This window comes from Fistularia commersonii, chromosome 29 (genome assembly GCF_037954325.1).
Source record: "Fistularia commersonii isolate RoL2024-O1a breed Wild chromosome 29, RoL_Fcom_v1.0, whole genome shotgun sequence".
Classification (NCBI taxonomy): domain Eukaryota; kingdom Metazoa; phylum Chordata; class Actinopteri; order Syngnathiformes; family Fistulariidae; genus Fistularia; species Fistularia commersonii.
This window is the reverse complement of record NC_141312.1, coordinates 423,013-491,741: the sequence shown is the minus strand read 5'-3', so window position 1 is coordinate 491,741 and position 68,729 is coordinate 423,013. Positions and strand designations below refer to the sequence as shown.

Sequence of the window (68,729 nt, the reverse complement as noted above, 5' to 3'; positions counted from 1 at the left end):
TGGACGTCCACCTCCACCCTGCGCTGCCGTGACAGGATTCCATATCCGGGGCCTCCGACACCTTCGCTCTAACTCACCCTCCTTCTCCTCCTCCTCCTCCTCCTCCTCAGTTCTTTCCCAACGGCAGCGCCTTCGCCACCGGCTCGGACGACGCCACCTGCAGGCTGTTCGACCTGCGCGCCGACCAGGAGCTCAGCCTCTACTGCCACGACAACATCATCTGCGGCATCACCTCGGTGGCTTTCTCCCGCTCGGGCCGCCTGCTGCTCGCCGGCTACGACGACTTCAACTGCAACATCTGGGACGCCATGAAGGGAGACAGGGCAGGTGGGCGGCGAGGAGACGGACCCGGCTGGCGTTAGCGTGCGGCTGCCGTCACTGCGAAGGAGGGACGTTTCGAACAGCCGGAGATCTCGGTTTGTTCTCCGGCGGTTCGAGCGTCTCTCGGCAGGCCGGACGAACCGACCGGAGGCCGCGGACGGAACCACGGGCGGTCGTAGGACGAGAGCGACCGACGTGTTAGAACGTTACGCCACGTTTAGATCTTAGGTTTGGCGTTTTACCCTTAGAGACACAACATCTGAACTCAATCATCACATTACACGAGCGCCTCGCTGGGGTTTATCGTTTGTTATGACAAACAATAAATGATACATTTAGCAGTTTTATGTAACGGCCACAAGTCGATGTGAAAAAAAACCTCGGCGTCGCCGCGCGACAGTCGGTTTAAGAAAACGGAATATGACGGGCCGGTAGAGGGAAAGCGGAGCTCGATGACAGACTTTCCGGTGAATTCACACATTCCTCTTCCAGCCAGATTTGATGTTCACAGCCCTATTTTGTAAAACGTTCAAATCTTTGGGCAAACGGCTCACCCCGTGTTATGAGTTAAAGCGCTCACAAACACTGGATCACTGTGTTCTGTGTGGTTTTAACAAGTTTCAGCTCAGTCTGAAGAGCAAAACACTCAAATACAAACAAGTCTTCTTTTGTTCCTTCGCAACCCTCCTGCAGGAGTCCTGGCCGGCCATGACAATCGTGTGAGCTGTCTGGGTGTGACGGATGATGGCATGGCGGTGTGCACCGGGTCCTGGGACAGCTTCCTCAAGATCTGGAACTGACCGGTTTCGTGAGCCGCGCACGCGAAACGGAAAACACACATGTTCTACAAGCGCCGCTCACACCGCGGGACAAGTTTGGCACCCTGTATTCACACTGTATGTAAGACCCGACTGACAAACTGACACATTGTACTGTACATAATATATAGTATGACTTAGTTTACACCCACACACATCACACTGTATGCAGGACTACACACACACACACACACACACACACACACACACACACACACACACACACACACACACACACCAGACCCCAACACGTGCTCACCATACCTGCAGCTGATTTAAGTGCACAGCAGCAAAGCTACAATACTGCACGCACACACGCACGCTCACGCACGCACGCACACACACACACACACACACACAAACACACAGACGGACACACACACACACACACACACACACACACACACACATAGATACTCTGTAAAAATGTCAAATTGTGACCAAATACAGTTGAATCTTCAGCTTCTCTAATGAAAACACAAACGCCACTATTACCTGAAGCCTTTAGACATCTAACACGCCCCCCCCAAACACACACACACACACACACACACACATACTACATAAACACGCACGCGCGTTTCCCTGAGAGACAACGCTCCTCTGGTTAAGCCGGGGAGAAGACGTTATCGGACAATTCTGTCTTTGTTTACAATGAAGTCCAAAATGCACTTCAGACAAAATTTTTTTCTTTTTTTTTCCGTGCTATTTTTGTCTCGGTACCACATGTATTTCAACAAGGGTTATGTGAAGGAAGAAAACCACGTGAGTCCACTGACACCGAAAAGAAGAAGAAGACGAAGACGAAGACGAAGAGTATCGCTGACAGACAGGAAGGACCGATCATCGGGTCCCGGGAAAATGTCAAGTCTTGTTTTTATTTGTCTGGGAAACACCAGGTGGTTGTGTTTTTCTAGCTGCGCGCCCCTCATGTAGTGCATCTGTTCTACAGGTTTTAATTTGATTTTCTACTTCTCTTCATGTTATCCCTGTGTGCCTCAGATACACTTTAATGATTATTAATAGAGAATATTGATACCGTTAAATTAAGTAAAAAGACTCAGAAGGTGGCTGACAAAAAAAAATGAAATAAAATAAAAGCATTTTAAGACGCATCTCAATAAAGCAGGAGCCAGTATCCGAACTGTGACTCTGTCAATGTATTATCTGGAAATGATGATGGTATGATTATACATGATATTAATAAATAATAGCCTCTCCTGCCACTTACTGTGCCTTCTTTTCTCGTACATTTTACTCAAGGAAGTCGTGCAGAAGAGCGTCCGATACAGCCGCCTTTAGCGTTTCGAGGTGCAGGTCGGATTAGTAAAGATACCGAGTGGTTTTCTTTGCAGCGAACACACAGTGTGGAGAAGGAGAGCGGCATCTCCAAGGTTGCTTGACAGCGGGACAAAAACTGCTAACGTTAGCATTTAGCATCTGTACTATCCGGTTTTATGGAGTGAGAACTTGCACCTAAAATGTACTTCCACCCCCAACGCTGTTCATCAGGCTTAGCTAGTATACCGCTAAAGTCTAATCTACCGCTAGTGTCGACGTCCCCTGAGGGTCGCAGCATCAGCTAGCCGACTGCTAAAGATAGCAGAGCCCAGATAGCTCGGTCAGTAGAGCATCAGACTTTTAATCTGAGGGTCCAGGGTTAGCTTCTGTTCGAGCGCGCGTCCTTTAACTGGTAGCCAAAACGCTTATCTTCAAGATGGCTATTTGGTTGAGTGGTCGCTTCTGACTATTGATACTTCGGATCTTCGTTGACTAAACTGCACTTTTTGTAAGTTGCTTTGGATAAAAGCGGCTGCAAATTGTGATGTAAAAGTGTTCATTAATAACAGCTGACGTTAACTACCCTTGGGTTAACATCAAGGCAAGCTACTATATTGCTAATGGCGACATACCTTTGGGGTTGCTTCAGGGTTAGCGTATCTACCGCTAATGTTGGCATACGCCAGGTGTCACATCAGGATTAGCTAACCAACTGCTGAAGTCAGCATTAGCTTGTTGCTAACGTTCATCGTCCTCGGAGGTAACTTCAGGGGTTGCTAATCGACTACTAAAGTTAGCGTTAGCCAATCTACCGCTCCGGTTGACAATCGGAACTATTGCTAACTTCATGGTTAGCATATGTACTAGTAGTGCTGGAATGTAAACCTAAACTATATCACCGGCATTTAGTTTTGTTTCCGGCTCACTTGTCTGAAAGATTCTTGCCGGTCCAGGGAACGAAAAAGAAATAAAAAAGAAATGAAAAAGACGGGCGTCATTAGACACCAAAGTTGGCGCGGATGTTTCCAGCACAGCAACACGTCCTGCTGCTGGACCTGGAGAGCTCAGAGAAGCCCCGGGCCTTCCTGTAGAAGTCACAGTTCATGTTTTAATTTCAACTCATTGAAATGATCTTTCTTTTATGATTTTATATCGAAGAGCGAGCTCAATAAACTCTTTAGGCGTCAATATCCTAGCATGTGTTCTGCTCACCGTCAAAACTAGCATTGCTACTGGTGAGATGAGGAGTTAGCGGAGGAGGAAGATAACCCATTTTATTTATTTGGGATTTGAAAAGCTTTTTGAATACTTGTCATTTCCTTTAAAAGTTTAGCAGAAACAGAAAATTTGTTTTTGCAGTAATCCTGATTCCTCAGTACTGTAAGTGTTATGTTAGCAGCTGTAGTACAAGCATAAAACTGAACTTGAGTCAGTGTTAACTTTAACTTGTGTTGCATCGGCCCAGAATTCCACGATGCAGTTGGTTAGATCGATGATGTGAACCAACACTAATGTCGACCTACGACTATAAATACCACCATTATTTCCTGTGAAAGTGAAACCAGCAGCATCACATGCTTCTCTCAGGAAGGTGGAAAACAAACCAAATGAATTCAAATGAGAAATCAGACCTCAAGAATAGATTTTTAGAAAAGTAACCCGATGGATTTGAATTTTCTTAATGGTTGACAGGATGAGGACCCACAGTGCTTCTTTAGATGGATCCGGAGAAGTTCTTTCACTGTAATGTCTGGATATCTCCACCCGTCCACCCGTCCATCTTCTGCTGCTTGTCCAGGGTCGGGTCTCGGGGTCTCGGGGTCAGCGGCCCGAGCGAAGGCCCGGCCTCCCCTCTCCTGCTGGGTCTTCAGGGGGGTCGAGAGGCGGTCCCGGGCCGGCGTGGATCTTCTGCCGCCCCTCCTGGAACACCTGGCTGGATGAGGAGGCACGCTGACCGGAGGCAGCCTCCTCATCAGACCCTCTGAGGCTTCATGCGGTTCAAGCTGAAGTCACAATACACACGACGGATTTAATCTTCAATATTTGGTCACTTATTTGGTCGGTGCCGAAACCCGAGATGCAGTTTGGTGCGCGGCGGCCCTTCAGCACCGCCCGGTGGCCAGAGGCGGGACTTCACGTCCGAGCCGCCGCAGAATCCATTTCCTTCGGAAACCAAACAAAAGCCAGCGAGAGCAACGTGAGATCGAGGAGTTTTATTTTTCAAACCATTCGGTATTAAGACATGAATTCATTCAACACAATCTTTTGAAAGTTTTTAATCAGCCTAAGAAATACAATCTGGAGTTAACCTCTCACAAAGAACACAGACTCGCACTCACACACACTAAAACATTGCAAAGATGTTTACATGTTAAGAAAACAAAGTTATCGGAAAAGTAACGCGTTTTAGTGTTTCCGAGCGCCCGGCTTGAGTCGCCTCGCTCCTGCGGCGGCTAACCATTAGAATTGAATGCACGAGCGATGAGTCTCACTTCGTCAGTTCATCAATATTTCATGTTCATAAAAGGCAATTTCTGGGCTTTTGTAAGCAAAACGAGAGGAAGCGTCACACCAGCTGATTGTGTTAAACCGACAGAGAGAAAGCAGTTATTTTCTTGTGATCGCACGCAAAAATTAAAAGAGAGCAAGAGTTTCCCTAAGAAGCGACACGCAAACCGGCCTACATTCAGTCTGCCGAAGGCCGCCGGAGACGCTCGTCCTTCCGCTTCCGCCCGGAACCGCCGCCGCCGTTTGTTTGTTCAAATGCTTGTATTGCTCATAAAACAAAACAAAGGAGAGATCTCTCTCTGGGCGTCTCGGCCGACTCGCGCAAACAGCGGATCCCGTCGACGCTCGGACGCAACGTCGACGCTGAGCTTCGGGGCGTTTTAATGGCTCTTGGCAGCGAACGGCGACCGGCGGCCCGCGGGGGAAACCAGCTCGGCACTCAAACACCGGCCCGGGGGTGACGTCCGGCAAAAGGCCGACTTTGGACTCGGATGCGGCCGCCTCGCTGTAAATAAGGACAATTTTTCCCACAGCTGCACCTGAACTCATCTTTCAGGAGCGCTACTTTTCCTTTTCCTCCCGTTTTGTAAGTTACAACCCGATTCCACGTCAACGACTTATTCCTCCTTATTTTAGCGAGCACTGGGCTGCTCCTGTACCCGTCACTGCCTTCTCAGGGTGGAGCTCAGCAGAACGCCGGTCAGCTCACCTCCACCCGAACATCTCGAAGTCCTCTGGGAGTGTTTTTGGAGAAGAGCTGCGAGGCAGATGTTCTGAGACATGGCGGTGGAAGGCAGGAGGTCTTCACCTCTCATTATCTGCTCATGTTACTAAGCAACACATCAGGGCTACAAACAAAACTGCAGAGGGAACGTTTAACCTTCACTCCATGCTGACTCTGTGTGTGTGTGTGTGTGTGTGTGTGTGTGTGTCAAGTGTCAAATGAATAAAATTGAACTTCACGTATTTTCATTGAAAGCTGCAGACTTGAGGAGCTCAGTAGAGGGTAAAGCTAACTCCTGTGATGGCGCCCCGAGGCGGCCATATTTGTAGTTTATTTCACTCGATGCCACAAATGCAAACAGCCTCCTCCCTTTGATTCATTTCTCTGGTATTTGTCTCGGTGTGAGGATGCACACCGTTCCCCCGGCGATGCCAAGAGCCAATAAACCGCCTAACGTCAATAAAAAAATATGACGTTAACTTACAAAGAAGAGGTCACTAAAAACTAAAGTATTCCATCATACCGAAGCAAATAATTCTATATTTTGATTGATTTCTATCCTTTGGTTTTAATGTCATTAGGATATAATTTGGAGGGTGGCTCTCCTCTCCCAAGAACCGTCCTGACCTCTGACCTCTGACCCCTGAACCCGGTGCGAGCCTCCGTCGCTGCGGCCTCTGCCCATAAATACATTGTGCTTTGAATAATAGAGCGCTATACTTTTTCATATAAATACAAATCTGTCTCTGAAGATGTACATTCACGGTTATTTCTCAATAAAGACTCATTTACACTTTTATATATTTATTTATAAAATATGCTTCTCAGAATATATCAAGCTACTGCTCCCCGTGACGTGATTACACCGTTATCTAAGCGTTGGTTTGCTGCGGGAATAAATGTTTAGTGAGCGACGTCACGCACCGACTCCGACCTTCCCTCCGACGTATGGCTTTTCCGTTCCGCTCCCGCCGCCTCGGACCGCGCGGAAAGGAAATTCACTAATCTGCCTCTTTATTGCGAATCGTTTTCCCCCCGTAATTTACCTCCGGTTGGGCGTGTCTGAGGGGCTTTTACTTAAGTGCACTTTACGGGCGGATGATGTTCATCGCAAGGGGCCGAATTGGCGTGGGATCTTCTCCTCGGTGGGATTTCAAGTAGGATTCGTGTGCGTGGAAAGGTGGTGTAAAGAGTCCGTTCCCCGTAACCTCTCGCCTTTCCAAATCAAAGGCACTGCTTAAACTGTAAACATGGCAGATAGGTGATAAATAATGACGCGGTCCTAAATCTTTTGTTTTCTGAATGTACTCCATGGCACACAAGATTAAAAATAAGAAAATCAACAAGGTCTGAGGGTGGAGGCGAACCAGGACACAGTCCTAGAACTCTGCGACTGGAGGTCTGACATGCAAAGTGAAGCACCTGCAGGAGGCGGCCGTGCCGACTTGGACGTGTCCGAGTGCTTTCCATTCATAGTTTATCTACTATCTCTCTGCAAGGTGAACCTTCTCTCTCCTTCCTCTTTGATTGAACGCTCCCGGCCCTGATCCCTCACTGCTTCTCAGCAGCTTTCTGTAAAAAATATCTTCTCAGCTCAACGGGTGTGGTATCTATATCTATATATATGTATATATGTGTATGCATGCTCATGAGCCGGCTGATCTCCAGCCAAGTTTCCTTTCAGTAGGTGAGGCTTTAACATCCGGCCTCTGATTCATGAGCGGGTTGAATGATGTTGCGGTAGATGTTTGCAGGAGTGCTGCAGGAGAGCGTGCGGCCACCTGGGCTGGATTCAAGTGTCCCCCTTGGTGTCAGGGGTTTCACCTGGAGGATCTCTGGGGACCGAAAGGAAAACATGGCCGGGGCTCAGACAGCGGCCATCTCAGAGGGACGCTCAGCATCCACCCCATCTCAGCGTCCACCCCATCTCAGCGTCCACCCCAGCCCGCTCTCGGGGTCGCAACGACGTGACGCTTCCAAGTCTACCTGCTGAGAGAGCTTGGTTTGGACGCCACAGGAAGGCCGAGTGCGACCTCAGGCCGTCACAGAGTCTCCACAGCTTCCACAGGCATTGAGCCATCGTGACATGGATGGAGGTTGTTAGTCTGTAGTCGCTGATGGATATGTCTGACGTCAATAAACGAAAACGTCGTTGCTAAACTTCTTGAATACCACGGCTAGCAAACTCAGGGGGGAAAAACCACGGTGGGAGCGTCCCCGGTGGGAGCGTCCCCGGTGGGAGCGTCCACGGTGGGAGCGTCCCCGGTGGGAGCGTCCACGGGAGACGGCCCTTGGCGTCCGTTGGCCGAGGAGCTCCGAGCTTTGGCTCGTCCTCTTTGATATGGCATAGATATCCTTAATGAAATCTTCCCACCGACCTCCAGTACGAGCCGCCTCTCCACAATCCCCTGGACAGACACGTCTCACTAAAGATCGACACCAAGGAAATACGACCCAAATATTTTACAGCAGGGCACTGCGACCCCCCCCGTCCCCCCCATCCCCCCCTCCGCCGGCAAGAAACAGCCAAACGCGCCGACTCTCCTCTTCAAACAAAGACCCCACAAAAATAGCATATATTGCAATATAATGGCAATATCATTTACAGTAAAATGAATACCAGTAGGCTAATACCAATACAGAACCACTACATAGAAATATCACATCTTCTTCTTCTGTAAATCTATGAAAAATAAAATAAAAATACAAGGCCGATGAGTCAAATAAGTTTCAGCTAAAACCAGAGCGAAGCAGGACACTCGGCAGGACTGATAGCGATCAGCGCCGCCGCAATCAATTGATCTACCATTTCATGGTTTCATCGCTTCTTTTGATCGGTAAAGGGGGGAGTGATCGACAACAAGACCTCTGGACACCGTCTACTTTAGACTACTAAGATATTTGGAGCGGCGGGGTCGAGCCGACCCCCGGCTCCTTTCCTAATACTTTATTTGTCGGGCCTGAGCGGAGCGCCGCTCCTTCCCCTGGGAGATCCGTGGAGACACGGCTCCTCCGGAGGCGTGCAAACATCTCCGCTCGACGGGTAAGGTGCTTCTTATTTACAGCTTCACTTTGGACACACGGCACTGGGAATTACTCCGCCCACCCACACACACCCCAAAAATAAAGTCCCGCGGCGCCACCGGGGAACGTCAACGTACTTCACGATTAGAAACTAAATAGTTACGACTGAGCACGGTTCCACCAAGAAACGCAAATCCAGACGGTAAGATATATATACAGGGAGAGGAATCGATGGTATTAACATCTGAGGCCTCTGGGTGACGGCATGGCTTCCAGTGGGAGCGACATCAGAGAGACCTCTGGGAGTGTCGTCTGCGATGGGTGTGTGGCTTGTGTGCGAATGCCCCAATGTGTGTGTGTGTGTGTGTGTGTGTGTGTGTGTGACTGAGGGTGAGCCGTGGACAGACAGAGAGGCGCGGGGGTTTGTGTGCATGCGCGTGGCGAGGCGTTATGGGGGTGCACGTTCCGTCTGCAAACCTGCCGCTCCTTCACCAGTTCATGATGCAGTTCCTGTTGAGGGTCATGAAGTAGACCTGGCTGCTGCCTCCGGAGCGCACCGACGCAAAGAACACCTGAGGACACACAGCGGAGCCAGCGTTAGCCACCGCTAGCAGCCACCAGCAGACGTCTCGAAACATTGTAATTCTACAGCTGGAACGAAAAAAGCCTCATTAACCCCTGCAGAAAAAACCTCAGTAGCTAATCGGTCTTTCTTAGCCACCCGGAGCAACCGCTGCTGCCGACGAGACGTTAGCATCGCTAGCTGAGGTTAGCACTGGCTAGATGTTAGCATCTATGCCCTTCAAGGATACCAGATAAAAATGAAAATGCACCAATGAACAAGATATACAGAGAGTATACAAAAATAAGCATGAGTTGTTAATCTGCACTTGCTTACTATTATTATATTGTTAACTTCATGACACATGGGATTGCGAGACTAATCTTCTGGACTCCTCTGTATGTCCAGGACATCTGGAGAAATTGGCACCGCTGACTTTAAATTCATACTTTGAAAGAGAAGGACCTTTGTACTTTCAGGGAACCCGTGTGGCAAGGTAAGGTGCAATATCCAACAATTTCCTTCGGGATAAATAAAGTTGTTCTCATCTCATCTCATATTTGGATTCTTCTCCGTGTGAAAAAGTGATATTTTAAATCTGCGGACACGAGGAGCTGCGTCGGAAGGCAGGTCAGAACAAGCTTTGTTAAAAGGAACATGCCGGTTTCCGGAGAAATCCATCTGTTTGCCAGTTAGCTTGGCTTGTCGATGTTCTACCTTTCTCCGAGGCCTTCGGCCGCACCTCCCAGCGGCGCCGCCGGCCCCGCCCACGTGCCGGGACTTGTACAATGACCGCTTGTGAAATAACGTTGCGGTCGTAAGAAGGTTGCACGACACCGACAACCAGGTTTCACCAGGTGTTTGGAGCTGAACGGAGATGTTCGACCTCCTCGCCATCAGAGTTAATCCGTCTCCCTCAGGGAGGTCCGGCTGTACTAGCGGAGGGCGGTCGCGCCTCACCTTGTCGTTCCTCTCGCACAGGAACTTCAGCCTCTGAGCTCTCTTGTGCATGAAGACGCCGTCCAGGTGTCCGGTCTCCACCGAGCGGATCTCGATGGCCTTCTCCCCCCAGCCCATGATTTGGTTGGAGCAGATGTGAGCTGCGGAGCAAAGAGGCGCATCAGCGCGAGGCGGTTTGCCGTTTCTCCTCTCCACACCTTCCGGCGGAGCCTCACCGACGGACGTGGGCATCTCCCCCCACTGCAGGACCACGTCCTTGATGATGCGCCCGTAGGTGTTGACGTACACGCCCTCGTCCTCGTAGCACAGCAGCATCTCCATCCCGTCCGAGCTGGGCAGGAACACGATGGCGTGCGGAGTCACGTGGCTCTGGATCTGTCGGGGAGCGCAGCAGAAGGTTGAGGTCCGGGCGTTCCCCCGAGGAGAGCACGCGTCCGGGGGCGGAGGACGCTCACGTGAACCGGGATGTAAATGTCGTAGTTGTTTCCCGAGTCCACGTCGATGGCGTGGAACCCGGCGCAGGAGCCGTAGATGACCTTCAACCTCTGACCCTCCTCCACGGTCAGGTCCACCAGGAGGGGCCTGTGCGGCAGGTCTGCGAAAGACTGCTCCGGAGGAGGAGAAGGATCAGCTTCACCTTCACCCCCCCGCCGGCCCGCAGGCCGATCTTCCGTGACGGACGGGAAAACCGACGCTCACCTTGAAAGCCATGAATTTGTGATAAGGCTTGGGCGCCCAGGCGTACACCTCCACCGCGTTCTTCAGCGCGATCACCAGGAACTTTATCCTCTCGTATTTCACTGGGCAGAAGAGCCGCCGGGGCATCAGACACCGGCGCTCAATAATTCAGGTGCGTCCACGAGCGCCCGTCGGGAGGACGTCACTCACCCACTTTGTAGTGCACGCAGCCCTCCATCTCACCCACCGTGGTCCAGCCTTGCTTCTTCTCCACCTCGGGGTCGTTGTGGAGGATCTTGTTTCTCAGCCAGGCCAGGTAGTACACGCGAACCTTGTTCTTCTTGCCTGAGGACGGGATTACAGGAGGAGGCTCCTCTCAGAGTCCAGGGAACCAAGGTCGCGCGAATGCGACCGAGTTTCTCCGGTGAACCTCCCGCACATTCTTGGGCTGTGGGAGGAGCTCCGAGGAACCCCACGCAGATACCGGGGGAACTCGGAGCCTCTCCCCTGGACAATCATGCACCTTCAGCCCTCAGGAGAAGCAGTACACACCAGAGATGGTGATGAGCAGGTTGAGACCCTCCAGGACGTCCATCTGCTGGAACCTGCGGGAGTTGATGAGGGGATACACTTTGCCCTGGCCGCTGCGGTCCAGAAGCTTCAGCCCGTTCTCTGTGCCCACCAGCAGGTTCACACCTGGACACACACACACACACACACACACACACACACACACGGACACACACACACACACACAGTGACCAGCTGTCCTCCAGCCAGAGCTAAAAATAGCCATGCTGTCCTGGTGTTCTTCGTTCCTGTCTGCTCTTTATTGTCTTTTTATGTGTTTTATGATCATTTACACCTCCCGTGGTGCAGCAGGTCACCAGGGCCTCCAGAGGACCTCAGGAGCCACGGTCTCACTAGAGGAACCGTAAAATATCACGCCGGAGCCTTCGCGGGCAGGTCTAATGTCTGCGTCCCAGGTCTTCAGGTCTGCTCACGGTGGTGCTCAGAGACACCTTCCGGTGCTCTCAGAAGGTCAGGTTTCTCCACAGACCATCTCACGGACCCCGGCAGCTCACAGCTCACCCCAGAGAGCGGCGCACAGGATCTCCGAGTTGAACCTCTTCTTGTACTTGCGGATCTCGGGCGTGTCGTTGGGCGGCCGCGTGTTGGTGGGGTTCACGTTCACCATGGAGCCTTTCCTCACCTCCATCTTCAGCTGCTCAAACCTGGAGCCTGCAGACGGAAAGCTGAATCTAACGACCTTCTGACACGCGGCGGCAAAGGAGAGGGTGAGGAGGGGCGGCGGCGGAGAGGCTCCCACTCACCGCTGACGGAGATGTTGTCTCCTGTACCTCCTGGAGACTGGTACATGCCGAGGTCCACAAAGGTGGTGAAGGATGATTTCCCAGAAGCCTTCACCAGACCTCTGGACTGATACTGGAGGGGCAAAGAGGGAGAGAGAAGGCTGGTGAATCCCACCGTCCTCCAACGTCCAGGAAATACTTTCCGCACAGCTAAACATTCACTGGGTCCTTCATCATCTACGGCTCATCCTGCGCTCGGGGAGGGCTTCATCAGAGGGCTTCATCAGAGGGCTTCATCAGAGGGCTTCATCAGACGAGGGCTTCATCAGAGGGCTTCATCAGAGGAGGGCTTCATCAGAGGAGGGCTTCATCCTGGAGCCGTCATCCGACCATTCACACGTCCAGAGGGTCTCCAGTGAAGCTCCTCCATGAGGAACCCCACGTAGAGACTCCACGCAGAGAGACTAACCAGGGACCTTCTGGTGGAGGTGGAGGAGCAAACCTCTGCACCACGGCAGCTCATTCTCACATCTATTCACGCTGGTTAGAAGTGACGGGAAGATCTCCCAGAAGCGTGTTCCTGACGCCGTCAAACAGACATCCGGCGCAAACGCAACAAATTCTATTTGATGGGTCCTACTGAAGTGTGTTGGAGGCGCGAGCACCGAGCGCTTCGAGCGGCGGCGTCCTCACGTCATAGACCGAGTCCTTCCCGGGGGACGAGTGGGACGCCGAGTCGGTGGGGGAGTGAGACGGCTGCACCACGTCAGGGAGGTTGGTGTACCCGTTGTGGCTGCGCTTCTCCGGGGTCTGGAGAGGACAGGACACGGGTAGGACCACGGGACGCATCTCCGGCGTGGACCGTCCACAGTAACACACACACAGCAGACTCACCCTCTGCACCAGCATGGTCTGGTCTCCGTACCCTCCGGCCTGCTCCGCCTCGCCCGCCTCGCCCTCGTCCTCGTGGACCACCATGGTGTTGACCGAATCTGTGTCTGCATCCCTGTGTCTGCAGGGGAGCGGACGGAGCCTGGCTCAGCCGGGCCGGGCCAACACACACCAATGACGTTTGGGAAACTACTTGTGTGTGTGTGTGTGTGTGTGTGTGTGTGTGTGTTACCGGTCAGTGGGGCTCTCCTCCTCCTCCGCTCCCTCGCCACTTTCGCTCTCCTCGCTGCTCTCACTGCTCTCTGACGAGGACGAGTAGTCGTTGGCCTTGACCGGAGGCCTCGGCTGCTCCTCGGCACGCTCCTTGGCAAAGAGGCCGTGGTCCTGCACACACACACACACACACACACTTTACTGCGGGGGAGGCGTTCATGCAGGTCGAGTTATGGCAGGATACAAGATGGCTGCAGGTGGGGGTGCAGGCCAGGCTTGGAAACAAACCAGTCGACAGAAACGAAGCACAAACTGACTGACGCGGCTTCCATTTGGTGGAAACATTCACTCACTCATCTGATCAGGGTTCAAGGTCACCTGAGAAGGTGATCATGGTTCTCAAAGGTGTGAGATATCCATGCGTTTGTGTTGGCGAGGCAGAATTTGTCTCCACAGGGGCTGAGACCTTTCAGAAGAAGAGCGTATCTATTATGGCCTGCAGGAGAGGCAGATGGTGAGATGGTTCACAGGTGCTGCCTGGAGACGGAGAAGATGACATTGACCTCATCTTCATCTCCACGCCGCTTGTTCCGGTGAAACACGGGAGCTCTCAAAGACACACTTGTCCCGGGCAGCTAGCATCAACCCCCTGCCTTCTCCAGCCAACACCCTGAGCTCTGAGCTCCCTGACCATCCCTGAGCAGAAACATCTGGTCCGCACCAGCAGAATCGGGCCCTTCCATCTCGGCGGCTGTTCTTCTGCAGAAGGTATTTCCTGTGGGTTATTCAGGTTCACCTGCTGCCAGTGCAGAAGGACACGGATAGACTCGGGCTTCAGAAGCTTCTCCCCCATTCTTCTTCTAATTCTTCTTAGGAGGTAAACTTTCCAGCTGGACGATGCGAGCGCTGCCAGGAGGGCCTCCGGGAGCCGTCGGCACGTCCTGGCGTCTGACAGACTCCTCAAGCTCCACCCGTCCTCTGGCTTTCTTTACGGGGCGTCGGCAGCTCCGTGGCTCCTCCGGCGGCCGCGGACGCACACACCAATCATCACAACCAAAGCCTTCCGTTCCAGAGCGCCTTCTGGTGGTGACGCCCCCTGCAGATCCGCAGGCGCGGGGGGGCACATGAAGACCTCCTCGCAGCCACGGTTATCTTCACCGGCCTTTGTGAAGAACCCGCATGAGATGAATGCTTCTGAGGGAAGGGGCGGCGACACATCCAAACCAATGCGACACAAAGAAGATGGCGTCTCATGGCGAATGGGAAGCACAAGCATGCAACGCGGCGTGGATGCGTCCGGCAGCCGGCGGGTGCAGACACATACGCAGGCGTACTGACCTCTCCTATAGCCCTCTTGTAACTCTACGCCGGGGGGAATGTGCATTTGAGAGAAGGAGAAGCAACCAAACGTCAACACGGCGCCATTCATGGGGAAAGATCTGAGCGCCCGTGAACCGCTTTATGTCCGTGTCTGCGACGCGAAGCGCCGTCACGGCGGCGGCCAACAATCCACTTACAGCTGGACGGCCCGGGCGGGACGAGGTGCGCGACTCCCCGGGCTTGTGGCGACTGTCTTGGGAGAGGACGGGAGAATCCATTTTGGAGGAGCCTGAAAGGAGCGGGTCAGAACCTGTGAGATCAGACTCAGAGCAGAGATGGCCTTCAGAGAAGGTCCAGCGGGAGCCGGGACTCACTGAGGATGCGGTGCCTCTCCAGGGAGCCCGTCTGGGGGAGATTGGATATGATGCTTATACTGTCTCCTCTCTCCCATCGATCGTTGCGGCTGAGGTCTGGATTACTGCCACGGCGCACACACACACACACACACACACACACAAGTTATCCCCAGATGTCTCCAGAACCCAAGTCAAAGACACACCAATCACAGGACAGAAGGGTGCAGAGGTGGCGTCTGACTCCTACCTGGCTCTCACTGGATGCCTGATGCCAGAGGTGAGGTTGGTGTTCAGAGCGGTGGCGATGGACGCCGTCCTCTGGGGGATCTGAGGACGGAGAGCCGGTCACATTCACAGGAGATCAGAAGGCGCCGCAACGGGCTGAACGTCGCAGCCGTGCATTATAACCGTGAACACGCGTGTCCTCCCAAAGCAGGAGGGGTGAGCGGAACGGAGGGGAGGGTTTGATGGGACCGGATCCAGGAGGCCATCTAGGACCGCTTTGGATATCAGACACGACTGTGGTCAAAGTCCCCGCAGGTTTTTGCCGAGCCGTGAGCGGTGGACCATCTAAAGGAGTGTTGGAGCACAGAAGCCATGCGAGCAGCTCCAGGGCGGAGCTGTGGTTCGGCTTCAACGTCCCGGCAAAACAAGCGGAAACGTTGATCGGACGGATCCAAAACGTTGTTTTTATTTCAACATCTTCCCGCACTTTCAAGTCCGGACCGATCGCAGATGTTGGTTTCACGGGACCTTACAGACGATCTATCTGTGCTGGAACACGCGGCCGAGTCAAAACGGCGCGGAAGTGCGCGTCGACGCGAGGGGAGTCTGGAGCGCGAGGCGTCCGACACGGGGCGCTACCTTGGGGGGCAGCTCCACGTCCGGCAGGCGGATCCAGGGCCCGCGCTCCTCCCTGGCCTGGTGCACCTGCGGCGCCGGGTTCTCAGAGGTGGGGTCTGAGTTCTGGCGCACCAGCTCCCTGGAGTGGGTGGGGCGGGGGGCTGGGTTAAGGGAGGGGTCCTGGGTGGGGAAGGCGGACATGGTCTTAGTGGGTTGGTCACACAGAGACTGCGAGCGAGGGACGGGCGCCGCGTAAGGCTTCAGCGGGACCAGGTGAGCCATCTGGAACTGTGGCGGCGGGAGCAGATCGGGGAGGAGAGCAGGTGGAGCCAAACCCAGAGAGGAGAAAGAAGCCAGGGAGGAGGGAGAGGAGAGAAGAGAGGGATAAAAAAGGCGTAAACCAGGCGGCAAAGAGAGGCGGGCGAAGCAGCTGAGGAGTCGGGACGGGAGGTTCTGGGACGTCCGGAGGAACGCCTTCCTTCAGAGGGAAACGCCAACCGTCTGGGAGATCTGCAGGTTTAGCATCTCCCCCGGAAGACGAGCAGAAGAAAGATGGCCTCCTCCTCCTCCTTCTCCACGTTCAATCATCCGCCCCCTCCCGGGGGCGGAGCCTGTCCATCCGTCAGGGCAAATCGTCTCCGTGACGACCGTTTGGCCTTCTGGAGCGGCCCGGCGTCAGACGCTTCGAGGAGGAGGCTCCCGGACGTTTACCTACTGGTCTTACGGCGAGGGCGAGATCTCCCATCGAGTTGAGGCGTCCCCGTGGACCCCCGACGTGCACCCACCTTGCCCTGCCCCCCCTGCGGCTCCACGGGCCTCTGCATGGGCGGGGTCTGCGCCGACTGGACCGCGCCCGACTGGGCGACCGAGTCCGAGCGGGACTGGATGGCGGTGTCCGAGACGGTGGTGCAGATTTTGGGCGAGCCCTGCCTGTTGAGCTTGCTGCGCTCCTCCACCTGGGGGGAGGAAGCGCGGCGTCAGAGGAGGATCTGCGGACGCGGGGACATTCGGACACGCCTACCTCGCGGGCCCACGTGGGCTTGTTGCTGGGGTCCAAGTTCTTGTTGTAGTGGTAGAGCTGGGGCTTCTTCTCCTGCTGCTGCTGCAGGGACACCAGGTAGGCGTGCTCCTGCTGGAGCTGCCTCTGCAGACGCTCCGACTGCCGCTGCTCCTCCAGCTGCTTGCGTTTATACTCCTGCGCGACCAAACAGCCCGCGGTCAACCGAGGGGGGCAGGGGTGGACCGACGCTGGCACCGCAAGCGGCAAAGCGCCGCTTTTAACCGCAGAGGTTTCCGTTCGTCCTTCAGCACTGACTTCATCTCCGCACGTTTCGGGAGCAGGACCCGCTTACAGGCCTGCTTACGGCAGCAGCCCGCGAGGGGGTCTGGACGTTCTTCTGGGTGGACGGACTGCTACGTTCACACCTTCTAACTCCACCGGTCTCTCCCTGGTTTGAGCGTCGCTGTGTTCCCTCCAGAAAGCTACATAAAGTTATAAGGGTTATAGAACTGCCTCTTGCTGACACACACACACACACACACACACACACACGTGTCGATCTTCAGCTACCCCATTGGGACTTCCAGTGAATTCTATGATCACATTACATTAGAAGAACACTGACGCACATGATGCTTCTGCTCTGCATGTCATTCATCTGCAGGGGGTTCAGGAGATAATACACTGGAGCAAACAGGTCCATCTAGCAGGACAGCGCGGGATCCTTGGCTAGATACTGCATGGACGAGGAGCTCTGAGCAGGTTCTCCACGCAGGGGATCCCTGAGCAACGTGACCTTCTGATGTGATCTTGGCCCGGATGCTTCAGAGAAATGTGGCATTTGAATTCTGGGAGACGGTTTTATTTAAGCTTAGACACGTTTCTCCGATATCCAAAATTGTCCCAATAACCAGCGGCGGGAGGAGGACTAAGCCCACCATGCTGACATTTGCGACAGCTTCTCAGCAGATTCTCTGCTCACCTTCACCAAGCCCTGAGAACATCTCCGTCAGCCGTGGCTGATCCGACGCCGCCGACCTGTTAGAGCCGGAGCAGGAGTTCTACCCTCCATGTTACTGACTTTGGGCTCCACTTTGCCCTCGAAGGGCAGAGCGTCACGGCGTCACGGCCCTGGGGGACCCCTGCTGTCCTCAGCACTGGGGGACCCCTGCTGTCCTCAGCACTGGGGGACCCCTACTGTCCTCCACCCTGGGGGACCCCTGCTGTCCTCAGCACTGGGGGTCCCCTGCTGTCCTCAGCCCTGGAACATTCTGCACATCCACACCGCCTCTCTACATCCTGGTGGACTTTTAAAAAAGGCAGCTGCGCGTCGCACTTCATCCTTCTGCTGCAGCTGAGCACTGCATCCTGGCTTCATCTGTTGTAGTATTTTAACCCTTTTCAAATATTAGTTCTGCGTTTGCGAACCATCACGTCTGCCTTCACGCGGAGCCGGGCGCGTTGTGTAAACCTTGACCGCCCCGCGGATCCATCCGGCGGCTGTTTGTTTTAGCCCGTTTTGTTCGGCCGCGCCGTCTGAAGCGGCTCCGCCGGCGCAGCGATCACAGCTCCGCTCTGACGGCTACCGTCCCGGCGCCGCTCGGCTCGGCTCCCGCGACAAAACCTCCAGGGCCCCCGGGGGAACCCAGGTGTGAGAGCTGGAACGGGAACAAAGAGCCGCCTCTCCGTCCAAATAGCAGCCGCTCCCACGTGTGAAAATCTAAATAAGAAAAGAGCCGTGTCAGGAGGCGGCGGCTCTTCCTGCCGGCGCCGGAGGAAGGAGCTCGGGACGACACGGGAAGGATTTATTGGATATCTGGGGAATAAAAGCGCCGCAAATCCAGGGGCTGATTCTCTTTACAGCGTCGGCCGTAGACCTCAGTGCTGACGGACGAACCTCTGCCGTCAAAAGCTACGGAGCGTGAACCCAAAGCGGGGGACGTTACCATGAGCAGCGCCTGCTCCTGAAGCAGCTGCTGCTGGAGGATTTCTAACTGCCGCTGCTCTTCTTCTAACTTATGCCTGATAAACTCCTGAGGACGCGTGAGGAGGCAGGAGGAGCGATGGCGGCGGCGGAGTGAAGGTGCACAGAAGAAAGGGGGGGATGGAGAGGGCAGAAGCAGAAAACCATTACGTGAAACAATCAGTCATGGTGACAGGACATCAGAGAAAACACGGTTAGTGGTGAAATCCCACGGGGTCTAGAGAACGCGGCGGAGGAAGACGCGGCGTTAGTATCAAGATGGTTTGTCACTCCGAGGTGATTTGGGTTGCAGAGGACAGACAGGAAACGGAGCACCCACAGAAAACTCATCTCTGAATAAATACACTAATTTAGACCCTTGCTGCTATGGCAACCCACTCGTGGAATTTCACCAGCGGCGCTGCAGTCCAGACACGCCCACGCTTCGCAGCCATTGGCCGACGGCGGCCCACAGCCTCGCCGCGGTTGGTTACCTGCTCCCTCTCGGCCAGCCTCCGATCCTCCTCCCGTCTCATGTCGTCGAGTCTCCGATGGGGACCCTTTTCCTGCTGCCTCACCATCTCCCTCTCCTTTCTCTGTTGCTGGGAGAGAAGGCACAGCAGAGGAGGGATCAGGAGAAGGGCTGCGCTTCACGGGAGGCCCGAGGAGGAACGTCACGCCGGTTCCGCTGCCGAGAGCAGGAGAGACGTTCGGGTGCTCGGACCGAAGGCCGACCCCGGAGCGACGATCTCCCGCGGCTCCGCGGCTGGTCGGCCACATTCGAACCCCAAAGACGGGGCGGGGGACGACTCCCCGGCGGGGACCCGACTTTCGGAGGGGTGGGGGTTAAAGGAGGGGAGTGCAGGTCTGATCGTCTGGTTTACGTCTCGCGTTCGCATTTTTCCACATCTTCCTGCGCCGCCAGCGCCGTTTCCGTCAAAATGCTAATTTTAGCCTGGTTTTCAGAACCCCGGCAGCAGGATGTGAGGGTGTGTTTGTGTTTCCATCCTCCGCTGCCAGGAGAACGCCAGCGGCAGATCCTCCGCTGCCTCACAAAGACACCCTTCCCTCCATCGTCACCTCTTCCAAAAGAGGCCGAATGAGTAACTGCTCCGAGAAGGGCTTGGATACTGGCGTACGGCGAGCAGGGCGTTTGTCCAGAGGGACAGCCCAATGGGTCAGGACCTTGTATTTTGATGACACATGAAAAACGTTTGGAATAAAGCGCAGAATAAACAAGATTCTCTTAAATTGAGCGGTTTAAAGGTTGGCGACAAATCTTCTTACAAAAAATTCTTGGTAAAATTCAAAACGAGTTAGAAAAACGAGTATTTGCAAGTGTATTTGCAGTCCCTATGTCCTCTATTGTAAGTCGCTTTGGATAAAAGCGTCTGCCAAATGCAATGTAATGTAATGTAATGTAAAATACCCCCTCAAAAGCGTAATGGGACTCGTCGTAGCGGTTTAGTGGACAATAAACCGGCTGCCGGTCAACGAGCCTTTCCCCTTCCTCCCGCCTCACGTCCGTTTGCCCTGCAAGCCGGCCAGCGGGCCATCAGGGGCGGCTGGCGGGCCGCCGTCTCTGCCCGAGGGCACTTTGGCGAGCGGTGGGAACGGAACCGCCGACCTTCAGGCGACGGGGAAGGGGAGCATCCCGGGTGTCACTCACCCTGGATCCATCGGAGGGCCTCACACACACACACACACACACACACACACACACATGCAATCATTCACACGCTCATCCACCAACCGGGACTTTGGGGGTCTCCAATGAACGCTCATCATGCTTTTGGACTGCGGGAGGAACCCGGGGGCCTCCCGGCTGCGAGGAGGTGTCGGCCCGGCCCCACCGGTCCACGCCGGGCTAGAAACACCCCGGTGAGGTCGGCGACTGTAAAATGAATGCAGCTTTCAAACAGTGTTTGAGGTGAAAGCACTTCTCCAAGCAGAGCTTCCTCTTCATGAACCGCCACTCCGCTGTCACCATGGCGACGGCACTACAGTCTGTCTCGACGGTGAGTAAATGTTTTCTGTGTTGGTTTGTGGTCTGATGTGGCGCGTCATCCTGGACCGCTAAGGCTCAGAGCTACCTCCCGCATCCTGTGGCGGGAAGAAGAGCCAATGACGCGGTCCAGAGAGAAGCTCCGGAGAAGGAGAGCCTCCACACAGAACCCTCACAACGACTGGCTTCTGGGCCTCCTTCAAGAAGTAAATCAAAATGATTCTGGGTTTGCAAACTCTAAGTCAAAGGTGGTTGACGCTCCTTCAGGTCTCTGAGGACTTTGAGGAGCGTTGGAGACCCTCAGCACATCCTGCCGGAGGCAGAGATGCCGTGACATCTGGGCCGGGTTTGAAAATCCTGCAAACATCATTTGCCCTTTGCGGCTGTCATGATGTGGATCCGCAAACCTGCAGCAACACGGGGAATTTCTCCATTTATTAAAAAAGGAGGTCTAGCGATTAATAGCTGGCGCCGTATGACACGGCTAATGGTGTCACCATGGAAACCTGATAGACTTCCTCCTTTCAGTGCTGCCACGCAGGGCTCAGGAGGTGGCCAGAAACACCAGATGTGATCGTGACTGGCAACAAAATGGAAGCCGTGGCCACCAGGAGGCCCGATCCGGGCAACCATGTAGACGTGTGTGTATATATAAGAGTACACACACACACACACACACACACACACACACACACACACACACACACACACACATATGTATATATGTAAGGGTGTTGCCCCTGAATAATTAAAACCCCGTAATGGTTTTATAATAACCAGTAGGTCTTCATCCGGCTCCTGCAGACACTGATCTGTGCTGAAGGTCAGTGGACCTCAGGTTAAAGCGGAGACGTGGAGCCTCACCAGGACCTTCAGGCAGTCGTGAGGGTTTCTCCTAACCGCCGGCCACCTGTTGCTCCTTGTAACCATCTCGCTCCATCATGAGCCACCACAGGTGCTGTGCATTGCAACCAAAGGACTTTGAGATACTTCAGATTCCACCTCGTGGTCTGAAGTTACATCTCGAATCCCATCTTGTGTGGTCGGGAACGGAAACTGACAGCACTTCAGCTCCATTCCAGGAGCGGGCAGAAAACCAGGCTCTGAGAGAAGGAGCTCTGCTGGATCTCAGCTTTTGAACATTTACAAAGTATGACCTCCCAGAAGGCAGGTTTGAGGGTGGATCAGTCGATCCTTCCTCCCATGGAGATACACTTCCACCTTGTTCCTGGGCGTCTCCTTCATGTGGATGGTGCACGTGAATTCTGTGTGATGCTAATGAGATGTTCCCCCTCACGTGACGCCCCACGACCTCTAAAAGCGATGCCTCGGTTGTCCCGGGTTACCTCTTCCAGTCGGCGGCGCTGCTCCTTTTGCTCCTCGATGCGTTTCTGGCGGTCGTGCAGCAGCTGCCTCTTGTGCTCCTCGGGGTCCCGGCGCTGGGCGGCCAGCTGGGCCTGCTGCCTCTTGTGGGCCTCCGAGCGCTCCTTGTTCTCCTGCTGCAGGCGCTGGAAGTCCCGCCTCAGCGTGGACTCGCCGGGCACGTTGAGGATGGAGCTGACGGACGGGAAACGTCAGGGCGGATCCGGGACGCGCCAAAACTGTGGACGCGCTTCGGGGCCGCCATTACCTGGACTCCCGGTCGTCCCCGCGGTTTTCGTCCTCCTCGTCGCTGCCGCTGTACTCGTACTCCGTCTCCTCTGTCGAAGTCAGGAGAGACGAGTCAAAACGCCGCTCCGTGGCTGGAGCTTCTGTCTGAGAAGATGCGGCGGCGTTACCTTTCTCCCCCCTCTTCTTGCGGGTGCGGTCAATGTGGTCTTTGAGCTGGATCCGGACCTGGCGCTCGGTGGGCTGGTCCCGGATGAAGGAGTGCTTCAGCAGCTGCTCTGTGGACGGCCTGCTGGGGTACGTCTTTACCAGACAGCCCTCGATGAAGTCGATGAACTTCTTGGACCTGGAGAGGAAGGGGAAGAGACCCGTGAGCCACAGCAGAGTCCCAAATCCAGATCCGACACAGGTTGAGGATTCAGGAGAAGCTCCTCATTTCATTTCCCGCAGAGAAATCGTGCACGTCGCTCCCCAGAAATGCTCTTTGTGACTCAGACTCAAAGTGAAAGCGGCAGGTTTCACGCTCACATTCTGCTCTGGCACCAGCCGGCGCCGGCGCCGACGCCCTTCACCTTCCGAACCCAGTGACAGATCGTAGCCAGCATTCGTCAGCGGCCGGGACTAGAAACCACCTGTCGCCGCTCCTCTTCACGCACACCAGACACAACTCGCATCTCACTCGAGGGTCGCCTCCATCACAACATCATTCATTCATTCATCCGCTCACTCCACAGGGTCACGGCGGGGATGGAGCCCATCCCAGCGCTCATCGGCCCAGAGGCGGAGTGAAGCCCGGATCCATCACAGCGCCACTGACAGAACCACAACATTCACCCATCATACAGACACACAACATTCACCCTCTCATTCACGTGTTTCGACCATGCAGGATGTCTCTGATGACCCCCCGCATGTGTTTGGACTTTGGGAGGAACCCGGAGAACCTGGAGGGGAGTGGGACCTCCACACGGAGAGACGTTGCAGCCGTGAGGAAGCAGGAACCTCTGGGTAACCCGGCTCCCGCAGGCTGGAGGAACCTCCTCGCGGCGTCACTGCGGGCCCAGACAGAAGGAGCCGTCTTCAAGCATCTGCACAGGATCTTTGCCTATCGGCGCTCGCGCCGGACACCGAGAGCCCGCCCTCTTCCAGAGATCCAGACCGCTCCCCTTCCGGTCCCGGCAGCTCCTTCAGCAGACGGGCCGCTTCCAGCCGCCGTGTTGATTTGCACTTAACCCACTTCTGCCGCCGCAGTAACCTGGTTTTCTCTCCACGGCCGTCACGGCGACAACAAGCATCCTGCGGAGCATTCTGAGCTCCCTCGTCCGACGCCGGCTCTTTGGACGACACCAGCTCTGGAAGCAGCGTTCGGGAGACGACCCGCCGCGATGACCTTCTAGCACTTTCTTAACATGATTGCAATTCGACACGATTTGCTTTTCATTTTCACCGCACAGCGACATCATTACACAAACACCCGGACCTCCATCCCAGACCTTCCTCGTTCCGGAGCCCGTCTCTGCAGCGTCCAGGAGCCGCAGCTTCCTGGACGGACGGCTGCCATTGTTGTTCGGCGTCCAAGGACGAGGTTTCTCTTTAAGAGATATCTCCAAAAGGGACCTCGGTGGGCGTTTTTCAACAACAGCTGGGCTTTGGCGACAGACATTAATGTGTGAATGTCTTCCTCCTCCTCCTCCTCTTCCTCTTCTGTTCGCTCTCTTTGTACTAGCTTTCATTAAATCACCTGTCAACCACCTCCTTTTTGTAATTTCGGCTCATTTTTTTCCCCCGCCTCTTATTCTTGCCGGGTCAAAGACGCTTTTAAATCTAAAGGTCATCTATTTAGCGTCCGCGCAGTGAGGCCGGCCTGTCCGACCGCTCCGTCTCAGATCTGACAGAAAATGAAACCCGGCGTCTGCCGGCGGGAGGGGCAGGTGTGACTTACCATTTCTTGGATTTGAGTTTGGGCGGGGGGTTCCTGGGGATCAGGAAGAGGGCTCTCATGGGGTGCATGTCGCACAGAGCTGCGGAGATAAAGACGAGGGGGAGGTTGTTAATAAATCTGCCGGGAAAGGCACATCGGCGAGGCGCTCTGAAGCAGACAGAACATGGCCTATCCGTACACACTGCAGTTTGTGAATAATACCGGCGGCCGTCATTATTCTGTGTCTGCTGAAAGGCGGGCGAAGCCGCTGTTATCCAACCCTGGGCCCGGCGCCCGAGGCGTGCTGCTCGGCCGAGAGTGAGAGCGAGGCCTGTGAGTCACCGTGTTCCCGGCGTAGGTAGGCAGCGCAACCTGACTGGGTAGCTTACCCGCAAAAACAGGTTTTTATAACGCTCCCTTTTCAGACAGCGGGAAGGAGACGGGAGGTCCTCGTTCCTGCGATTCCAAGGCCAGAAGAAGAAAACGGCGACCGCGATTCCGCCGCTAACGCGTGTGACGTGCAGCTTTAAGAGGCGGCAGAACACACGCCGACTCCCGAGGAGATCCGCGCTGAAACGATCTTGTCCGCCATCCCATAAATACCTGGACTCAGCCGCAGTGCTCAGGGCCGGGGGAACACATCAACAAAACCCACTACATTTAGCCTGTTAACCTTTTCCCTGCAGTTCTTCTCAACGGCCCTGAACAAAGAGACACGACACCTTGAATAGAGAATGTCACATGAAGTGCGCAGGCGCACACACACACACACACACGCACGCACACACACACACAACAGGTTGAAAATCTGTGATTGGTTCAGGGACGTGCACACTAAACCACAGCGCTGGGAGAACACTTGCTGCTGTCATGTTGACTAAACAGATACCTCAGATAAATCCACGCATGAAAAGCAAAGCCTGACAGAGATCCACAAATCTCCCTCCAATATGAGGCCCGGCAGCAGAATGAACCCTTTTGTTTACCTTCTCCGCCAATTATCACGCGTTACCATCGTCGGGGGATTTTGGCGGGGCATTCCGCTGACCGGACTCCGCGAAGATCCACCTCCGAGCCAGGCAGGGGCTGCTGGGAGGTCAACATTCCACCCATCGTCGGGGTTATTAACGCCGACGATATCGATCAGGAGGCGTCGGATGAGCCGATTCATCCGTGCAGCCGAGAGCCGAATCTGTCAGGATCTAATTATAACCGCCGCCATCTGGCGCCGAGCCTTGGATTTGCAATCCGCAAGACAATTCTTCATCGGATCATTTTGTTTTGCAAACATTTAAATTCAACGGTCGGGTTTGTGAAACGTGCACGCGGCGGGGCGGGGAGGCCCGCCAGCTCACGACAACAGTGAGTCAGCCGTCCGTCCGAAGACACCGTCGTTCGCCGGGCCTTCGAGGGAAAGCGTGAAACCCCTGGACGGCGGCCTGATCGCACTCACGCGGCGCTCCTTCGGCCATCTCGATGGCGGTGATCCCCAAGGACCAGATGTCACTCTGCAGGACACACGGAAACACGGGTCAGATTCAAGCTCACACACACACACACACACACACAAGTGTGAAGGCGTTTCGGTCACCCTGTAGTCGTAGGTGGAGTCGGGGTTCTCGTCGCAGGCGATGACCTCCGGCGCCATCCAGTAAGGGGTGCCGATGAAGGTGTTCCTGCGGCCCACGGTCCGGTCCAGCTGGGCGCTCACCCCGAAGTCCACTGGGGGCGACGCGGCGCAGTTAGCAAAACATCACGACGCACGGAGACATCAGGTTCATGAGCATTTCACTCATGGAACGGAGCGGATCTTATCTTCTCTAAGCCGAGCTAAGCTAAGTTACCCTTCTGGGTCACATCGGACGGCCCCCAGATGACCGAAGTAACAACATCACAACAATAGCACTTTCAACTTGCAAAATACATATTTTATTGCCTGTTTAAATATTGTAGTTATTTTATTGCCTATCTGTATATTTTATATATATTGTCTATTTTATACAGTTTTATAGTTGTATTGTCCAGGACTACAGATGGAAATTAGCTATGAGCTATAATCTGGTACAAACATCTCTGCCTCTGTGCTTAATGTATTTGTACACTGTCCTTATAAACTTCTAAACAAACAAGCAGAATTACATTGTCAAAGTTTGGATTCTATGTCACTTGTTTCCCTCCAGATGATAAAGCCTCAAATTTCTATTGATGCTAACTTTTTCTAGTGATTCTCTAATGACGCTCCATCTGAGGTCATTTCCTGCTCTCCTTCTCACTGTTGACAAGGTTTCAAGCAAACCATCCACTCCGGGGGGTTCCGGACGACGACTGGATGGCGGATCTACTCCAAGCTGTGGTGAAGCTCTGTAAAAAAACGGGGCGACGTACCGAGTTTGACCTCGGCGTTCTCCGTCAGCAGCACGTTCTGGCCCTTGATGTCCCTGTGGATGACTTTGTGGGCGTGGAGGTGGGACAGGCCCTGCGTGAGACGGACAGTTCACGGCGGTGTCGGGTGACGGCGGCGCCGGGCGGGTGCGAACGGCGAGCGCTCACCCTGAGGATCTCCCTGCAGATGTAGGCGATCCAGTCCTCCTTCAGAGAGCTTCCCTTGGTGTTCTTCACCAGGTCGGTCACGGATCCCGCCCCGCAGAACTCCATCACCAGCTGCGGACACAGCAGACACTCGGTGAGCGCCGACGGCGAGCCGCGGTGGCGCCGTGGTGTCGCGGACGCGGCGGACGGACCCAGAGCTGGTCGTCGTGTCCCGGCGGACTTTTCTTCACGAAGGCGCCGTAGTACGTGGCGATGTTGCGGTGATGGCTGTACTTCTTCAGCATGTTAATTTCAGCCTTGATCTCCTCCTCTTCCTCCTCCGTGACATCCATCACCTTGATGGCGGCCAGCTGGCCCGTCTTGACGTGACGGCCCTGATTAAAGAACAAACCTCTGAGTTTTCCAGCCACCACAGAATTCACGTGGGCCGAACCCTCCGGAGACGCTTGGGGCGGTGCCACGGGTCCGCGTTCGGCTCAGCGTGGGGTCTCACCTTGTACACCTGCCCGTACGTCCCATTGCCTACGACCTCCACCAGCTCGAAGATCCCCGCCGGATCCTGCGGGAGACCAAGGGAGACGGATTAGCGGGCACGCATCCAGGGACGGCGGAGGAGGACGTCGCAGCCAAGTCCAGCGCACGCTGTGCACGACGGGCGGGGGTTCTTCTCAGGTGTGCTGTTCCTGCAACCTTTACTCTGGCGGTGCATTTGGGTCCAATCAACCTGGGCTGCAGCTTTGAAGATCATACTTTAAAAGTAACCCACACCATCTGCTACCTGGTTAGCAGGCAAAAGAAGTCGGAAGCATCACAACATCACCAGCAGTCGGGGCTAAGAGCTCATTTCATCTCCACACTAATAATAATAATAATAATAATAATACTAAATCATCCTTTATTGGTCCCCGTGGGGAAGTTGGTTCTCTGCAGTGAAGCCATCATGGATGAGCCATGAGCATCAGGCTGCCAGGAGCTGCTCGGGCTTCGGTGTCTCGCTCAACAACACTCGGACTCACTAAGAGGAGCCGGGAATCCGGCCGGAAATGTTGGGTTCCAAAGACGAGCGCTCGACCTCCCGCCCCACTTCTCCGTCTACGGCCTGTGTTCGCATCTTCATTATCACCAGCTCCTCCACCGCCGCCATCTTTGCTGCCATTTCAGAGTAACTGGGAACGCAGAGGTGAACTCTGCACTGCCCTGCGGTGGACGAGTCGCTCAACAACCCCGCAGACGTACGTGGACGGCGACCTGAGCGTGGACGAACCTGAACGCCGACGTCCCTCATACGGACGTCCGAACGGCCACGCGGAGAGAACCTCGGGGTCGGAGGTCACCGGCGGACGTCCACACAACTGATCAGAGCTTCTTCGAATAGGTGATGATGGTTTCATTATGGTGATAAAGGTTTATCAGCCAGGCTGATGGACTCACTCTGACCCAGTTTGGGAAATAAACTGCTTCACAAACTTCACCGGCCTCCAGGTTTGGGTCACGGAGGCCTCGCCGGCACAAGCTCAAGAAAACAAACAGAAATAAATAAAGCTACGCTTGATTACAGATTTATTTTCCCCCCAATGGTTTTCAAGAACTACGAGACAGGAGGCTAAAACACTTTGTTGTTCGCCGGGGCTGAAGAGTGGAAATGGATCTTCACGGCTGGATCAACAGGGTCATGGAGGACAGAGAGGACCAGGGACGAGTCCATCTGTGGGACAGCGCAAGGTAGATGGTCTGCAGACAAAGTCACACTGAGATGGTTGGGACCCGGACAGAGGAGGGATGGCGAACATCTGTCTGGAAGGATGCTGAGGCTGGAGCGACCAGCCAGGAGGTCTGGAGGAAGACCACAGCGGAGCTTTATGGATGGAGGGAAAGAGGACGGGACAGTAGTCGGTGTGGTGTTAGATGGAAGCAGATGATTGGCCGGAGAAGAAGAACAAGGACTCAGCCTTGAAGAAGGTTGTGTGCTCATGCTTTCACAGAGGATCTAAGCCTCTGCGGTGTCTTCTCTGCTTCCCCTTCTGTGATCTGCTTCTCCGGCATGATCTCATCACGCTCTGTGATCTGGTGCGAGGACCTCTCGGAAGGCGGGGCCAAGGCGCAAGAAGACGTTAGAAGACAACGGCGAGCGACCAAAACGGGAACAGAGAAACAAAACTTTCTGGGGGAAAAAGAAATGACCATGTGGATGTTGTGTCTTCTGAATGAGAAACCCTCTTGTGAGGAACAGGATGGGTTCTTCTAGCCCTCTCCTCACCCTGCTGATGGCTCACCCTTCACTGGAGACCAAACACATGTAGAAGACGACAGGTTGCACATACATTCACCCCGGTGGAGAAGAGCGACGATGCTTTATGTGTCCACCAAAATTCATGTAAATAAATACAACGCGCTCTGTGGCGTTATCACACCGGCTGAAGGCCACGGGCATGGAGGAGACACTGGCACTTCCACCTTAGCAGAGAGGTAGAAGATGCAGGAGGACGTGGCCTCCAGACTGGATGCACCCAACACTAATAATGATCAGGTCGCTCTGACTTAATTATACTACGTCCTCCCCTGAGAGACGGGGGGGGGGGGGGGGGTGACGACAAGCACTTCCACTTTCATGCAATTTCAATATGGCTTTAAGAAGATGTGTGGGCGGCGAGGCTGCTGCTGCCGCCGCTTCAGAACGTACAGCGTGACCCATCTGCTTTCATCTCCTCCCGGCGACGGCGCCTCTGCCGTCAGCTCGCGGGGGAAAATGTCCTCGGAGGGGAAATAAAACAGCACGTATACCTGCGGAACATCTGCCGGTAAAAAGCCCTTCTGCTCGCGTGACGACGGGCCGGCGTACGATCCGCACCGACATGTCGAGGAGAGAAGGGCGACGGTGGAAAGACAGCGTGGAGGAGAACAACGTCATGATGAAGCGAGCGGCGAGGCAGAGGCGGAGGAGCCGCCCACGTCCAGCGCAGAGAGTGGGATGAGAGGAGTGAAGTGATGGAAGGGGAGGGGGTTCCAGGAGCGGCCACAACCAGAGCGGCAGATACCACAGCATCTAATGCGCATCTGAAGGCTCTCGCGCCTCCCTTTGAGCCCCGGGACCATCAGAATACATCAGAACGAGAGAAGGCCGCCATACGCCGGCTGGCGAGGCCGGAGGGCCAAGCGAGAGCGAGTCTCCCGCAGCAAGAAGAGGAAGTCTTTACCGAGACACCGGTTGGAAACAAGAATTTACAGCCGCTGCAAAAAAAAAAAAAGCCTCAATAGCAACCAGTACGGAGACTGGGATGGAGGATGGAGACCTACTCCATTTTAGGAGGGGAGCATCCAGGTGAAGAGTCACCGCACGGAGACCTCTGGTATCAGGAGGCTCCACGTCCAGCCATCCACCACCTCCAACAAGTTCACCCGTGTTGTTCACATCATGTTCCTATCTTCTTGTCCGTTATTTTCACCGATGCACTTTCGAGACGATCATCTTCGCTTAACCCTCATCTTAGGACCAAAAGAGGAGACGGCCAGGAAACGGTTCCCGCTCGGTGCCTTCAGACGGTACATTCATCTGCGCCGAGGAACCCGCAACATCTCCAGCTGCACCGAAGCACCCACAACATCTCCCGCATACTCACACGTTACTACCATGCACGCTCTCCAAACAAATATTTCAAAAGGCACAGTTTATTCCTATAAACTTCATTCTGAGGCCCCTCTGTTGACTTTATGCTATGCTAACTTTTATAAAATATGTGACGGCTCCTGCTGGCTGCAGACACCTCATTTCCCCCCAGGACCAATAAACGTCATCATCTTCACATAAGCTAGAATAAAGTCCTAATGTATTAAACGGGGACGCAAAGATACGATAAATACTATAAGAATGCATTCCTGGGGAGCGAGAATAGTCTCGACGTTAATTGAGGACATGAAGTGATAAGAAACAAGAAGGTTATCTTTGACAGGTGGAGGCAGTGAAGTGTGTGAGATCAGCTGTGACACCATGAGAAGAATGAGTTCCGCAATGCCGGTCCGGGCAATCTTATTCTCTAAATGTGCCACATCAGGCGCTGCTTCTGGACGTGATGTTCCACCTCAGCGCCGGCTGAAGGTCTGTCGGTCCGAAGTGAGCGCGAGCTGCGGCGTGTACTTTTACTTGAGCACCCCTCCGTGCAGGACTTGTTCAGCCCGGGCCCTTTTGATTTCCCTCAACAGGCTGACATATTCTCACAGAATCTCTTTCCAAGGAATATATATCTATTTAAAAACTGGGTCAGTTCAAAGACCACGGTGGGATTTGGACATTTCTCAGACGGAGCTTTGCTTTAAGCGGCGCCGTTAGCCGGTGACTCCGGACCAAAGAAACAGGGACAAAACTCCAGATCTCCCGCGAAAGCCGCTAATCTGTCAAAGCCGGGGTTTTTTTCGGATCGAGATGTTTGGTGAATGAGCGGGAGCACACCGAGGGTGGGATCCTGGGCTATTACTCCAAGAGATGGTGAGAGAAATACAATTTGGGTCAGGGAGCTGAAGATGGGGGTTCCTGTTTGCTGAGCACCAACACGACAACAAACTCTGAAAATAGCCCTTTCGAAACCTCCCTCCCATCCCATCTCCAACCTCGGCGCCGATACGTTCTTCGGCCTTTCGCTGGCCGTCTTCTCCGTCCACGGGAAAACATCGGTCGACAGACGAAGAAACGCCGACGTCCACTCCGTCGACCGCTACGACGCCTGAACTCGAGCGATGCCTTCCAGCTCAGAACCCACTGCAGGAATTCTGCCTTTCAACGACTGCGGATGCGGGCGAGCAATTCATTGGCTGTCCTGACAGCTCGCTGGACCCGCCGCAGTTTCTCTTACCGAGCTAATTCTGCCAAAGAATACATGAAATGAATCACGGGTGCCATCGCGGTTCCGAGGGCCCGGTTGGTTTCCCGCAGGGGCCCTTTGGGGTCCGGGGTTTCTCCCGCCGTCCGATGGCCCTGTGACGGGCGGCTCCAGGCGAACCCCGCCTCTCGCCCCATGCCAGCTGGGACGGGCTCCGATCGGTAGACAGTAGACGAGGGTAACGAATGAATCCCGTTCAAAAAGCTCTGGAGAACTATCTCCGTCCAAAACGGACCCGGCCAGGTGACCCCGGATGTCCCTCACACTCTGGTGTGAGAAATCTCACAAAGGAAGTTTTAAGCGTGAGAAAAAACTTTTTCTCGCACACCTCCTGGCCACAGATGGGTTGGGTTCTATGGAGGGAGCGGGACGGAGCCTCTAGCGCACACTCTGCCGCCGAATTGTCGTTTGTCATGTGTGTGTGTGTGTGTGTGTGTGTTTGTTTGTTGGCAGCCGGAGAACGTCCTCTCGGTGTGATAGTTTGTGAGTGAGACGCCACCTCGGGTGCACTTACCACTGAAATACAGCCCCGCAAAGGACGACCGTCCAGATGGACACGATGCAGACGGAAGCACGGGTTTCACTTGTTTTAAGTGCTAAATATCCCTTTTGGCCCGGGGCCTTCAAGGTGGACCGCTGACAAATAAGGGAAAATACCAACGGCCAATTCTGACAGGCGGCGTTTTATAAATAGCCGATAAAAGAATGGGATCCGTCATCCGAAGCGGCGCCAAAAGGAATCCGGATGAAACAGGGCCACAAAAATAAGGGCAATTACAGGATGTTTCACATGATCTCAAAGAAAAACAGCAGCGGCGTAGCCTCACGGTTGAATTATTAACCGCTCCATTCAGGCCGCTGAGTGACGGCGACCTGCGTGATAAGGCAGCCCGGCGTGGAGCGGGAGGCGGGATTATCCCACAGTCCGGGCTTCGCCGGACACGCCGGGGGCTTTATTTAGGCTCAAAAGTATAGATTTACGATAAGATAAGATAGTCCTTTATCGGCGGGGAACTTCACAGCAGCAAAACTACATCTGAACAAGCATTCATGTGCCAACATGTTTTCCCATCAGTGCACCGTACTGTGCCACGGTGCAACGTTCGCTGTTCCACGATGGACGTGCAGAGTATTGACCGCACAGGCCGTAACTCACACAAAACAATTCCTTCCCACGGACGTGCAGAGTATTGATTGCAGAGACCGTGATAAACAGGAACCCTTTCATGGGTGCAGGAATATGGACTGTAAAAACAGAATACAATACTCTGTGTGGACACGATCGGCCACAATACGTCCACTCAGGACGTGACATTTAATACGTAAACTTAAGGTGACACGTGGAAGGAGTTGTGTTAATGCGTGTCGTCCTCATGCGGCTGTAGACAACATCTAGACATAGACACTTTCTCCTTCTCAGCTTTCCCTCTGATGAACACACGAGTCCTGCTCAACAGCTCCGGCACCAACAATAACACTGCCCACGCCACTCCTGGGGATTATTGTCACCTTAACACTCAAACACTCTCTGCACTCTGCACTTCGGGTTGCTTACAATGTTCTTGTCCAGTCATTGTTTACCTCCACGTCAGTAGGAGGTGCGACTGCCAGCCGCAGACAAACTAACTGAGACCGAGTGTGTGTGTGTGTGTGAGAGAGAGTGTATGTTCAGACCTGGTCTGTACAGCTGGTTCCTATGCAAATCTGCAGGGCAGTGCTAGACCAGGACAGTAGCCCACCTCGACTCTGTGTGTGTGTGTGTGTGAGTGTGTGTGTGTGTGTGTGTGTGTGTGTGTGTTGGGGGGGGGGGGGGGGTCCACCAGTCGTCGCTGCACATCCACAACACACCCAACCACCCACCCACACACTCACCCCCCCCCCCCCCCCCGTCCACGGAGCTCGGTCGGCGGCAGGTCTCACCCTGAGCGCGGCGAGGTCGATGTCGTCCAGGCTCCGTGTGGGGGCGTTCTCAGACATGGCCGCTCGGAACTTGGATGGGCAGCTAACAAGTTGCGCGGAGGCCGGCGAGGCGCGGCGGCCGGAGGCCCCGGTGACCGCCCGCTTGGAGCGGAATGCGCCGGCGCTCGGAGGCCGCCGGGGGTCTACTTCTCGTCGGCGGCGACCAGATTAGCAAACATCGCCGACCGGCTGTTAGCTCCGTCACCTCCGGCCGACACCCCGCACTTTACAGTCTCCGATTAGAATTGTGGTTTGATTTCAGGACAAAAAAAAAACCGGGGCGACGTCCGCTCGAAGCACAAACAACTTCTAAATGTTGTATTTCCTCCCCCGGAGGCGTCCGCCGTTAGCCGGCCGTGGGCGCCGCTCCCGCCGCCGGCAGCCCCTCCGCGCAGTGCACCTCCGCGGCCGCCGGCCACCTGGCCGCGCTCATTCCGGCCGGACCCGGAGGGCGCCGCGGGGAAACTTGGAGTGAGACGCGGGGGGGACCGGCCTCTGCCCGGGGGAGGGGCGGACAAGTTCCGGGGACGTTTTAGGCGACGACACGCGACGGTTGTTTTGGAAGGCAGCGGACGCAACGTCTGCTATTATGCGTTCGGATCCGTCCGCACCGGGACCTCACCGCCGCCGCCGAACCTGATCCGGACCGAAAATGTCAAATAAAACAAGCTCGACGCGACGCGACTCGACGCGGACGCACTTGTCAAAGTTGCCCCGGCGGGCAGGTGCGAGGCGGGCGGCTAGCTTGGCTGACGCGGCGGACGGAACTCAGAACCCGGTTCCGTCCAACCGCGGCTTCCCCTTCGCGTCCGTCCGTCCGCGGTGACAACCCGACCCGAGCCGAGCCGAACCGAGCCGAGCCGAGCCGAGCGCTGGCACCCTTCCGGCGCGGAGGGGGGGGGTGGTGGCACGGTTGGATCTCGCCAGTCACGGTGTCACCTCCGAACCCGCGTCCGGTTCTTTTTTTTATGTCAAGTCAACGCCTCGCTTCCCGAGTCCGCCCGCCGCCGAGACCTGGACGGAGCTCCGCCCGTGGATGAAGCTCCGGATCCGGATCCAAACTGCGACCGTCCGCCAAACTTGTTATTTCGCCATGTTTTGCTTCCCGACTCCTCCGCCCCTCCCCCTCCTCCCACCCCCGGCCTCGCGCGGCGCAGCCCCGCGGGTTCCGAGCGCTGATTGGCTGCTTGCCGCACCCGGGGGGCGTGGTCTCCGGGGCCGCGGAGACGGAGGCGCCGGCGGGACAAAACATCCATCCGGGGGTCTCTGGACACACACACACACACACACACACACACACACACCTATAGGAAAATGCGCACACAAACATAGAACATACCCGTGCATGACAGCGGATGTACACGTACACGTAAATACACACACACACACCCTCACACACACACACACACACACAAACTCACACACTCACCCTCACACACACACACACATACACAGACACTCACACACACATCTTGTTGAAAATGCGCACACAAACAAAAAAAACACTCGTACATGGAAGCGGATGTACACACACACTCACACATTCACACAGACACACAAACATCTATATGAAAATGCGCACACAAACAAAACACACTCGTGCATGAAAACGGATGCACACATACACGTAAATACACACACACACACACACACACACACACACACACTCACACACACATCTAGTTGAAAATGCGCACACAAACATAAAACACACCCGTGTATGAAAGTGGATGTACACACACGTAAACACACGTGCACAAAATACAAACATAACATAGGCATGCATACATGAAAACACACACAGAAGCACAAAACACAACCAGGTGTGTAAAAACATGGACGCACAAATTCAAACATAAAACAGACACACACACATAAAATACCAATGAAAAACACAAATGTTATCTTTTCAATTCCTTCATATTTGTCATTATGTTATGTTATTTTTTTCCTGACACACCCGTGTATTTCAGTGTTTATTGGTATTTCTTTTATTGATGATAAAGTATCAAGTGTGTGTGTGTGTGTGTGTGTGTGTTAATGCACGCTTCAGTTTCCCCTCATTCCCGATCATCTAGTTTGAACTCCCGCTGTTCACTGGTTTCCAGGTAACTGTCTGGAGTCATCAGTCCTTTCACACACACTCTTCCCCCGGTTCATGATGAGGAGACTGCAAGCCTCTGGTGTGACAGATAGTTGTAGTACTATGCACACACACACACACACACACACACACATCTCAGCCGGGGCTGGTGACTGTCTGGCCCTGCAGTCACACAGAACATCATGGTCATCAGCACCAGGGTCTTCAGGTCCTTTTAAACCCTCTGAGACATGAACCCACACCGTTGGCAGGGAACGGACCTCACAGTGAAGGAGACTTCTCGTTCTGTTAGTGTGTGTGTGTGTGTGTGTGTGTGTGTGTGTGCTCCTGGGAGGGAAGGGAATGTGCAGATGGGACTCCAGGGACTTTGGTGTGTCGTAATGTTGTTTTCCAGACGGTCGTCCAGTTCCAAAGCTGAAGTGTCCTCCAAGCTTTCCGGCAGTTGTCTTCAAACACTATCACTGCTCAGATGGGCCTCCAGTCCCAACAGCATCCCGGTTGCCATGGTTACGGGCAGGATGCTCGAGAAGGTGATCCGGCCAGCGTGCGAGAGAACAACCAGGAGTCGTGAAAAGCGAGGCCCCGGTACACCGTGTACCCGCCGTTAGAAGTTCTGATGTCTTGAGGAAACATCTGTCTTCTGCCTCAATAATCTTGTCATTTCTTCATCGTTGGCGGTTTCTCCTCCTCCCCAGACTCCTGCTGGCCTGAACTACCAGAACGTTCAATAAGAATCCAAGTCACATTTTCATGACACAAGTATTTTGCACCTATAAAATAAGTCATGATTTTTAACTGGACTGTATCCAAACAAAAGGGACCAAGTGTCTGTTATGACTATTGAATAAATGGTGTGTGTGTGTGTGTGTGTGTGTGTGTGTGTGTGTGTGTGAGTGCACGCACAAGTGCTTTCAAATCCACAGGCAGGTCACTTGTTGATTTCTGTGATCAACAATCGAATAATCATTTCGATGTTTCGCTACAAAACTTGGTTTATTGAGGAAGGACGATAAGATGGTTTAATGTACAAGACGTTGATCACTGTGAGTCTACAGCCCTGAGTGTTAGTACGTCAGTAACGACGAGGTAATGACCTCCACCTACCAGTTTGTGTACAGAGGTTTGTTTAGCATGATTGAAAAAAGTTAAAAAGGTCTCATCTGGAAAGGAGACAGTGGTAAAAATGGAGTGGTAGTTCTGGCTATTAGTGCAATCGTAATAAAAACATAAGGTCACTTTCTGAGAAGGTGCAGGCGCCCGGCGCGGGCGTCGTGCGCCCCGAGGCTGCGGCTCATCCAGTTTCTGCTTTGCAAGGAGAAGCTCACAGTGGCATTTAAGTGTTTTCCAAATTCCAGTGGAAAGTGAGGCGGCGAGAAGCCAGCGGCGTTTGAATCACGTGGTCGTCCCGGCTCCTCGGCGGAAGGTGTTTCCTGTGCGGCGGGCCAACGGGGACGTTCGTCTCCGGCCCCGTCCGCCGGCTCAGATCTCCGTTCCTGCGCGGCGCGGCGGGTCCACGTCTACCCTGGCGTTCGGCCGAACGCGGCGGAGCAGAAAGTGCACAGACTGTCCGCCCAAACAACCATCCGCCTCTTGTTTCTCAACTTATTGCTTCATACTTGGTAGCCAGGCTCAGGATGTGGCTCCTGGACGGCGGCCCCGACGCTGTGCTGCTGGTGGAGACGGGGCCGGGTGAATATTTGGACCTCAGCGGAGCGCACGTGTTTGTGCTTGGGCGGAGGCCTCGGACGCGAGGCTGCAGGACGGCGGCGCCGCTCTCCAGGAGACGCTCATCAGACCCTCCCGGCGCCTGGCGTTCGTGTCGGAGGGTTCGAATGAATCGCCGCCGCCCGGAGAAGGCCAGGGAGCGCCGCGTGCCGTCCGGCGCCGGCCCGGAACCGAGAATTCACTTGGTTGCCATGGTAACAAGAGAGAGAAAAGAAAAAAAAAATAACAATAAATCCGCCCCGTACTCGTTTTCTGGTCCTCATCTTCTCTCTTCTCCTGGTTCCGGGGCTGATTATTCACAGGAAAGAAAAAAAAAAAAAGAAAAGCCTCCGCAGACACCGTCACTGTCTCTTTCCCGGCTCGCGGCCAGTCATCTCTCCATATCCGTCACCATAACAACCACAAATTTCCTGACAGATTTGCTGGCACTGCAGTGCGAGGCGAAGCCTCCGAGGGAGCGAGGGAGAGGGAAAGAGAAAGGAAGCCACCCACCCAAAAGCCCTGCACCACTAAACCTACACTGAGCTCCCAGATCATGTGAGATGAACCATTTTCTACACAGCCCTGCAGTCTTCTTCCTCCTCCTCCTCCTCCCGCTCTCCTCGGCGCCATCATGAGTGTGAGCTCCGCCAGCCCTGCGCCTCCCATCGGGGCAGAGATGTTAGAGAACGCCGTCTCTCCATCCCGTCAGTCATGCTGACGTTTCCAGGTTAGAGGTTAGATCAGGGTTGTCCATCAACAAAAACACGGGTTACAAAGACGTCTTCCTTGCTCCTCGCCGGCCGCGGGGCCTCACCGTGGCCTCGCCGGGGCCTCACCGTGGCCTCTGCGGGGCCTCTGCGGGGCCAGCCTACGTCCACAGCTCCACGGGGGCCATGCCCTCCTTGGTGGCCAGCGGGGGCAGCAGGTTCTCCTCGCACAGGAACTTGAGTGGGAAGTAGACCAGCAGCCCCCGGACGGCCTGCAGCTCCCGGGCCGCCTGCTCCCGGTCCGTGGCGCTCAGGCGCTCGGCGCACGTGTGCTCCCTCAGCACGCGCATGCTGGTGACCTTGTTGCAAGGCAGACACTTGAAGACCTGAGAGGGAGAAGGAGGAAGGTCTGGGAAGGCGGCGGTCACCCGAACGCGTCAGATTCGCCTCCGGGAATCCTTACCTTGTCGTAGATGGTGGCGTTGAGCTTGGCGGACGAGTTCCAGACGGAGAAGAAGAAGTGGTCGCTGACCGGGTCGTCCACGCTGATGTCGGGGTCCGAGGAGGCTCCCACCAGAACCCTGGGAGGAGGAGGAGGAGCGACACGGAGGTGAAGACAGCGACTCGGACGCAGGAGAACATCTCACCCATCGACGGGAAGCCCCTCTAAGTCGGAATGAACCGAACACAAATCAGAGATGAAGCTCCCGGTGCATGTGGGACCTGGACTACAGGACCAGAGCACTCGGCGGGCCGGAGCCCAGGAGGGTCCGGAGCTTCATCAGCGAGAGGTTCCTCCTGTACCAGGTGCCTTCCGGCCCCTTCAGAATTCCTCCCTTCCGGAAGTTCGGGAAGTTCTCCCCTCTGGAAGTGGAAGCGTCCGAGCGCTCCTCTCACCGGAAACACTCCTTGCGCAGAGCCAGTGTGAGGGGCCCGGCCTGGAACTCCTCGCCGCCCATGACGGACACCACCCTCTCCTCGTCCTCCACCAGCACGGCCAGCTCACTGTCTCTGCTGCCCAGCATGCTGCGGTCGTTGATGTTGGCCGACCCTGTGGAGACAGAGGACCGTCAAACCTTCACGGCCCCGACGTCTGAGGGGTTCTCAGCCCTCGGGGCCGTCCTGATCCTCCTGGTCCTCCTGGTCCTCCTGGTCCTCCTGATCCTCCTGATCCTCCTGGTCCTCCTGGTCCTCCTGGTCCTCCTGGTCCTCCTGGTCCTCCTGATCCTCCTGATCCTCCTGATCCTCCTGATCCTCCTGGTCAACTGTTATCAAATCCTATGCTAACTGGACTTGGTTCTTCTCCTTGAGGACGTTTCTCCTCTCGTGTCAGAGGTTCTTCAGCTTGAGACCCGCCGTCAGCTTCGACGATGGGATTTTGGTGCTTTGCATGTATTTTGGCATGCGCTGTGTGCATTTTGAGTATTGCGTGTCGTGTATATTTTGTAGTGTATTCAATATGTACTGTGAGCATTTTGGCATTTATTTGAGTGTGTGTGTTGTGTGTATAACAAATGTCTGTGTGTATTTTGGTGAGTCTTGAGTGTATTTTGGCCTGGTTATACTGTATTCTGTACTGAATGTGCATCCATCCCTGGTCTGCCAGTCCTGCACTCTGGGTATTGAATATATTGTTTGTCTATGTACTGTGCGTTAGTGTGTATTTTGAGGCGTGTTGCGTGTATTTTGGCGTGTAAACTGTGCATTTGGGTGCACGTGTGTGAAGGTTCTCAGTGGTCCGGGTCAGATAAAGTAACAATTATCTTCTTCTAAGCCCTGAACTCGTCCGGGACCTGCTAGTTTCAGACAGAAACCGGTAACGGGAAAACGACAACTACTGAGATGACGAATCCACGGAAGCGAGGGCGTCTCCGCGGCGTGGACGTCTGCCCGTCTCCCGTGGGAGGTGTGTGTGGGCGGCGGGGACTCGCCTATTATGTAGCAGCGGTCGTCCGCGATGAGGGTCTTGCTGTGGACGTAGATGAGCTCCGTCACCAGCGACTCCGACAGCTGGGAGTGTGTCCTCAGCCCGCAGATGCTGATGTACTCCGGCCACTTGTCCTCCACTGGGAGCAGAGCAGAAGATACGTGACTTCTCCAGAGACCACACACACACACACACACACACACACAAGAGAAAAAGGTGCGGGTTGGAGATGCAAAGCGGATGTGAGACGAGCGGCGGGAAACTCACGCTCCGCTAATCTTGACAGGATGGAGAACTCCCCTCGGCAGATGGTCCTACAAGATCAAGATCTATCAGCGACGGGGCGACAAATACGGCCATTTCACCGAGCAACGCCGGTCATTTCCACGCTGACGCTGAGGAGCATCGACGCGGGCGGGAGGAAAGAATCATCTCGGATGACCTGAGGTCACCCAGGAGGAACGGTGGAGAGGACAGAGTCTGGTTTGGGGACACTGAGGAGAAGATGGCGGCCGAGACGAAGATGTGCAGGTTTTCTAGTGAGGAGTAAGGAGGATGGAGAGGACGGGTTCACCAGAGGGACGGCACGTGGCAGATGTTCTGAAGATAAAGTCACGCTGAGACGGTTCGGACACGGACAGAGGAGGGACGGAGAAGATGTGGGTGGAAGGATGCCGAGGTCGGAGCGGCCGGGCAGAAGGTCCGGAGAGGAGCTTCACGGACGGAGGGGAGGAGGACGGCACGGGAGAAGGTTAGATGGAGAAGTCCTGAAGGAGGAGGAGGAGACCACCGCAAGGATTTTGTCCTCAAACGCAGAAACACCTTGACTTATTCAAAGAATATGGAAGAGTCGAGACGGCGGCCGACCGAAGCGCATTGATAACTGCAGGTCCGGCGGCGTGTCGACGAGATGTCGGGCGAAGGAGACGCACAAAGTGACGCCAGCCGTGGATTTGAAACACGCCACCCGGGAGAAAAGACATTTCCACGGCGGCCGACGGCTCCGACCTGTAGGTGAAGTGGAGGATGGCCTGGATGGCGTTCCCTCCTCCGGCGCTGATGTCGCCCTCGAACCCGGGGAGCAGAGGGATCACCACGAACACCCGGTACGTCTTCTGCTCTCTGCCATCAGACATCCACACAACACTATTTCACACACTACAGCTAAATCTACACAGACAAAGTGTGTGTGTTTTCATTCATTTCCAAGTTAGAGAGTGTGTGTGTGTGTGTGTGTGTGTGTGTGTGTGTGTGTGTGTGTGTGAGACGGGGCTGTGATAAACCCGTGTGCGATCAGACCTGTGTGCGCGCAGGATTCGGTTGACGATGGCATCTCCGATGCCGTTGTGCACGGTCTTGCCGTCGGCACAGCTGATGAAGAACTGGTTCTGGGGCAGAGCAGAGCAGAGCAGACGGCGGCTCAGACGGGGGTCGGGCTTCGCGCTCGACGCCAGGCTCACTTTTCGGCACCGTCTCTCACTCGCCAACAAGAAGGGAGGCACGAGTCGCCTTCAAAAACCAATTTGGCGTCTTTGAAGGCGTCTCTGGAGTTTGGGGCGTTCTGTGCATCGAAGGCCTCCGTCTCATTCTGCTTTGTCTTTTTCAAATGATGCCGAAAGCTCGGTTCCTGAAATTCAAGTAAGGCCGGCTGAAACCGGTCCTGGAAAAAAAGGCGAGTCGGTTCGTTCCACCGACCGGCTCTGAGCGGGGGCTCCACGCTGCCCGACTTCCTGCTCCACCTCAACGGTGAAGTATTTAAAGTATTTAATCCCCTGACGCGGCGTGACCTTGTTATCTGGACGGGACACGACAGCCCTTTTAACCTTTTGAAATACTGTACCCGGCCACGGTGCGATCTATCCGTACCTCGATGTAGATGAAGTGCTGGCTGTTCTCGATGGTGTGGATGTAGGCCTGGAGGATGGAGTTCTCGCAGGTTCCGGTGGACCAGCGGTCTGCCGAGCGAAGCACCTGGGAAAAGGTCACAGGGTGCGAGGCAACGTCTTCAATATGAAACGTGACAAGTCTTTCTGTGATTCAAGCGAGCGTGTATTGAACGTTGGCGTGTGGCCGCAGAGGCCTGAGCGGACCCTCGCTTCGCTTCGCTTCGCTTCGGTTCAGTTGGGCCGGAGACCCGACCTCGCCGTCTGAGCAGGGCAGGGATCCTTCTGGGAACGCGGCGCAGCACGGCGCTCGGGTTACCGGGCGCCGCCCGCAGCAGAATAAGGCGTTTTCAAGGCTGTCAGCCATTGTTTCCCAACTCTTACTTTCCAGACCAGGAAGTGTTTGCGTACCCGCGGCACTCCCAGCTTCTTTTCAAGGAGACGGTCAGGAACAATGAGGCCCCTCGCACACGATACGGTTACTTGTTGCTCATTTCAAAGGGAAAACCCGGCCTTTTCAGGCTGTTTCTTGAATCCATGATATCAAATAAAGGTCGAATCGGTTTCTGTGGGAGGACCTTTGGCTTTCTGGGTCTTTTTCCACCGCTTTTCCACCACTGCTTGGAAATAGGTTTAGCCGTGCTGCGGGTTTTTCAGGTTTTCAAGGACAGAAGAGCAGAAGAGAGAAACTGCAGTCAAACAATGCAAACACAACATGATGTCAGCGCTGCAGGGAAAGTACTCGATTACTATTACTGTCAGAGTAGAATCAGAATGTGTAACTCCGGCGTCTCCTCTTCATCAGGAGGCCGTCTGCCCCCCCGCCCTCCGGCCTCGGCGGCGCTCTGACCGCCTTTGTTTTCTTTGGCTTCCGAAAGCAGGATAAACATGTCGGAAGCGATTTGGGTTCCACAGGGTTTCCTTTTTTTTTTTCTTTTCCCGCCATCTGCCGCCGGAGAAAGTTCTAGAACGCGGCCTCTTTGATTTACAGCAAAGCCTCCGTCTGATTTGCGTCCCATTTTAATGGCACAGGAAAGAATGCGGAGCGGCGGCAGGTGGAGATCCCAGCGCCTTGACGATCACCGGTGTGTTCAGTGGTATTTCCCCGATCTCCATCAAACATCTACGGCAGCAGGAGTTCATCCTCCAGACGTCTGAGCTCCCACCTCTCCTCTTTCACCTCTGTTGTAATGAGCAATGACTTCTGTGACACAAATGTCTACATCTGATGCGCAGATTAATCCCTTCGATACCTTCTGCTAACAAGTCCTTTGTGCTCTTCTCTGGAGGAATCATCTGAGAGATCCCGGTGGCCCGATCTGTCCTTCTCCGGACGTGAGAAAGACAGAGAAAGACATTTATCTGTGGAGGAATACCTGCACTTTGGCTTTTTTGGAGTCCGGCACGGTGAAGGGGAGCGAGCCGGCGGTGCAGTGAGACTTGGGCAGAAGGTAGGGATAGAAATCATCCTTGTACTTGTTCTTGAAGATCTGGAAAAGACAGGCATGGATGTCACGCGGGCGTCGACTCCTCGAGTCTCGCTGATTCTGACTTCATTGCCAAATATGAAACGTGCTAGTCCGTCCTTCTGTAATACGTTTGAAAACATATTTCGGTTACATCATAATGATGTTGTGAATTCATTTCTTAGCCTCCGTGTTTTGTTTTTCGCTCATCGGCAAATCCGGTTTAGTGGAATAAACGTGCTAATCCCGTATTTAACGTTCTTGGGAGTTTCAAGAGCCCGTAAAGGCAAAGCGTAGCTTCCCCCTGGCAGGGTTCGAAGTCCCCCAGAGTCGTACCTTGGTGAAGTTCCAGCGCTGGATAAAGTGTCGGGCTACATCGCGGGCCCCGCCGCCGTGCAGGGCCGTGGCGAGGTCGCGCCAGGGCATCCGAGGGACCCGAGTGCGGTCGATGTTATCTGAAAGCACACGGAGAGCCGGCCTTTCTCCTCAAACACTCGGCCTGCGGCTGGTCGGTGAGGCCAGAGCGCGTGAGGCGGCGTACCTTCGAAGGGCCTGTCCAGCTGCACCCAGTCTTTCCTGATGAAGTTGCTGTAGTCTTTGCCGAGCCACAACTTGGTGTTGCCCGTCAGATCCTCGTCGCCCTGCTCCTCGGCCGGCCGCGGCCCCTCGGCCACGCCGTTCTCCCGGTTGGCGGCGCCGTCCGTCTCCGTCTGCAGGGAGAACACTGATTCGTGACAAACGCTTCGGCCGCACGTTTCTTTCTCACACCGAAGAAAAGGCCTGTGGACTCGCTGCCATGAGAACCTCCGGCGCCTTCAGACTCTCTGCTAAACTAATCCTGTTATTCCCTGCAGCTCGCAAAAACAAATCAGCCACCAGGCTAGAAATCAGGCTAAAGCCTTCCATCTGCTTGCTTCTGTTGGGAGTAAAGTACTCCTCCGCACGACGACACGGTTAGAAACACTCGAACCTGGAGTGAGTGTGAAGCCCGGTGTGCAGTCCAGCTTGTAGCCAGAGGTGTGTGAAAAGGAGGCCTTCTTACCTCTGCTCCCGCTTCGCCGGGCTCTCTGGGTCCCAGGTCGGTCAGCCGGTACCCGCTGTCGTCCCACCTCCCGAAGGCCAGGTCGATGCCGCCCACGAAGGCCACGGTTTGGTCGACGGCCACCATCTTCTCGTGGTGGGCCCACAGGAACACCACAGAGGACACGTGGTCCGGGTGCCTCATCACCTGGCCGGTGCGGATGGAATCGGGAGATGAAGCTCGCGGTTCTGAGCGCGACTCCGCCGAAAACAGCCGAGGAGGCGACAGACCTTGATGTTTGGGTGCATGTTCATGAGGGTCCGTTTGCTGTGCTCGCTATTGATGCCCAGCGCCAGCTCCACCTCCTTGTAGAGCAGAACACACACCTTGACCCCTTGCTCCTGCGGGGGACGTTCAAAGGAAAGGAAGACGTCAAGGGCCGTCCTCTTCTGAAACTCATTTGAAAAGAGCCGACGGAAACACCCACCGCTTTGCGTTTGAGGATTTCATCCAAGCGCCAGTAATTCTCCTTCGCCGGTCTTTTGAGGAACACTTCGGGGCTCAGCCTGGGGGGGGGGGGGGGGGGGGTATTTTCGAAGTCCGGTTAGGTGAAATCCGGAGTCTGGCTGTGAATCTTCCCTCTTCCTCAGAGAAGCGAGACACCTACCACCAGTCCGTGATGAAGATTTCCTCCTTGGCTTGTTCAAGAGCGTCGGCCAGGTCTGCAAAGTAGCCGCTTCCGTTCACGTACCTTCAGACGACACCGAGCCAAGATAAGCAACACTCAATTTCAAATATATATACACACACATATATATATCTATGTATAAACTAACCATTTAGTGAGTGTGTTCTCCCGGGGCGGAGCGAAGCCCTGGAAGCGTTGCACTTTGAGATAATCGCTGGTTTCTGACAGCCGGTTGATCTCGTGACTCCACCAGTGAGCTTGTCTGTAGCTGCTGCACTTGATGACGAGACTCCTGGATGAAAGAAAGCGATGAAAAGGAGTCGCGGCGGTTTGACGACATACAAGAACTTCCAGAGGCAGGCGGACGGACGGACGGCGGACTCACCGTGTGAAGTTCTCGAAGCAGACTCCGTACTTGGTGTCCGTGAAGGCCCGGCCCACCTTCACCTTGAACTCGGGGTCGAACAGCAGCACGAAGTTGATGTTGCCGTTGTCGCGGTTCATGTACATCAGGAAGGAGTCCTTCACCACCAGCCAGCGGCGGGACCAGCGGAAGCAGAACTGATGGTGGCCGATGCAGTTGAGGCCTTGGATCCGATGACCCCCCGACCTCTTGAAGATGGGCCCCTCCCTGGGACAAAAGGGCAGCTCGTCACACAATGAACATCTGTCCGGCCCTCGGCGGTCCCTCCTACTTTCCCCGGGGTCGAGCTTACAGGCCTTTGGGTCCGAGGTCAGTGATGAAGGACAAAGCGCCAACAGAGAGGAATTCCAGCTGAGGAGAAGAGAGAGGAGGCCTTTAAGGGACTATCAAAGACGCCTTTTAGATATTTCTACAGCTAATATGACAATTTATCCTTGATGAATCCCTCGTGGGGACATTCCTGTTCTCTGCACTGAAGCCATCATGGAGGAAGGGTGAGCGGCAGGCCGACAGGGGAGCCGTTAGGACTTCAGCGTCTGGCTCAACAACACTTGGACACACCAGGAGGAGCCGGAAATCCAACCGGGAACGTGGGGTTTCAAAGACGGGCGCTGGACCTCCTGCGCCACGCCGGCCCCTGTGCGTCCTTCACCATGCTTCCCCACACAGAGGGCAGAACATACTTTGACCGAGGCTGGTCTTAGCGGAGTAATGACGTGTCAATGTGTGTGTGAGGGTCCATCCTTCAGCTCTTCGCTCCCTGAGCCCGAGCCTCCGCAGGCTCTGCTGCTAAAACACCCCGCGAGGTCAGCTGGACGGCCGCCATCCCTGCCGCAGAGCTTCCTGGTCTTCTCTTACGCGAGCTGGTCGGTTGTGAAGCGGCTCCGCAGACCATCTGTTGGCTGAGCTCGGGGCCAGGGGGGACAGTCATTGACCATGATGGTGGTTTGGGTGGATGTTCTGAGGCAGACGCTCCGCTCCCTCCTCAGGCCAGCACTGATGGCGGCGCAGGCGTTGGAGACGGTGGTCCTCCTTTCAGGTGGGAAATATTGGCCTATTGGAGCTGTGACACACCACGGGTAGCGCTGACGTAAACATCTGGAGAGGCATGTGGAAATCCCCTTCACTACAGGACCGAGGGGACAAACGCAGCAAAGCTCCAAGGAAGCGGTCGGACATTTTAGAGCTCCGAACCAAAATGGACACCTCCAGGACACCCAAGACGGGGTGGGGTCCCGGACGTCTCGGGAACCCGAAAAGGAGTCCGTGCCACTTTGGACATGACCAGAACCATCTTCATCATCTTGATTCACATGTTGCGTCCACCGGCGACGGTCTGATTATCACTCACATGATTCCCATAGCGGCCGTCTGTCCTCTCCAGGCTGCCCTGATGACACATCAGAGCTGCAGCCTTCTCCACAAGCAACATCAGACCGCAGGCCACGAAGAATAAACCTTGGCTTCCTCCTTCATGTCTCCGAGCTCCTCCCTCTTGAGGAGTGGAGCCGGCCTGATCGTAGCACGCTTGCTAGCTCGGCCTGATGAAGCTGCTCAGAACTGTTGCAGGAGCTTTTATGGTGGGAGTTCCCTCAGTGGGGCGGAGGCTCTTCAGCAGCGGTGCTCAATAGGTCCATCGCAGAGGTAGTACCGGTAGATCACGGGACATTAGAAAGAATACACGATCATCCATCCCGTCACTTGACTGATATACAGGACGGCCGCTCAGATGACACCTGATTTTTCCTGACACTGAGGTCGCTGCACGTGCACAAGCAGCGGCGCGAAGTGAAGCAAAGCTAACAAGTTGGTCGACAAGTTACCTCCGATTTTTAGCCCTCGTTTTTTTTCTCCTAAACTCAATAAAGGGTATAAAATGAGTGGGGAGCTGGACTGAGTAAGAAGACAAAAACGTATCACTTTCATATGGAATGGCAGGAGGCCTTTCTCTTTTATGATGACGTCTTCGAAGTGTGTTCGCCTCATCTGCCGGTCTACCGTCGCAATACCAAAGAAGATCATGTGCGGCAGAATTTTCAGACTGTTCACGGGAAATGTGACACGGACTGAAAAAGGCTGAGAAAGAGAAAGGTGAAGGAAGTAAAATCCCAGTTGTCCGGACCATGATTCAGATCCGAGTCATCAGAGTGAACTTGGGTCATGACAAAAAATGTAGATCATTATTTGCGTTGCGCATTATTGGCTCGTGCGGTTATGCCGGGTATATCTACATACACTGTACGAATAAAGAATGTTTTCCATTTTTGATGTGGATGGATCATTTTGACTTGGTCATTTCATAAGTAGCTCGGATGCTGAAGAAGTGTGAGCACCCCTGCTCTGCAGAGATGGGCTGTCGGACTCGGTGCCGATTGTAAGAACAGCTCTTTTAAGCGGAGCTCTATCTGCATTCACTCTGTGCACGGCTTCGCAGAGTGCCACGGCTTTCGACCTACATTCCCCTCCTCCTCCTGCGAGGTGACACTGCTCAGCCCTGCAACAACCAACTCCCGCACCTCTAAAATAACACGTTTTGTTTGACGCTTTGCATGTCGTACACATTTGTGGTCGCGCCGCTCGCAGAAAGAGGGAGCAGGCGGTCCGGACACACCTCGTTGCCACGTAGCTTAGCAGCCAACTGCTAGCCGAGGTGTTTCCGCATTCCCCAGGGTCCCCCGTCTGGACCTACAGCCTCGTCGGAGCAGCAGAGGCCGGGTCGTAGATGTTAGCTCACCCGTTCCAATCCAGACGTCTGATGTGGGTTCTCTAATACCGACCCAATGACAGGTTTGACTTGACTCTACTTAGTATTTACAAAACATGCCCTCAAGCTGCCCTTCCTGCTGCTCACTACGGGTGTGTGTCCACGTCACACCTGCCCCGCCTTCGGAGCAAACCTCCTCCCGCGGAAGCCGAGACACGCCGAGCCACGGCAGTGTGACGGGTGAAACCGCAGCTCTGCGGATCGAGAGTATTACCATGCTGTGGTCATTTCTACAGAAGGTGTTCTCCAGCAGGCCGTTCAGGTACTCCTCCAAGTATTTCTGCAAAAAAAAAGCGTCTTTTAGGGATTTCTTCATGTCATTTGATCGTACAATATGACCAAATACACAACATTTGATTGATTATTCCTCAGATGTGACGGATCCTCAGGAAATGTGAACCCGCGACCCTCACCGGAGAAGATTGAAGACATTTGATTGGAAGGCAACAAACCATTTTGCTGGAGGTCCTCCTGGTGCGCTCGGTGCCGTGCAGGCTGGGCATCTCCTCGGACATGTTCCTCAGCTGCTGCTTCTCCTTTGCGAATCTGCGGCAGAGTTTGACGAGTCAAAGCACTGAGGGCCGCAGAGCCTTCAGCTTCCGTCTGAGCTTCCGTGCGGAGCAGGTGCGGAACACCGACCTTCCCAGCGGGAGCAGGTGAATCATCATCCGGTGTTTGTAAAGGTCTCGATGCAGCTCCTGGAAGTGCTTGTACTTCCTCTTCACCGCCCAGTGGAACTGCCCGTGTGTGAGGAACACGGTATACAGCGTGCCGACACGGACCTGCGGGGGCCGTCAAGTCATGAGCGCTGGGACCCGGAAGCCTTTATCGGGGACCGACACATTTTCCACAACCTTCTTTCCGTCGTCCGACCTCCTGAGCCGCCTTCTCCGCATCCCTACGGTAGCCTAAGGTTTGATTTCCTAACAATATGGTCGCTGAGCTCGAGCCACACAGCCTGACTCCAGCAAGCATCTGCAGGACGGCTGCAGGGCGCCTTGGCCAGAGGGCGGCGGCACCTTCGGGCCGCTTGTCATGAAATGCGAATGAGTTTCAGACATGCTAAGTTGGGACATTTGGTAAATCACGCAGTTTTAGTGATTCAGTGGATATTACAGATACAGATATGTCAAAAATGTGATTTTTAGAGATGATCTGATATCAACTCACTCTGGGGGAGAACAATAAAGCTGTGGTTTGTTTAGAAGCCACTTATTTGTGGAGTTAAATGCAGAAAGACGCCAAAGCCCAACGTGGAAATCCAGTATAGCAGGACTGATGGGTAAGTCTACATCCTAATGTCCTGGTAAAAGTGTGCATCGTAAGTCACATCATATTTCTGTCCGTCCAGGTTAAGTGAGCCTTAAGCGTGCATTTCTTTTGGACCCTGAAAATAACCCGACACGTACTGCCGGTGTCCGTGGCGGTCGGTGAAAGCGAACAGAGGAGCTCAGCTCACCGCGACTCCTTTATGCTCATCCGTTCATTCATTCACAAAAGCCGTGTTTGAAATCACGGTTCCTCTTTGGACGGAATGGAAACCGGCACCCATAAACAGTCTTTCAGGTCACATCACCACCACATGCCACCCAATGACATAGCAGTGACACACACACACACACCTATACTGTAAGTGTGTGTTTGGATGCTCGTATGTGCTTATGATGCAATTAGACCCCTTCTGTAGCAAGATAAGTCTTCCTGTGTTCAAAGCACCGTACCTTTGAGCGAGTGGTGTACTTCTCTGTGTTGTCCACTCTGCATGTGATGGGGACGCCGGGGATCAAGTGAGGTATCCCTTCCTCTTTTACTTCTGGAAGATGATGCACCAGGGTGAAGGGGCGTCCCTCTGTTTGGAGGAGAAGAAGATGACACACTTCCTCAAATTCAGTCAGCAGAGTTGCCTAACGGGCAACCGACATCAGCGTTTTTCCATACCGCTGCTGGACAGAAGGCCGTCCACCTCATCTGGACTCAGGCCGCGAAGGTCGTGAGCGAAGCGGCGTCTGCCCAGCTTCTGGCCCTCCGAGGCCTGAGCCGCCGGTTCGATCACCTCCTCGGAGCCGTCCATCTCTCCGCAGGCTCGGCTCTCGGCTCGCTGGGGCAAAAACAGACGGCGGCTACTCGTTCAGGCTTGGCGTACTGTCACGCATGCGACCACGTTACCTCTCCATCAACACACACCATCACTGGGGCTGACGGTGAAACAAGGATTCGGTCTTACAACGTCAGGAGGAAGGAACGACGGGGGAATGTCTGATGAGTACTGATGTGTCTGTTCACCTCAGAGGATCACTACTTTATCTCTTTAAACGTTGGCATTTGGGGGAATGAGGGCCGGGAGGTCGTGGTCAGAACCTCCGCAGCAAACGGGTCGTGCCCTTTTCAGCCGAAATGTCGCTTCCGAATCCCAATCTGCGATGACTAACAGATGGCTCTCTGGTGTTAAAGTGACAACTAGATGCTGCGAATTCAGACTAATGTGCGTTAAACCGCAGATGCTACTGCTGAAGTTCATCATCTGCACCGATGTTATATAACGCCAGCACAGATTCCAGCAGGCGCTCTGAGCCCAGGACTAGAATCAGAATTAGCATCGGAAGACAACGACCGTGTGTTTGTAGAATTCGAACAATAACGTGTGTGTGTGTGATGTGCTAAAAGGTGCAGCGCATTTGCTGGCAGCTGGCTATGTGGCTCCACTCACAGGAAGTCATTAGCTTCCAGACTCGTTGAGTCATAATACAGCTGCATCTCTACGTGAGCTCCGACAAAAAGTCTCACGGCACATAGTTTGCTAGGAGGGAGTCTAATCTCCAGGCAGAGCAGCCTTTCACGAGCACACACACACACACACACACACACACACACACACACACACACACAAACAGGAGGCATTCAAGTGCAGCTCTGCGTCGCACCAGATGACGTAATGTAGTAAGCAGACCTGTTACAAAACATAACAAAAAAAGAAAACCCACGGGGTCAGTGCAGCGTTTCACCCTCTCACAACAAGCATGGCAGCTCAGGGAGACGCCTTCAGCTGAGAGGGAATCAGGACGCGTCCACTCTTTTGTACGCTGCTGTGTGGGCTCAGGTCTTTGCAGGTTGCCTGAGAAACCAGGCGCAGGAGAGGGAAGGAGGGAGGGTGACACACACACACACATATATACAATAGACTTCACGATTAATGGATTTTAGACAAAGAGGATCTTTGAATTGCACCATTTTCACCCAACGTGCTTTTCCTCAAGCAAGAGCCCTTGAGCTAGAATGGTAAAATAATCATTAATATCGGGTTGTTACGTGTGAGCGGTGATGAAAGTACTTGAAAACACAAATATCTACCTCAGTACAAAATGTGTGACACACACTTTGCAGTGTGTGTCACAAAGAGAAAGGCAAATATGACACAGGCTCAGTGTGCTCCTGTTGTCTGGAAATATGAAGAGCACATCACGTTTCAATATTAATAACATTTTAACACACATTTTACACTGACTTCTGTGCAGTTCCGGTTATTAGAGAAGTGCAGCTCGTCCACCTTCCAGCTCAGGCGAGGAGAAAACAGACGGGCGGCTTGAGGTTCGGTGGAAATACAAGGACGTGCACCATGAACATTGAGGACTTTCCTGCTGGACTCATTTGAGGCAAAGGAAGTCCCAAACTACATGAATGAAACTGTAGAAAAGCTACATGGAACAATGAAGGCATCAGCCCAAAGATTTAAGGAAGAAAGGAAGGAGTTAAAAAGCACATGATCGGGACATGCTAAGAGGCTTTGGGACAAAACATGAATGATCCTCCTCAGAGGGCACTGGAGGGCCGGAGCCAATCCCAGTTGTCAGAGGGGCGAGAGGAGGGCTTTAACTGGACCGGACGCTGGGTTCAGGAGGTCTCACCAGGCCTTCTCCACGGTGGAATTCACTCCGCTGATTTAATCATTTCTGCATATGTGACATGGGAGAGTCACGAAGTGGAAATCCAGATACTTAGCGGACTGAAAACAGGCCAACTCCATATCTCCATGTATCATTTTGTTTCCCCATATCCCCCAAGACACTTTCCAGCAGTGGCCAAACTATGTTCTTCCTGCTTCCACTCGAAGTAGCACATTTCCCGGTTACCTTCTTCTTCTCCTTCTCCTTTGGGCTTTTCCCTTCAGGTGTCGCCACAGCCAATCAATCCTCTCCATCTAACCCTATTCTCTGGATCCTCTTCTCTCACACCAACTACCTTCATATCTTCTCTCACTACATCCATAAATCTTCTCTTTGGTCTTCCTCCGGACCTCTTGCCCACCAGCTCCAATTCCAGCATCCGTCTACCAATATATTCTCTATCCCTCCTCTGTCCATGACCCAACCGTCTCAGTCTGGCTTCTCTGACCTTCTCTCCAAAACATCTAACATGTGCCGTTCCTCTGATAGACTCATTCCTGATCCTCTCCATCCTGGTCACTCCCAAAGAGAACCTTAGCATCTTCATCTCTGCGACCTCCAGCTCTGCCTCCTGTCATTGTAAGTGTTTCTAGTCCATACAGCCTCGCTGGTCTCACCACTGTCTCCTCCAGTTGTCCTTTCAGTCTGGCTGATGTTCTTCTATCTCTTGGTACCCCTGACACTTTTCTCCACCCATTCCAACCCTCTCGAACCCGTCTCTTCACCTCTTTTCCACACTCTCCATTGCTCTAGATTGTTGACCCCAAGTACCTGAAATCCTCCAGCTTCTTGATCTCCACTCCCTGTAGCCTCACCGTTCCACCAGAGTTCCTTTCATTCACACACATACATTCTGTCTTGCTGCGACTAATTTTCATTCCTCTCCTTTCCAGAGCATACCTCCACCTCTCTAGATGTTCCTCAACCTGTTCTCTGCTCTCACTACAGATCACAATGTTGTTTGCAATCATGGTCCATGGAGATTCCTGTCTAACCTCATCTGTCAGCCTGTCCATCACCACTGCAAACAAGAAGGAGCTCAGAGCTGATCTCTGATGGAGTCGCAGCTTCGCCCTGAACTTCTCTGTTATCCCCACAGCACACCGTACCAGTGTCTCACAGCTAGCATACATGTCCTGCACCAGTCTAACATACTTCCCTGCCCCTCCAGTTTTCCTCATACAATACCAGAGCTCCTCTCTTGGCACCCTGTCATATGCTTTTTCTAGGTCTACAAAAACACAGTGCAGCTCCATCTGGCCTTCTCTACAGTTGTCTACTATCTGGCCTTCTCTCTACTTGTCTATTAACATTTCCCGGTTATCTGCCTGACATTAAAAACCAAGGCCACTTCAAGCCTCTGCCAGCGTGGCTCCACAGGATCCTGTCAATGGATTTTGTTTCCTCTCCTTAGTCATTAGGTTTAGGAAGCGAAAGGCTAACATGTGCTAACATGTGCAAACATGCACTTACATGCGTAATTTGCACTAAGCGAGTTCACAGGGGCAAAACTACACTCACACCGATCTCTGTCAGACCGGCACCACAATCCAGAAGCACAAAGTGACTGCTGACGACTGATAAGATTTTGTTGCTCTTCGCTGGGGGGTGACGTTTATTTGGGCGTCCAGATTCTTCTCGACTCCAGCTGGAGAGAAGAACTTCCTGCCGAAGCCCAGACATGTGACCGTATACGTCTACGTTTGGACAGCTTCAATGCTGCCGGGGGGATCGGACAGGCGAAAAAGACATTAGGACGTGTGCAAGCAACTCTTTTCCTAGATTTTAATATCCATCCCGACATCCGCTTGGAAACTCACATATCACACACACACACACACACACACATACACACCAAGATGGAAGTATGTGCGTCCGGTATAATGAGGAGTGATCTCATTCCACTTCTCTGAATGCAGCATTCACAGACATTTCTAGAAAAGGATCGGTCTGAGGAAAATCTCACCCCATCACCTGCTTTCACTGGGTTTTATCAGAGTAATATGATCTCTTGACTTTTCATTCACTTTTCTTCTAAACTCTCTGTTTCAATTGTTATTTTTATGCTGAAAATGCCTTTCTTCATCACAGTTAGTGGATGCCGGACGAGGAAACCGTTACTCGAGGGGGAAAAGGAGGCTGCGCTTCTATGGTCAAGATGTATGTTCATTTGTCCGTGCAGTAATTATTCTGAAAATGTTGCCGTTTTTTACATGAATAATTGCGATCCACCGCTTTGTCGTACTGTTTGAGTCGTTCACTGGGTTTTCAAACACCGAACTGCACCGGCACAAAGTGGAGGGAAGTGAAAATGCATTGAAAGTAAGCGTCCCAGACAAAACAAGTTCTTCGCCAGACTTGGTCTTCCGGCTCGCCGGACGTTGAGATCAGGACGCCGCTTTCGGACTGACTGTGCGTTCCAGCCCCCAGAGGCAGGCGTGGCTCGGACGCTTTCCTCCACGTTTATCAGCGGCACCCATGGAAAGAAGACAAGTCATGATATTCAGAAGCCTCTTGTTCTGGACTGATACAAATCTCTGACTTTGCAAATTCTTTCGGGACATTTCTGAGGATCCGTATTCAGACAAATGATTTCAAACACTGGCATTGATATCAGCTTGGAAAATGTTTAAGGTTTAGCACCGTTATTTTGCAACCGAAGACCGTGATGTCATTTGCGGGCAGCCATTTGTTTAATTATCTGAAGGATCTTTTTTGGAGTTTTACGATTTCACTGGAATAATGCAAATCAATTCAAATCGCCGCATTACGTGTGCTGCAGCGGCAGGTCCTCCGTTTGCACAATCGACAGATGGACTTTTGTGTGTCGCGGCAGAAATAAGAAATAGAAAATGACAAACGGAATAGAAATGGATTTTAGAAAAACAGTTTGCATTAGAGCAGCTCAATGAGATGCTTATTCATCTAAAAGATGAGCCCACAGAAATATAACAACCGCTACAGTTTTTACAATAAATGTGTGATTTTGTGCTATGATACGTGCAATACAAACATAATAACTATAAAAACAGGTGTGTAAACTAATCATTTGATCGCGGGTCGGGGGTCAAAAGGTGATCGCTTCGATCTCTTCAAACCAGAATATTTTTCCATTTACGTGCTTTCTGTCACATCGGGCTTTCGGAAAACGCCGATCAATACTTGATCTTATCGGAGTCTGGGGGCGGCGCCGGGGATTTGGGGCCCCATGAAAGTAATCCCGCTGGGCCCTTAACACAAACATATGCCGGCAGGCCGGGGGGCTGTTTCCAAAACAATAGAGATAGCGTTGCGAAAAGATAACACTCAAACTGTTTTTTACTAGTACTATCATTTTGTCAGGGGGCCGTCGGCACCCGACAATCCCCCTCCTTGTTCCCTCCACTTTTTGACGCCCCTGCTGGTGTCCATCCATTTTATCAAGGGATAGATCAGGGGTCGGCAACCCGCGGCTCTTCCATCTTCACACTGCGGCGCCGAGTGGCTTGGGAAAATGAATTATAAATATTTAATTAAAGTGTATTTCATTTGTGTTAATTCCTTTTTTAAACTTTTAGTTCTAAGTTGGAAGATTTTTGTGATCTTGAAATGTTAAATAAAACTATATTTATTATTTTTCGCCGCTCAAAATAACGTCACACTGGCGGAAGCCGGTATACCCGCCAGCCGGTAAAGTCCTGCTTTGCAGATGCTGTGCTCAGAAGTTCACGAGGAGAAGTCCCATAAACCAGGTAAAATAAATATTTATGAGGATATTTTGCAAATTTTTTTTTTTTTTTTTTTTGCTGACACAGTGATTTTTTCCTGATTTATTTTTAAAATTCAGGTCAAGGCTCCGCTACACGCTCTGAAAGCCCAAAGCTCAAAATGAGTTCATTACATAAATAAAATTTAATTTTCTCCGTAATACTTTGTGAATTTCAGAAGCAACATACTTCACACTTGTTTATACAAAGTGTAAAGGTGATAAAAAGCAATTTATACAGTGGTGCCTTTATTTTAGATGTCAAAAAGTAATTGCGGCTCCCAGTGTTTTCTTTCCCGAGGGAACCGGGTCCAAATGGCTCTTTGGGTGTTAAAGGTTGCCGAACCCCTGGGATGATGAACAGAGACACAACTGGGATCATTCCATTAGGAAGAGTGGAATAGTTGTCGGTTGCAGGCCGCTTGCACACACAAGAAGGAGAAAGAAGTGCATCATTTGACCTTATTATAAATGTACTCTCCTTTCCTGCCCGCGCTGTCCTTCTCCCGCAACCACCTGATGCGCTGCTCGCGGTGGCGACCCGAGGAGGAGCGCGTTTGTCCGGCTCGGGTTGACGCGTCACCCGCCCGGAGCCGAACACTCCGCGCTCCCCCGCCTGGAAGCGGACGGCGGACCGACCGACCGGCCGGGCTCCGCCCACGGAGTCACTTAAAAGAAGACGACGGACTTGTTGTTTTGCTTTAAAACAATCATTTCAATGTCCGTAAAGGCGCCATGTCGGCACCGGGGATCCGCCGGGGATCCGCCGGGGATCCGCCGCCGCCCGGTTCGGTAGCGGCGAACTGACGCGCCCAACTCGGGTGGAATGGTGTGGAAAACGGTACTCACCGTCAGCTCAGACGTGTCCGGGCCCCACGCCGCAGATCCACGGTCACAGTCGCGGAGACCAAACTAGTATTGCGAGTGTTTTTCCCCCTCGGAGGAGGAGGAGGAGGAGGAGGAGGAGGAGGAGGAGGATGTCTCCCAGAGGGGATGTGAACTTAAGTCCCTCCCCGTCGGCGTGTCCTCTCCGCCGGACCGGGACCGGGGAGGGGACTCCTCTACGAGTCACACCCGATCCGAGACCCGGGCACCGGCGTGACAGGCGACCGGTGGCCGCTTTTCCACGCGTGGACTGGGGGTCACGGCGGCGGGACGCCGGGGAGCCGGGCGCCCACCCGCTGGACTGCTTTGACATGGACGGCAGCTAGCTAAGGCGCCCGGAGGAACTCGCCACAGAAAAAAAAAACATATAATAAAGATACCGGGGAGTTGGATTGACTCCACCGGGGTACGTGGTCGTGCCTCCCGGAGGTTCGCCGGGAAAACGGTTCACAAGTCAGGGCGTCAAACATGAACGACTCCCGCTACCGGAGCTTTGCTGCCCCGGTAAAGAGGAGGGGGAGGGGCGGCCGGAAGTAGCCGCGGATCATGCTAGCTGATGTTAGCTTAGCTAAAAGTTTTCCTCCCCCGCCAGAAGGCGTTCGGGGACGGAGACGGGAAACCGGTCCCCGCCGCCGGTCACCGTGAGACGGCGCGGCTTCGCCATCCGGTAGCGGCGCCCCGGACCATCGCTACCAAAGCCGCTCCATCGAACCGCACCCTCCGGCCGCCACACCTGGGAGCCGCCGCCCCCTCGTCTCCGCCGCCGTGACGGCCCGGTTTATCCTGCCGTTATTCACTCGGTCACACCGTCCGATCGCGACACTTCGTCCGTTAGACGCTTTTCAATCACTTCACCGACTTTTTAAACTCGCCGCTGCGGCGCCGGTTGTCGTCCCTCTGACCGCCACAAGGGGGCGCCACAGGCCGGGCGACGCGCTGCACTGCGCAGGCGCGACACGGGGAGCAGCTCCAGTCAGCTGGTCTGCAGAGGCTCGAACGGTGGGACACAAATGACTAAAACATAAATATATTCCAAAAAGGAATGATTTAAAACCGGTAAGAAATTACCTCAAAGTGTAATCCAGTTACTTCTCATGCTGAAGAGACACCTGGTTAATCCATCAGTGTTGTGAAGCAGAGCTTTCTTTACTAATGATATTGTGCTTTTTGAAAAAGGCCCTTATTACATCCTTGGTCTCAATAATCAATTCTTTATTCCGACAGAGTCTAACTGTGTCTCACTACCTCCTTTTGGCCAGAAAATGATTCATCAGGTTGTGATGCACAAAATAGAATATTTATTTAAAAAAAACAACACAACAGCACAATAATATCCATACGCGATTCCCGTCCGAGCCGCCTACCTGACGCGAGACGTCCGTATAAATAAGTAATGATAAGAAGAATAAGATTCAGAGTCGGCTGGCTCATCTTACATGCACGGGTTCCTCAAATAAGACATGACATGCAGGACAACACTAGGACCGAAGCGGAGCGGCTCCGTCAGGTACAACGTGTCTGGTTTAAAAGTTCAGCGTTTTGTACGGAAATAAAGCATCGAATCCATGGATGAATCATCTCCGGTGGTGTTTTTGATCCAAGTTTGATGTTAAAACTTTTTTTGCCGCAAAAGGAGGGCCAAAGAGAACTTTCTCTCGAATCCCAATCCCGCCTTCGTTTATCAGACAGGTGATATTTGTCCTCTGGGGGGTTTTCGGGATGACCGTGATGATGATTTCAAACTTCCTGTCCACTCGCCCCGATACACTCCGCGACAGTGTGAGAAAATGGTCCGATGACGGTCTTACGGGCCGGTGTGTGAGGGGTGTGTCGAAGGCCACCGGCACCGATTCAACCCAACGTTCAGAGCCTGGGAGTCGGAGACCCCGGGGACGCTCTGCCTCACAGCCGGCCCTTCCAAAGGCCTCCTCAGAGTTTAAGGCCTCCTGGTTTGTACGGGTGTGTGTGTGTGTGTGTGTGTGTGTGTGTATGTGTGTGTGTGTGTGTGTGTGTTTTGAGTTCTTTCCCTCTTCTTCCCCTTTGTGCTTCTACATGGGTGCGTAGAGTTTGTTCTCCCCGGGAAACGGACTGTCGGGCACCTGGTTGAAATGTCCAGTCAGGAAGATTCCCACCGTGCCGATGATAAAGAGCAGGATGGCGGCCCAGAAACACACCTTGTCGATCATCTTCCCGATCAGCACCCAGCTTTCGATTTCCTGCGCGGGGAAGCGAGGAGAGGCGGTCAGGTTAGTCAGACAGCTCTTGGTAAACCAGTGAATAACTGACATTGGACATATTCGGAAGGCGGGTTTCAACTGCTGCTGCTGCTGGAGACTTATAAGTTGCTCAAATGCAATTTAAAAAAAAAAAAAATCAAATTTAAAATCCACTGTCTTGTTAATTTATAGGCTAACATGAAGAAACATCTGAGTGATTGGACAGACAGCTGCCGCATTCATGCAGAGGTCATGGAGGCGGATTGATTCTCATTTATTTCATGTATTCATTCATCGCGCTTCATTTAAAAAGAAAGGCAAATAGCACCGCACAATACCCACTTCGCTAATCATAATATCTTTTTTGTCTAAGGACGGCTGTCGCTTTAAAACGGACAGCCCGTCCCACGACGAAAACGGGGTCATTGCTACGCCGCCGGTAAATTTGATTTAAAACGCATTAACTCTATTTATATAAAACCGCCGCGCCGCTAAATTCACAACTCTCCCTGTAATAGGCCTAATAATCCTCCGTCGCCGGGGGACGGGCCACCTGAGATCATAAATAAATGAAGAAAAATACTCACACAGCCAGAAACCGGCCTCCGTCTAATAACACGAATGCCTTCATTTGACCGGGATTTTGTTGTGATACACTTCTTCATGCAGATAATCTGCCGGCTTTAAGCTCTGGGCCCACATTCTCCAGGAAACAGCAGCTTCAAACCAGCCTGGGATCCACGGTTTGACGATTGTTTATTCAAACCCAAAGAAAACACGGGATCAGAAAGCAGACTTGGCTTCGCCGCCCGCTCGCGGACGCCGAACTGTGTCTCCAAGACTCACTTCCGGGGCTCCGAACATCTGATAACTGGATTTGTTTGGTTTGCGTCGGGGAAGCACTCACGGATCCGATGGTGTTCTGCTGCCTGGTGCTCTCGGCGATGAAGTTGCAGGCGTCCACGCACTGCTTGATCTCGGGGGCGGCCTGGGCCAGACTCTTGTACAGGTTGGCCGTGCTGCTGACGTCGATGTTGTCCACTAGAGGGAGGGAGAAGCCGCGAGTCAGGAGGCTTCAGAGGGACGTCTGTGGACGTCCGGACGGGGCGGATGCTCTCACCTATGGAGCGCGTGAGGCCGTGCCTCTCGCGCTGCTTGTCGAACATCATCTCGCTGCGCGGCTGCTTGAGCACGTACTCCTCCGCCCGCTGCATGAGGCCGAAGGAGCTCCGCCGCCGCTCCCTCAAGCCGTTCACTTCCGTGGTCGCCTCGCTCTCGTCCACCAGCGGCGACATGCCGAGGAAGCGGGGAACCAGCTCCAGAAAAAGCTGAGGGGAGCAGCGAGTCGTATTACGAGAGAGCTCATCTACCTTCCACCCGGTGCCTCGGTGGATGTTTTTCTTTTGAGATCGGAGCCCAGATAGCAGGAGCGGCGGGACGAGCGTTAGACGCCCACCCGCCACCGCTGTCCATGTTAAAGACAGAGGGACGGCCGTCCGCCGCTCGCTAGCCTGGAGAGAACCATGGAAACGCCTGTGCGAGGTGTGTGTGTGGTGGTTTCGTCCGTCAAGACGTGGAGAAGTCATTGTGGGTGAGATACGCATCTTCTGTCCAAAGGCAGGAGACATTTTCGGGGATTCGTTGTGGCGGACGGCGGGAACGTGGACGGAGAGAGATTCAAAGCGGGTCGGGGACGGTTTGATGGTTTTCTAAAGAGGAGCGGCTTCACTCCGTCCGTACATGACGGTTAGACATAAAGTGGAGCAGAGTTGGATTTAGAAACAGGTTGTAGCGCTGAAGGTCTGAGCCTGGAACTTAAGTTAAGGACAGAGAACCGAATGGTTCCCTCTCTCAACCTCCTCCAGACACCGCCATCTTCATGGTAAATACACTTAATAAAACCACTTTAGCTCTTTACATTGTGGCATCTCTACATTGTATTATCTATTTTTATTTTTGAACAGTATTTTCTGCTTATAAAGGACATTCTTCTTAATTAAAAACACATAAACCGGGGGTCTGGAACGGATGATTAGCATTTAATTCATCTCCATGGGGAGTTTTCTTTTTTGATAGCGGCTCACTGAGTCACGGCTCTTTCCCAGAACCAGATCCACTCTTACGCAAAGCTCCCTCCTGGATTTTCATCCGACCCGACCGCTTTAACCCGATGCCTGATTTAGGAGGCGCTGGCCTGCTTCCTGTCTGCCGCTCTAAAGCAAAATAGGTTTTCTCTCATAATTCATAAAGTGGCATGGGCTTCAGAAGAGTTTATTAGCTTAGCATTTCAAAAAGCACTCTCCTTCAGGAGCGCTGGGGGCAGAAGAAAGAAAAAGAGGAAGACCTCTGGGTCTCACTGTGGAGAGAGAAGCTCCACACATTTGCTTGGTCTTCAACCACACACACACACACACACACACACACACACACACACACAACACAGATACGGCGAGGCCGCGCACAGTCTCCACTTACATGCTTGATGGTGCTGGACATGGTGTGTGTGCTGGGGCTCCGCAGGGAGAAGTTCAGCACCACGATCTGATTGGTGGCGATGAGTGTGGTGACGCACATGACGAAGATGGTGTACCTGAGGGAGACAGCAGAGGGGGGGAACCCACCACGTGCACGTGCATTGGGACGACGAGCGGGAGGTCCGGAGGGGGGGGACGCGGCCCCGACTCACTTGCCGATCAGAGGCACCGAGAGCGAAGTCTCAGGGATCTTCTGAGCGATGAGAAAGAGGAAAACGGTCTGAGCCAGCAGGACAGAGATGGACACCGTCAGCTTCTGTCCTCCGGCTGCGAAGGACACCAGACACAGCGAGGTGAAAACAGGAGCGCAGGGAGATTCACTCCATCCTCTGCTTTCAGGCCCTGGAGATTCACCACTAGGCGGCGTGAGAGTCCGAAGGCTCGGGCAGAACACGAGGAGACGTGGAGGACGAGGTGAAAATGGAAGAAAGACGCGGTGTTTCGCTCATATTCAGAAACGGCTGCATCTCATCCCCCGGATTCCCCCCCGAGCCGATCGGCGACAGCGTTTTTCAGCCAGATGTGAACAGCTTCATCCGGAGGAGCCACGTTTAGAGTGACTGGGACAAAAACACATTCAAACAAACAGCTGTTGACGACCGACTTCGGCTCCAAGCTGGCGGCGTCACAGCCGGTAACGCTGCTGCTGCTGCTGCTGCTGCTGTTTCACACAAACTCCGTCGCGAATAAACGGCAAGTGGCTGAAACCTCTAAACTTTAGCTCGCTTGCTAATCGCCAAAGAGATGGTCCACCCGCCGCCCTTCCAGGTGGACCGTGGCCCCGCCTCTCCGGACAGAGGCCCCCTGGGGCGCCACGTGTCCAAGACACTTTTGACCACACGCGCTTGAAGACAGCTGGCGGAGCCGCTGCTAAGCTAACTCGCCGGGATACGTTCTGGGAGGCGGGAGCAGGCCGACCTTGTGCGGGCAGGAAGTACGCCAACACCACCAGGGAGGAGATGAGGGAGCAGGGCAGGATGATGTTGATGACGTAGAAGAGGGGTTTCCTCTGGATGATCAGGTTGAATAAGATCTCCTGGTACTCCAGGTCGTCCGGGGAGTATCGCGGGTTGACTATTTTCCGTGCCGGCCGATGCACGATGGCCCACTCTCCGTTCTCTGCGACACGAGAACAGGTCAGGTCGGAGGGAAAAGGCGTTGGCCACTTGCGCTCGCCGGAGGCGGCGGACCTGTGAAGGCCTCCGGGTCGATGTCCACCCATTCAATGGTGGTGCTTTCGTCCGGTTTCGCCAGGATGAGGTCCACCTCGTTGGCGCTGTAGGTCTGGGATCTAGGAGTGCGGCGGCAAAGACACCGCTGGATGCAAGGAAGCCTCGCGGCCGAGCCCCGCGGCCGAGCCGGTCCCGACCTACCTGAACGCCAGCGTGCAGTTCTGGTAGTCGAAGGGGAAGTAGGTGATCTCGATGGCGCAGGTGCTGCGGTAGATAGCGGGGGGCAGCCAGTACATCCAGCCCGTCTCATCGATCAACACGTTGGCGTAGTAGGCCACCCCGAAGTTCCCGTCGATGCTGCGGGGATCGACAGGGAGCGGAAAACAGAAGATGCGGGTTCGGGAGGAGGTGCGCGGCCACGCCGGAGAAAGACAGGCGCCGCCCGCTCGTCCGCTTCCCCCCTTACTTGTTCTCCAGGACGATGTCCGGGAGCCAGACGGTGTGACACGGCACGCGGATGATGTCCACGCCGTTGTACAGCGTCTTATTCCAAGCCAGGCGATAGTCCGTCCATTGCTGGGGGACAGAATCCAGGGGAAAGGTCAGGGTCGGGGCGTCCGGCCGGCGGCCGAGGGGAACGCAAGGCACACTCACGATCTCGATCCAGACGTTGGTCGTCAGCGTCTCCTCCTTTTCGTTCTGCGGTGCGGGTGAAAAAGAGATGGGACGGTGAAGAACGGCGCTGTTACGACGGCAAACCTCAGTTCCACACTCGCGGCCAACGCTCAGACTCGGGAGGACACGATGTGTGGAGACATCCTCCACACCAGCAGCCACTCATTTCACGTCCGAACAGTCAAACCCCCGGATGAGATGATCAAGGATCCGGGGCGGCGATCGAAGCGCCGGAGCTCACCAGCGAGATGAGGTTAGTGAGGGTCAGCTTGATCTGGACCTCCACCTTGTCCTCGGGACGAACCACCGGACGGATGTTCTTGTTGTAGCCCTTGAACAGGTCGCTGATCAGCTTCGACTCTTCGTTGGCCTGGACTGCAAGAAAAGAGGAGGAGAAGGTGTGATTCACACCTGAGGTGCTTCTGTGTCACCTGAGCCGAGGCCTTCTGGCCAGGTACCACAGACACATCCGGACGTCCAAACATTCACCCTCTCATCCACGCGTCTGGACAACCCGAGGTCTCCACTGAACCCCCCGCATGTGTTTGGACCGTGGGAGGAACCTTGAGGAACCCCACGTGGACACGGGGAGAACATGGAGGCTCCACACAGGGAGGCCGCCTGTGGGAATCCAACCAGGGACCTTCTGGCAGTGAGGAGGAGGTTCTGACCACACGTTAAGGTGCTGGTATGAGCAGGTCAGAGAACAGAGAAGAAACAGACGCTGCTGCGACGCACCACAAGTCCGATGTCTCTGCATCTCCGGAGCCGGCCGGACTGAAGGAGCAGATATGAAGCTCGGGTTCATGCGGGTCATGGCGTTCACGCTGCTGACGGCGTCACGACGCCAGCAGGCGGCAGAGGAGGCGGCGGCGGGTCGTTTGGAAGATTTAATGCAGAATAACAGGATTACGACTAATATGAGCCATGTGAGCAGACCCGGCTCTCCACGAGGGTCTCTGAAAAACCCGCAGTGAGGTGAGGTCATTTTCTACGTCCGCCACGTCTCCACTCTGTCCTATTATTGTTATGTTTTACTTGAAACTCTGGCACAACAATTTCCTTCGATATAAATAAAGTTGTTCTTATTCTTTTCCTAATTCTTCTTCTTATTCTTAAGGATCCTTTTCTACCGGTTGGATTTGAAGCTCTGCTCGTTCTTCAGCCTCTCTGTGAACCGTCTCCTTTTAGTTTGACAAGCTTTCAGATAAACAGCAATCAATATTAGACTGACGCTGCAGACACGCCACAGTCCAAAGTGCGTGTGTGTGTGTGTGTGTGTGTGTGTGTGTGTGTGTGTGTGTGTGTGTGTGTGTGTGTGTGTGTGTGTGTGTGTGTGTGTGTGTGCAAACATCTCGTGCCTCCTATTCACACCCCATTCCTGGCGTCACATGACGAGGTCAGGCCGCCCGGAGCTCCGCGTCCTGCTGGAGCTTCTCCCTCCAGAGGTCTCCACAGAGCTCCAGCTAAGCCTCCATCCATAAACCTCCTCTGTGGTCTTCATCCAGGCCTTCACCGTAGCGTTCACTTGACAGAAGATAGCGAAGGACAGATGGTCCAGAGACGTTTAGATCTTCCTCGCAGGTCATAAACCAACGTGAGTCGAGCAGAAAGTGAAAGTAAACAACATGAAGCTGGTTAGCTATGCCGAGGTTAGCTTAGCATCCTCACAGTATTTCCTTCATTCACCGGCGTGCTGAGCTAAATATTGCCGACAAATCGTCGAAACGTTATAAATATGAGTTTGTGATCAACAGACCTTTTTCCTCTTTCGACTGAAGCTAAATGTCGTGAGTTTAATCTCCGTTTATCTCCCGTTCTACCGTTCAGCGTCAAGCTACCGTCTTTACATCCACTCTCACTCCTTCAAAATAAACTTCCGCCGAAACAGGAAGTACCCAAAGAACAAGCTCACGAAAACACTTTGCTTTTTGAGGGCGCCTCTATTCACACTCCCGCCTCTGTCCATGTGCAAACATCTCAGTCATACTCAATATATCTCCAGAACATCTAGCATGTGCTGTCCTTCTGATGGACTCCCTCCTGATCCTCTGCATCCTCCTCGCTCCCAAAGAGGAACCTCCACACCTCCATCTGTGGTGCCTCCTATCTTCTCCTCTCCCTGAACTGTCCCACCTCTACCCTGAGCACCTCTCATCATCACTCTGTCATACTTCTCCTCCACTCCAGACCTCCTCCTCCCACGTGCAGCTTCCCCGTGGGCCTCCTCTCACTTCCGTAATTTCTACTGATTGATGTGAAATTCCAAACTACTTTCCTGCACATGTTCTCACGTGGCAGCGGCTGAGATGTTCTCCGTGGAGGCGGAAGCGTCCGCAGACGGATCAGCTGCTCCCGGTAACATCTGCTCTCCTCGGCTGCCGTGCGTTTCACCGTCGACGCCGCGAGGGAGCGAGCGAGGGGACGACGGAGGTTATTTCCGAGCCTCCTCCTCTTCCCTCCCGGCTGTCGCCATCTGCAGCTCGGATTGCGGAGCAGCTGGGACTCTCGGCACCGGGTCAAACGCCGTAACCATCGATAACGGCCAGATTATCTGGAAAACCGCCGCCGATTAGCCAATAAGGGTGCTATGGGGAAATCAGAATAAAATAATAACTTATTTATATTGGTGCAAATGATAATACCTGCTCACCCCCTGTATTAATGGTAAATTATCACTCTTATCATTTTTTATTCACTTAATTACAGGACTTTTATTGAGTGGTGAGGGATTTATATTTTTTTGTATTTATTTTTTAATTTGTCAAACGTGTACGCTGGGTGACATGCTGTCTTGCAAATCAAAAACAACGATAAAACAATGCTGCTCCATCTCTTTTATGTAAAATCACGGGTGGAGAAAACCTTTCCCGGGTCGGATGAAGGAGTGAACAGCAGTTGGAGGGCCTGCTGAAGGCCTAGCGGGAAGCTAACATGCGGGTCTTGAGGGTGGGGGGTGTACTCTCTCTCTCACACACACACACACACACACACACATGCTTGTAATAGGAGATTTCCCTCATGCTCTTCAGCAAAATACAACACTTCACGCAGGCAAGAGCAGAAAGGTGTTGGCGGGCCGCTTGAGGCCAGTATCCAGTGTCCTGCAGGCTCCTGAGCAGGGAAGAGTCGGACCATCTTTGTGTCTGAAAGATCCTCAGCTTCTGCTGCCAGTTTCTAACTCATATATTTGATTGTCGTTCCACGAGGTTTGGTTCAGCCTGAGGACGACCCACAGCGGCTCCGCTCGGGGTTAGAAATGGAGCCGTGACTCAGCGCCATCTGTCACCGCCGTCATGAAATATCAACTTGTAATTTGGCTGGAGTGGACCCCCCCCCCCCCCCCCAAAAAAAAACACACACACACACCTTCAGCCAGCAAGATGGCTGTCTGGCTCGCCGTTTGTGGCTGCGAGTGTAGTGTGTGATGACTCCACACACTGAAAGGCGCCGCAGCTCCATCATCCCCAACCATGGGTGGCGTTGGCGGCCGCTCCGAGCTCACAAGCTCCTTAAGCCCGGCTTCATCGCGAGCCCGGCTTCAAGCCCGGGCCTCCAGCTGTCGCCACCAGGCAGGGGCTTCAGCTCCGGTCCGTCTCAAGTGTTTTCACAGGACAGAAATCGAAGACGCTATGATTATCATCAAGGCCCAAAAGCCCCGGTCGCCCCCTCCTCTCCCCCCGTCTGCAACGCCGGCGTCCCAGAGAAGGATTGTTCACTAATCCTGTGACCTTTGACAAAGACGTCCTCTCAGTCTTGGCGTGTCCCGGTCTGTGGGAGTCGGTCCAAGCAGTCCGGACGGGTACTCGGATACTTTAGGCAGTAAAAATATACAAACACGACTCGGAAAGCCTGGCGCTGTAAAGTATATGCAACAAAAGGTCCTTCACGCCCGTGTGGTCACCTGGGGTGTGGGGTATCTCCTGATGGGCTGGTTGTGGTGGGTTCTGAGAGTGAATGGGGCGGCGCTGCCCCCCTGGGGTCCCCTTGGGGTCCCCTTGGGGTCCCCTCCAGCTGCTCCGGGGGGCTTTGGAAATGTTGCTTCAGCTTAAGACACAATTTTCTCAACTCATTAGGAGATAAGTGGCCCGATGGAGGGGAGTTGGGAGCGTTGTCGTCGGAAGAGTCACCGGTAAGACCGGCCCGGGGGTTCTGGGGTACCCCAGGGGTACCTGCGCCGGGGATGAGTACGTCCCCGCATCGCCACCGGCCCCCCGCACCCTCCGCACACATTCACCGATGACCTTCCAGCCGAGCTGCGCGGCGGCCGGCCGACACTCACCGCTAACTAGCCTATCAGTACTGATCAGATCAAGTATTGATCCCCCACTGGGGATATTCTGTTCTGGTATCGAGTAGCGATATCTGCCGGAGTCCTGCTTCCCTCCGTCTGCCAGCAGAGACGAGATTCACCTTCAGAAGCTGAGATACGACCCGGAGCTCCAGGTGAGGAGACGAGTACAGTCACAAGGTGCTTCCAAAATCTCTTTCTCCGCTCTGAGCTTCATTCAAGTGACAGAAACCTGAGCAGGAAAGGCCTGCTGTTCCCCGACGTACCCATATGTTGCAGTAATCCCTTAGAGTACTCAAGTACCTGTACTCCTGAGTGCTCCCACGGAAACAAGTCCTGCCATGACATTCAAAGACTGCAAAGCCCAGCGGACGCCAGCGGCCATTTACCCCCGACCGGAGGTAAGAACACCTACCCAGGACCAGCGCGGCCCCCAGAACACTTACCCCCGACCAGCCTGTCCCCCAGAACACTTACCCCCGACCAGCCTGTCCCCCAGAACACTTACCCCCGACCAGCGCGGCCCCCAGAATAGCTGTAATTCCAGAGAACAGCCAAAAAGCCGGCGCTGCCATGGTGCGTCCGAGACCTGTCTGCAGCAACGACTATATTTAAATCTAAAATCTGAGGGAGTGTGGAAGAGAGAGAGAGAGAGAGGGAGGAAGAGCCCAGAGCCCCCAGCAGGCCCTCTGCTTGCCCCCCCCCGCCGCCCTGATCCAGGCTCGGGTTTCGCAGCAGCTGCGGAGCCCTAAAACAGGATGTGGGGTCCAACGCCGCTCCGCCACAATAACCATCACCGCCATCATTAGGGGGCCCGGGGTCAGATGTCTGTGCACCTACCCTTCTATCTATCTATCTATCTATCTATCTATCTATCTATCTATCTATCT

The 68,729-nt window shown here is 53.9% G+C and overlaps 4 protein-coding genes across 12 annotated transcripts in view; 1 reads left to right on the top strand and 3 right to left on the bottom strand.

The window, feature by feature from the left end:
* Positions 1–2,365, top strand: part of gnb2 (guanine nucleotide binding protein (G protein), beta polypeptide 2) — a 10,020-nt gene extending 7,655 nt beyond the window's left edge. For both annotated transcript variants that reach the window (XM_086177206.1, XM_086177207.1), the window contains 2 exons: positions 111–327; positions 1,015–2,365. In XM_086177206.1, coding sequence (XP_086033332.1) covers positions 111–327; positions 1,015–1,121 — 324 coding nt within the window. In that variant the 3' untranslated portion in view covers positions 1,122–2,365. The remainder of the gene's footprint in view (positions 1–110; positions 328–1,014) is intronic.
* Positions 2,366–8,194: 5,829 nt separating this feature from the next.
* mink1 (misshapen-like kinase 1) lies at positions 8,195–35,160 on the bottom strand. 6 transcript variants are annotated; one of them, XM_086177201.1, is made up of 32 exons: positions 33,651–35,160; positions 27,353–27,418; positions 27,051–27,233; positions 26,860–26,970; positions 26,695–26,785; positions 25,901–26,031; positions 25,763–25,817; positions 24,331–24,409; positions 22,559–22,734; positions 22,411–22,480; positions 22,127–22,337; positions 19,270–19,377; positions 18,759–18,845; positions 16,834–17,007; positions 16,598–16,768; positions 15,834–16,100; positions 15,217–15,296; positions 14,988–15,091; positions 14,811–14,902; positions 14,632–14,655; positions 13,313–13,464; positions 13,084–13,201; positions 12,883–12,999; positions 12,211–12,322; positions 11,969–12,118; positions 11,429–11,572; positions 11,087–11,221; positions 10,898–10,998; positions 10,654–10,803; positions 10,414–10,573; positions 10,199–10,338; positions 8,195–9,248 (listed from the first exon to the last, which is right to left on the bottom strand). In XM_086177201.1, the coding sequence occupies exons 1-32, from the start codon at positions 33,705–33,707 to the stop codon at positions 9,165–9,167; spliced, it is 3,900 nt and encodes a 1,299-aa protein (XP_086033327.1). In that variant the 5' UTR covers positions 33,708–35,160; the 3' UTR covers positions 8,195–9,164. The 6 variants fall into 6 exon arrangements, with proteins under 6 accessions (XP_086033327.1, XP_086033326.1, XP_086033328.1 ...); XM_086177200.1 differs by having other exon boundaries at positions 12,883–13,201; XM_086177202.1 differs by lacking the exon at positions 14,632–14,655.
* Positions 35,161–36,767: 1,607 nt separating this feature from the next.
* Positions 36,768–57,032, bottom strand: pld2 (phospholipase D2). Of its 2 annotated transcripts, none has more exons than XM_086177197.1 (24): positions 56,916–57,032; positions 50,319–50,478; positions 50,102–50,229; positions 49,020–49,162; positions 48,833–48,926; positions 48,595–48,660; positions 45,909–45,967; positions 45,578–45,823; positions 45,341–45,484; positions 45,172–45,255; positions 44,992–45,070; positions 44,795–44,905; positions 44,526–44,711; positions 44,025–44,193; positions 43,820–43,938; positions 43,394–43,507; positions 42,001–42,105; positions 41,434–41,522; positions 41,143–41,256; positions 40,402–40,448; positions 40,139–40,273; positions 39,105–39,258; positions 38,671–38,788; positions 36,768–38,593 (listed from the first exon to the last, which is right to left on the bottom strand). In XM_086177197.1, the coding sequence occupies exons 2-24, from the start codon at positions 50,449–50,451 to the stop codon at positions 38,369–38,371; spliced, it is 2,862 nt and encodes a 953-aa protein (XP_086033323.1). In that variant the 5' UTR covers positions 50,452–50,478; positions 56,916–57,032; the 3' UTR covers positions 36,768–38,368. The 2 variants fall into 2 exon arrangements, with proteins under 2 accessions (XP_086033323.1, XP_086033325.1); XM_086177199.1 differs by lacking the exon at positions 56,916–57,032 and adding an exon at positions 51,362–51,475.
* A 1,197-nt stretch (positions 57,033–58,229) lies between these two features.
* Positions 58,230–68,429, bottom strand: chrne (cholinergic receptor, nicotinic, epsilon). 2 transcript variants are annotated; one of them, XR_015109062.1, is made up of 13 exons: positions 68,348–68,429; positions 63,790–63,923; positions 63,528–63,572; positions 63,340–63,449; positions 63,075–63,230; positions 62,892–62,992; positions 62,620–62,820; positions 61,854–61,968; positions 61,643–61,757; positions 60,288–60,495; positions 60,075–60,208; positions 59,755–59,898; positions 59,034–59,167 (listed from the first exon to the last, which is right to left on the bottom strand). XR_015109062.1 is itself a non-coding variant. In XM_086177196.1 (12 exons), exons 1-12 carry the CDS (start codon positions 68,412–68,414, stop codon positions 59,000–59,002), a joined length of 1,554 nt encoding a protein of 517 aa, XP_086033322.1. In that variant the 5' UTR covers positions 68,415–68,429; the 3' UTR covers positions 58,230–58,999. The 2 variants fall into 2 exon arrangements, 1 of the variants encoding a protein (XP_086033322.1); XM_086177196.1 differs by lacking the exon at positions 59,755–59,898 and having other exon boundaries at positions 58,230–59,167.
* Between the last annotated feature and the right edge of the window lie 300 nt (positions 68,430–68,729).

Coding starts and splice junctions, on each gene's coding strand:
- chrne (XM_086177196.1), bottom strand. CDS start 68,414: ATGGCAGCGCCGGCTTTTTGGCTGTTCTCTGGAATTACAGCTATTCTG. Junction 63,924..68,347: donor GGGGGCCGCGCTGGTCGGGG/GTAAGTGTTCTG, acceptor CTTTTCTTGCAG/TCCAGGCCAACGAAGAGTCG. Junction 63,573..63,789: donor TCACTAACCTCATCTCGCTG/GTGAGCTCCGGC, acceptor CCCGCACCGCAG/AACGAAAAGGAGGAGACGCT.
- mink1 (XM_086177200.1), bottom strand. CDS start 33,707: ATGTCTGAGAACGCCCCCACACGGAGCCTGGACGACATCGACCTCGCC. Junction 19,378..22,126: donor AGCGCCGCCGACTGGAAGAG/GTAACCCGGGAC, acceptor CTTCTCTCCCAG/CAACAGAGAAAGGAGAGGGA. Junction 16,769..16,833: donor AGCCCACGTGGGCCCGCGAG/GTAGGCGTGTCC, acceptor TCCTCCCCCCAG/GTGGAGGAGCGCAGCAAGCT.
- pld2 (XM_086177197.1), bottom strand. CDS start 50,451: ATGGACGGCTCCGAGGAGGTGATCGAACCGGCGGCTCAGGCCTCGGAG. Junction 45,824..45,908: donor GACCTCGGACCCAAAGGCCT/GTAAGCTCGACC, acceptor CTTTTGTCCCAG/GGAGGGGCCCATCTTCAAGA. Junction 42,106..43,393: donor CCAAAAAAGCCAAAGTGCAG/GTATTCCTCCAC, acceptor ACCTTTTCCCAG/GTGCTTCGCTCGGCAGACCG.